The 66205-nt window shown below is 32.7% G+C and overlaps 4 protein-coding genes and 2 long non-coding RNA genes across 25 annotated transcripts; 4 read left to right on the forward strand and 2 right to left on the reverse strand.

Moving 5' to 3' along the window:
• The first annotated feature begins 5898 nt into the window (after positions 1 to 5898).
• LOC112280824 (uncharacterized) lies at positions 5899 to 6906 on the forward strand. Its single transcript, XM_024516693.3, has 2 exons — positions 5899 to 6155; positions 6249 to 6906. Exons 1-2 carry the CDS (start codon positions 6054 to 6056, stop codon positions 6738 to 6740), a joined length of 594 nt encoding a protein of 197 aa, XP_024372461.1. The 5' UTR covers positions 5899 to 6053; the 3' UTR covers positions 6741 to 6906.
• A 259-nt stretch (positions 6907 to 7165) lies between these two features.
• LOC112280825 (uncharacterized) lies at positions 7166 to 8304 on the reverse strand. The gene is made up of 2 exons (XR_016502441.1): positions 8122 to 8304; positions 7166 to 8005 (listed from the first exon to the last, which is right to left on the reverse strand). It is a non-coding gene; the product is annotated as an uncharacterized LOC112280825 (long non-coding RNA).
• A 2473-nt stretch (positions 8305 to 10777) lies between these two features.
• On the reverse strand, positions 10778 to 15500 carry LOC112281932 (uncharacterized). 16 transcript variants are annotated; one of them, XM_090249422.1, is made up of 13 exons: positions 15339 to 15500; positions 14729 to 14875; positions 14502 to 14599; positions 14127 to 14359; positions 13920 to 14010; positions 13711 to 13787; positions 13514 to 13584; positions 13264 to 13343; positions 12863 to 13035; positions 12636 to 12754; positions 12349 to 12475; positions 11805 to 12020; positions 10778 to 11698 (listed from the first exon to the last, which is right to left on the reverse strand). In XM_090249422.1, the coding sequence occupies exons 3-13, from the start codon at positions 14518 to 14520 to the stop codon at positions 11618 to 11620; spliced, it is 1287 nt and encodes a 428-aa protein (XP_090105548.1). In that variant the 5' UTR covers positions 14521 to 14599; positions 14729 to 14875; positions 15339 to 15500; the 3' UTR covers positions 10778 to 11617. The 16 variants fall into 16 exon arrangements, 12 of the variants coding, with proteins under 12 accessions (XP_090105548.1, XP_090105547.1, XP_090105545.1 ...); XR_016502438.1 differs by lacking the exon at positions 15339 to 15500 and having other exon boundaries at positions 11805 to 12121; positions 14127 to 14383; positions 14729 to 15050; XR_016502437.1 differs by lacking the exon at positions 15339 to 15500 and having other exon boundaries at positions 12349 to 12440; positions 12863 to 13038; positions 14127 to 14383; positions 14729 to 15050.
• A 1191-nt stretch (positions 15501 to 16691) lies between these two features.
• Positions 16692 to 19625, forward strand: LOC112281017 (uncharacterized). The gene is made up of 6 exons (XM_024517133.3): positions 16692 to 17065; positions 17600 to 17805; positions 18040 to 18147; positions 18394 to 18458; positions 18786 to 18851; positions 18985 to 19625. Exons 1-6 carry the CDS (start codon positions 16984 to 16986, stop codon positions 19298 to 19300), a joined length of 843 nt encoding a protein of 280 aa, XP_024372901.1. The 5' UTR covers positions 16692 to 16983; the 3' UTR covers positions 19301 to 19625.
• Positions 19626 to 22249: 2624 nt separating this feature from the next.
• LOC141045272 (uncharacterized) lies at positions 22250 to 23974 on the forward strand. Of its 2 annotated transcripts, none has more exons than XR_016502439.1 (3): positions 22250 to 22606; positions 23455 to 23544; positions 23744 to 23974. It is a non-coding gene; the product is annotated as an uncharacterized LOC141045272 (long non-coding RNA). The 2 variants fall into 2 exon arrangements; XR_016502440.1 differs by having other exon boundaries at positions 23455 to 23512.
• A 1855-nt stretch (positions 23975 to 25829) lies between these two features.
• Positions 25830 to 33865, forward strand: LOC112281475 (phosphoinositide phosphatase SAC8). 4 transcript variants are annotated; one of them, XM_073533409.2, is made up of 21 exons: positions 25830 to 26223; positions 27268 to 27439; positions 27635 to 27709; positions 28322 to 28449; positions 28551 to 28642; positions 29236 to 29290; positions 29447 to 29503; positions 29628 to 29660; positions 29937 to 30018; positions 30206 to 30312; positions 30490 to 30576; positions 30867 to 30944; positions 31107 to 31177; positions 31653 to 31751; positions 31964 to 32063; positions 32183 to 32291; positions 32489 to 32561; positions 32687 to 32780; positions 33107 to 33193; positions 33301 to 33364; positions 33485 to 33865. In XM_073533409.2, exons 2-21 carry the CDS (start codon positions 27295 to 27297, stop codon positions 33610 to 33612), a joined length of 1764 nt encoding a protein of 587 aa, XP_073389510.1. In that variant the 5' UTR covers positions 25830 to 26223; positions 27268 to 27294; the 3' UTR covers positions 33613 to 33865. The 4 variants fall into 4 exon arrangements, with proteins under 4 accessions (XP_073389510.1, XP_073389511.1, XP_073389512.1 ...); XM_073533410.2 differs by having other exon boundaries at positions 25831 to 26223; positions 27272 to 27439; XM_073533411.1 differs by lacking the exon at positions 25830 to 26223 and adding an exon at positions 26811 to 26951.
• Positions 33866 to 66205: the final 32340 nt, after the last annotated feature.

Here is a 66205-nt window from a genome sequence, read left to right on the forward strand (position 1 = left end):
AGACTAGATTTCTTGTAACTTTGATTTTTCTTATAGTTTAACCTAAGATTTTCTTGGATAAGTAAAAATCCATTAAATCAATATCTCTAAGCTATTATTTGTAGGTATAAGAACTTTCATGCATGTTGGAAAAGAAGGGTCAACTTTTGATGTATACGCCACACTTATTGTTAATAGAAAGAAGATTTCAAGTAGCATTTTGAACCAATACAAAGATTATTAAGTCATTTTTTAGAAAAAGAATGTAGATATTCTTTTAAAATAATATCTCTATGATTGTTCTATTAATGTTCAAGAAGGAGCTCAACTACCATTCACTCCAATTTATAGCCTATCATAGAATAAGTTGGTTGCACTCAAAGATTATATTAATAAGAATTTGGCTAAGAACTTCATATGCCATTTTAAATCTCTAGCCGTTGCTCCTATTTTATTTGTGAAGAAAAAAAGATGGATCTTTGTTGATATATGTAGACTATCAAAGACAACAAAATTACCATCTAGAATAGATATCTTGTACTTTTAATTTTAAGATTTCTTAATCAATTCAATCAAGAAAAGATTTATATAAAAATAGATTTACAAAGAGCATACAATCTAGTAAAAATTAAAAAAAAGAGATGAATGAGAAATTATATTTCAAATTAGATATGGACATTTCAAATATAATGTTATGCCTTTTGAACTCATGAATACATTGATTATTTTTTAATATCTAATAAATGATATTGTTCATGAATTTCTTGATAATTATTTTATCTATTATTTAAATAATATTTTTAACCTACTTAAAAAATATAAAAAAAATATGAAGTTTATATTTGTCATGTGTTACAAAAACTAAAAGATGCAAGATTACTTGCCAAGATAGATAGAAAAGTATATATTTCATACTATTCAAGTTTACTTCCTAACATATATTATTTTAAATTATAGACTTATGTTGGATTTAAAGAAAGTTGAGACTATCATAGATTGAAAGATTTCGAAATCAATAAAAAATATACAATATTTTTTGATATTTGTCAATTATTATTAAATCTTCATCAAGAATTTTTTTTAAGTTATTTTCTACTTATACATCTAACATATGAAGACAAACTTGAGTAGAGCAAAGAAGTTGAAGCATCTTTTAAAGCCTTAAAAAAATATTTATTTTTGTACCAATATTGTATCATATCAAATTTTTTAAAGTATTATTTATGGAAAAAAATGCATCAGATTTTGCTATAAATGTAGTTTTGTCACAAATGAGAGGAGATGACAAGTCCATCCCAATAGCTTTTTATTCTAAGAAATTTTCAATAGCCAAGATTAACTACAAGATCCACAACAAAGAGCTTCTTATAATCATAGATTCATTTCAAAAATAGAATCATTATTTAGAAATCACTTCAAATTCAATCATTATATTTATAGATTACAAAAACCTCAACTTCTGAATATTGGTACAAGTTTTGAATTGTTGCCAAATCTATTGGAGTATGTCTTTATCAAGATTTGATTTCAAGATTACTTATTGATTCAAAAAATAACAAGGTTTGTCAGATGTATTTTTTAGATGTTTTTATCTTGCATCAAAAGAAATAAATGCATCTTTTCAACAATAAATAATAATTCTCTTAAAGCTAGAAAATTTTCACCTTTGAGCAATAAAATCAATATTGACTATTGATTCAATATTTCTTAAATAATTTCAATCAAGTATGTCCTTTGATCTTCTTTTTTATAATATTAAGGATAATTCTTTCAAATCTTATGATACTTCTAAGTTTAAATTTAAAAATAATCTATTTTATTTTGAAGAAAAATTATATATTCCAAAAGGCAAAGCTCAATTACATGTTCTTTAAGCTCATTATGACTTTGTAATAATTGGACATTTTGGATACAACAAGACTTTAGAGCTAATATCTAAAGATTTTTTGTGGCTTCAATTGTAGATGGTAATTAAAGACTTTTTATAATCATGTGATATTTATTTAAGATCAAAAACTCCTTATCATTGATTTTATAGACTTTTATAGCCATTACCTATTCTGAAACAATCATGGTCTTTTATTTCTATAGATTTTATTACAGATCTTTCAATCTCAAATTTGTATGATTCTATATTCATGATAGTAGATTGTTTTACCAAGATGGCACATTTTGTACCATGTACAAAAGCTATCATAAGTAAAGAAACAACTAAGTTTTTTCTTAACATCTATCACTATCATGAAATTTTTTAAGGATATTATATTAAATAAAAAAACTTAATTTGTATCAAGATTTTGGAGAATTCTTTTTAAGATTTTAAAGGTAGATATAAAAAAAATTTGGTTTTTTATTTTCAAATTAATGGACAAACAAAACATATAAATGAAGTTTTAGAGTAGTATTTGAGATATAACATGAACTATTATCAAGATGATTGAACAACTCTTTTACCATTGGCAAAGTTTATAAATAATAATTTGATATATTCTTCTATTCAACAAATATCTTTCTTTGCCAATTATGGTTATCATCCATGACTTGATATTTTTTTACTTTTTAAAAATTAATAATCTTATGACAAAAGATTAAGCAAATCATTTTTTAGAAGTAGATATAACAATGAAGGTATAACTAAAAGAAGCTTAAAAATGACAAAAGATCAATGGAGATGTTTATTATAAGAAACAACCACAATTCAATATAAGTGACAAGATATGGTTATTTCATTGTAATATCAAGACTACTTGTTCTTGTAACAAGTTAGATTGTTGTAGACTTAGACCATTTTTTATTTCTGAGCAAGTTAATTTTGTTGCTTATTAATTACATATACTAAAGTCTATGAAGATCCATCCTATATTGCATATATCTCTTCTTAACTCTTTTGAGACAATAAAAATTTTAAAAAAAAGACAAATACCACCTCTATCTTTAAAAAGTGGATAATAATTAAAAATTCAAAATAATAGAAGTCCTAAATTCAAGATAGTTCCAAAATAGATTAGAATATCTTGTTCATTAGTATGGATATGATATTAGTGAATGCATATGAAAGCCAACAAAAAATCTTGCAAATGTAACAAAGAGGATTGAGGCTTTTCATTGACAACATCCACCAATACTAAGATAAAGAAAAGCAAGATCCATAAAAGATGATGACCACTCCTTATTAAATTTGTCTCCATAAGGGAGAGTAATATCACGGACATACGTATTTATTTCAATAATTACTTATATGATTAAGTTGAAGTAGGTATAAATAGATTAATTTCATAATATCTTCTAGAGAAGCTTCATAGATGTAGCTTTGACTTTATATGTATTTGTAATTAATTAGTAGGCTAAACATTTGATCAACACATTAACCACGCATCACATGTATTAATAGCTTGTAGAAAAAACTAACTATATGGTTCAAATATAGATAACTTATTTTAAAGGTTAAGACATGTGTCTAAAAAGTCAACATGTGTTGGAGGTCCTATAGTATATCACTATGTAGCTTTAAGTTAGGAAGTATATATAGAGACAAGAATGAAGCCTTCCTCACTCTTATCAATGCCTTTCTAATCTTTAGTCTTGTTTCAAGACTTTCTAGTCTTCTTGTCTTTGGCAATAGTCATTCTAATTCAATATATTACCATCTTTGAGTGATTTCCTAGTCTTTTTGAGTAAGACAAGAGTGTATTGAGGATTATGTTCTTTGAGATTGATGTCCTTGATAATACCTTGTAACTATATATAGAAAGGTGTGAGACATAATACTTAAATCTTTAGTTGTTAAAAATCTAAAGATAAATCTATATCCAAATATATTTTAGAAATTTTTCGTAAAAGTTTAAAAAAATAAATTTTAATCTTATTCTTTCAATACCATTTACTTAAACAAAATAATAGAGATGTAAAAAATAAAATATTGAAATAAATTAAAAATCAAAAGATATTTTTGACACAATAAAGATAAATTTATGCAAAAATAATTTCTTTACTATATTATATAACTATCTTTAAATCTAATTATCTTATAAAAAAATCTTAGAAGAAACACTTATAATATAAAAAGAAAATTATAAATAAGAAAAGAAAATAAGGATTTTTTAGAAGATTTCCAACAAATATATTCAAACTAAGACCTCTACTTAGTTGATCTAAGTGTATCTTATAACAAATACTAATTTATTAATTTATATAATTTTAATTTCTAATAATTATTTTATTATTAAGTATTAATAATATAAAATATAATTTAAAGAAATATCTAAATATATATATAGATGGATTCTATATATTTATTAGATAATTTAATCTTTTTTAAAATATTTTCTTAATTCAAAGATTTAAAAAATATATATACAAGGTTTTAAAAATAATAAGAGACTTTAAAAATAAAATTTATTGATGATTTCTTCTTACTATCAATTTTTTTCTATAAAATAAAAAGAACTCTAAGATTAATAGATATTACATTTTTAAGATCAATTTCTATTTTTTTTACTAAAATTATATATATATATATATATATATATATTTTTTTTAATCAAAGATCTTTGTAGTAAATAATATTAAAAAATAAATGTAGATTGTGACATATTTAAGAATACATACAAACCTTCATTTTAGGAAAAGATCTAGTATTGATTATTTTGATTACACTTCAAGAAATGTTGAATCTTATATAAATAGAGTTGATATATATATATATATATATTACAATGTAAGATAATAAAATGGTGATTCTTTCACCTTATATAGTAAAAGAAATGTATTTTTAAACTCTTAAAAATGAATTGGAATTTCATCTTGATGATTTTTTTATACAAGAGAGGGGAGGGAGATGAAAGAATTATTGTTTAAGAGGAGATAAAGCAATAATAAAAGTATGAAAATTGTATCAAAAATGTGAAAAAAAAATCATGTTCAAATCTTTAAATAGAATAAGATACTATTATTTAATTTTAATATAAATTAGTCATGTCTATGAAATAAAATTTTAAAAAAAAAACAAAAAATAACAACAATATAAATAGCAATTTATGCCTATTTTCATTTTAAATATATAATATAATCTTGCATAGATATTACAATTTTCTTGTAGCAAAATGGATGTAGGAATGAAAAATGTATAATTTTTTTATTACTTTAATGTCAATAAATATAGCCTAAGAAACACATCACATTTGATATCAAATCTCCAACAAGTAATATTTGAAGAGATCCTTGGTTGTACCAAATGTCTAAAAAAATTAGAATCTTCTTCAGTTGGTGTATATTTGAAGACAATGTCAAAATAAAATTATAAATTATAAAAAATAATAAAAATATAAAATTAATCTTAAAATAATTTTTAAAATAGACAAATAAAAAGTAAATTAAATGGTATACTTTAAAATAAATGATTATGATAGAGTTTGTTAAAAAAAGACATAAACTATGAGCATAGAAGATCTCGAAATGAAACACGTTATTTAAATAAGTGATTAAAAACCTAGTTATCAAAAAAGGTAAACTAGGAATCATAGAATTAGACATGTCTATAAGATTTGCCCCTTCCTAAGACACATATAACACATCCAAAGTTGGAGCCATAAATGTATTAATATTCGAAATGATATATTGAATCCTTGTTAATCAGCAAACGGATTCTCTCTCTGACGTGGCTCAAAATCTGAGATGGCGCCAGAATTCCATGAGGAAGACGAACACCGTTTTGGAGTGGTCCGACGTGGATAAGACGGCCCAGGGAGTGACACGTAGGGAATGGCCAAGTGGCGTGGCACCCATGTAGCGCCCACATCCGGCACACATGGGACCCTCCCAGGCCGGGGTCATGTCCACGTGCAGCCTCGCCAACTGGCACCCATTACTCCCCGTTGCCTTATAACTCCTCCATCTCCCTCTCACTGTAATTCAACCGCTGCAATTGCCTTTCTTCTTCTTATCTACTTACGTTCTTCTTCCTCTCTTCTACCGTTTTACAGTCAGTCATTGTGTGTTTCTAGCTCGCCCCACATCTGTACGTTTTTCTAGAGCTCTGCATTTGAGATCAGTCTCCGTCACCGGCTTTCGTCGAGATGTCGACCTTCGAGCAAACCAAGGAGCAGGCTGGAAAGAAGGCGGAGGAGACCAAGGGGTTTGGACAAGAGCAGGCTGGACACGCCAAGGATGCCGCTAAGGTGCACTTTCACTTTCTAAGTTAGTGTCCGTGATTGATTTTTCTGACCAGGGTTGTGTACTTGCGATTGACATTCGTTTCCTCGTGATTGCAGAGCGCTACCGGAACTGCCCAAGACAAGGCTGGCCAAGCTGGGGACTACGCAAGCTCAAAGGCCCAAGCTGCTAAGTCTGACGCTTCCGACGCGACCGGAGCTGCCCAGCACAAGGCAGGCGAAGCTACTGATGCTGCTAAGGATACCACACAGCGAGTTGGTGACAAGACTGCTGACGCTGCTGGAGCTGCAAAGGACAAGGCATATGAGGCCAAGGACGCCGCAGGCGGGAAGGCCAGCGAGACGGGTGGCTACTTGGGTGACAAGGCAAACCAGGTCAAGGGTACCGCTGCTGATGCCGCTGGCGCCACTCAGGACAAGGCTTCGGGTTTGGCGACCACCGCCCAACAGAAGGCTGGTGAAGGTGCAAATTATGCCAAAGAGACTGCGGTGAGCGCCAAGGACACCGCTGGAAACGTTTTGCAGCAGACCGGTGATGCTGTGGCCAACGTATTCAACCGCGCGAAGGAAACTGTCACCCCAAAGCAGTAAAGTGGAGTGGGTTACTTAGTTTTGGTGAATACTACAATGGGTATTTTTCACATTTATTTACTGTCACTCCATCTCAGCTGCCAGAGAACTTCTAGAGATTCTCAGTTTTGCGAAAGTGTACAGTGTTCAGAATGAATATTGAAAGGTCAAATTTAAGCCGTTTTTCTATCGTGTTTGATGCTTGGATGATGATCCTGGTTCAGTGCAAATGGGTTTGAAATCTTGGATGTCTATTTTGCAATGTAATCGTACCCTGTTGTATTATATAGACATCTGATTGGTCAAAATTGAGCATGACGTTGCTTGCATTCGCTCTGCTGTATCATTTATACAATTTCAAGTATTGACACGAGAATTATACTTCCCAACAACCTCAGTCATTGTGAGCATATACAATGTGCAGGTTAACAACTTATCACATCATGTACAATGCTGTAGATTGTTATTAAATTTATTCCGTTAGGAACGAAATTGTCAGGAACCGAATGAACTGGGTACTCTGATAAGCTAACTATTTGAAATTAAAACCATTGATAAATTAATTCCTCCGCAGCTATCTGGTGACTTAATGATAATTCTGCACATGATGATGAAGATGGGTATAAGAGAAATGCAGCTGGCTTTACAGCTATCAATCTCCATGTCCAGCGAAGTATCACGCATGTCTTCGGTACATAGTTTTCAAGTGAACTTTGTCAGAACTATTCATACCTTCTTGGCATGTCTCTTTGCGACCCTAAGTGAATCGACGTGAGGAAAGATGACGATGGTTCCGCTGCGGGCCACTGTTCCCTGATTCAAGATAGTAAAGCAGACTTACTAACAGAGAAAGGGCACTGAGCGCCGCTAAGAGGCTATACATCTGACGAAATGTCAGAGGAATCGGTGCTGCTGACCGATTTGGACGCCGGTGCGATGTTGCAGATCCCTCACGTACCCTAGAAACAGGTTTTTGCTGCGGGATCACCGCAACTCGCCTGGGAGGCCGGGGGTGGGCATGATCTTGGTAAAGCATCGCTCCAAATGCCAAAAAAACGACCGCCATGCTTGCAAATTTCGTCCATAACACTGAGTCGAAGTCTTGATGCATCTTGCTTATCATTCTGGACGCCATCTCCAATACTCATTGTAGAACCAACCAGCTGCACCCGTGGCTGTGAAGCTCCCAATGCACCATGCGCCCCACTCCACCTGAAATGCTCATATTCCATGCATGGAACCCAATCTATGTCCCGAATAGTAAGCGAGGCACGAATCCGACAGATCTGCACATGCTGGAAACTCTACATCACTCCCCTTGTTCGAAAAAAAATGGCCACAATTCTAGAATCCCACTGTTGTACAAAACCAGACGATCTGCTGTAGGTGCTAGAAACCGGACCACAATTTCGCGCTGACCAGATGAAGAATGATGGAGAGGATAACCGTGAAATGGTCGTCTGCGTAAGCTCAGACGCTCAAACTCAGAGCAGAATGAGAGGAATGTAAAGGATGCAGAGAGTCTTTCAATTGTGGAGCTAGGGTGCGTCTGAAAGCTACCCCTCAAACGTTGTCTGGTTTCGCCTCAAGCTGCACCAAGTTGGAAAGGCTGCGTCCCTTGACAGACCCACAGGGCGTTGCATTGCTGGCCCCATGTTCTGCAGCGCAAGCTTCGAGGTACGGTAAGACTGCGGGCAAGGTAAAGACTGCAAGCTCCGTCTTTTGAAACGATGCATGTAACTCTTTCACTGCAATGTTAACTGCTCCACCCCAATTCGCTTTGTGCACAATGGTTGAGGTACTTGTACCCAACACTTTTAGTCGACGATTGTCTTGTTTACCGTCTTCTCTCCACAATTCCGCACTAAATGATTGGGATGCGCTGTCAGATGATATGGTCTGAGTGGCTTCCAGTTTTTTAGGAAGATTGATATTGAGATGATGTCTACTCTCTAATTAATTAGAAAACAATTTGAACAAGGTGGCTTGATCATCATTCACCTCTTTGATTTCATGGAGTTCCATCTTCCAGTCTCTCAATTTCAAGAAATATCAACCAAGGGTCCCAACATGACTCAATCAACATCTTCAGGTCCTGAGGACAGTGTGGCAGTGCTAAACAATCCTCTTCCAACAAGTTGTTTACTTCTCCTGCAATTCTAGATGAGAAAGACATGTCTTTGGTCAAGACTTGGTAATAGTGTATTTTAAAATTGTAGGAACCAATAGTGTGGATGCACTCCCAAGCTGTGTGGCATTTCAACCTAACCACCATCATGCCCTACTAGAACAGTCTTGGATGTTCTATGGACATTGGTGAATACATGTTCCACATGGTTATGATTTGAACTCTTCACAAGAATATTCTTCAGCTCCAGACCTCTGCATATAACATCTTTTGCATGCATTTGCTGCATGCCTTTGTTGCTTCCTAGATGCTGAAAGGGTATTCGCAAGTACCAGCTCCATTCTCTGTTGCATCCAGTGACTCAGGTCTCCATCCATCAATTGAGAAACAAAAGAATGAGACTATTCATTTGTTGTATAGCTAAGAAAAGATACAAAATTGGGATGGGACAACTTTGCCACATGTGATAGTATATTCTTGAAATTGTGATTGCTTAGTTTATTAAATTCTTTTTTGGCAATATACACTTTTCCAAACCATTTTTCCAAACCATTTTTTTGTTTACTTTATAGAAACTCAAATTCAACAATCATGGATAACCTGCACTTAGCTCAATATGGATTGCTTTCAATCTTTTCAAAAGAATGGTAACCAAGTCAAATAAATCCAATAGAATTATAGATACTAATATTTTCAACAATGCATCTCCATCATTCTCAACCATCATGTCAAGAACCTTACATTTAGACTCCCTTAACTAGTACAATGCTTAACTTCAAATAGTATTTCTATGAAGATACATAGATGTGCATGCTTGCAATGACAATGATAAGTAGTATCCACATTCCATTTCTAAAATATTTTTAAATGAAGATTTTAACTTCTATTACCAACATTTAGAAGTGCTTTAAAACTTTGAGACATTTTGTTTTTTGCTTTGGTGAAAAATACAACATACCTTTCTACTATCCTTAATAGTTGTTTAAAGATAATCTCTATATTCAATGTAGATTAATTGACATATAGCTCTTTAATTAGATAGTACATATGGAGCCAAGAGCAAGGCCTTCCTCATTGTTGTTGATACATTTTTTTGTGTTCTTGTCTTAACTCAAGAATCTCTAGTCTTTTTGTAATTGGCAATAGCCATTCTAGTTTTTATCTTATATCTTTGATTTGTCTATTTTCTCTTTTTGAATGCCACAAGAAAATATTGCTTCTTTAGAGTTTTGTTATAATTCATGTCATTGACAATAATTTAATTACAATCTACTGATAACCTACAAACACTTGTAAAATCAAATTTATCTACAAAGCTTCTAAGAATTTTTTTCACAAAAGTTTATTAAATTTATCTATTTATACTTCTACCTAATTCATCTTATCCTCCTAATTACTCATGCTGATGTTAATGTCTGACAATTATATTATATTTAAAATTATATTTAAAATTGAATCTATATTTTATTATTATTAAAAAGTCATAATATAAGTATTAATGTAATATCTCTTTTTAAAATATACATATATTTATCTAAATATTGTATTATGCTCTTTTAAATATATAATGTAATTGTTTAAAAAATTCACATTTTTTGTAAAAGTACTGAATTTAAAATTTAATTAAAAAAATGTGCAATAAAATATAATAAGCAAAGTGATGTAAAAAGTCAAACATTCAAAAACTACCAAATGTGGCAAAAGTAAAGTCAATTTCTTCTAAATGGAAAGACTTGAAGAAATATACATGCAAGAAATTCTTTACTGTGTAAAAAATGACCTTTGGAATTTGTAGATTTTTTCTAATTTTTTCCTAATACAGACTTTTTTGAAGATAAATATTTACTTTTCTGAAATCTTTGGATTCACATGGTGAATTTCATGAACAGGATAGTAATAATTTAAACTTTTTATTTGCCTTGGTATCAAATTAAAATATAGAAATGATACTTATTATTAATGATTGTGGACATAATGTTCTCACTTTATTTGAGCTGTATAAATATTATCACCTAAGAGGTGTTTGTATTAGTCAATATGAAACACGTACTGTAGTGCCTCATTCAAAATAAGTGATAGGAGTTCGAGTATAATCTGTATTACAATATTTGGGTTCCTAAATTCAAAGTTGGGACATAAGGCCTTGTGAATCTGAGCTACAAACCTTTCTATGCATACATTACTGCCTCCAACTTGATGAGCTGATCTTGGCAGCTTGCTTTCTTCCATGATTGCAACTTCAATATTGCTTCAAATCTTAAGCAATATTTCCAGTTCCAAACTACACTTGGTTAGTGGATAACAGAAATCTTGGAATGATCTGACAATGGCTAGATAATGAAGTCCAACGGGAACATCAATAGCTGATGACACCCTCATTCATTCAAATACATCATTCCATGTGCTTCCGGCCATTCAGCACTTATGGTTAACGCTTAAAAACCATATCTTGCAAGTAGCTGGGTCTTCGCACTAACGTTGAGTCCCCAGTGAGTAGAAGAGGTGATATACATTAGTGGGCTTGCGTTTCATCTCCCAAACCACAGCTTTCATCCCAGGACGTGCATACCACAGCCGTTGATGCACTCCTTTAGCTGTATCATATGGAGTTATATTGAGGAAAACTTCCATGGAAACAGATTGATCTCGTCAACCAAGTGTAGGTTACGCAAACTTGTGAGCCTTGATGTCAATTTGTAAAGTTGCAATGAGAGTGCAAGCATGTTCAATCCGAAGATTCCGCACAGTAAGGTTGATGCAAAGAGTACGGTCATGCGCGACGAATTCGAGGTCTCCTCATGGTCAAGACTTTGATACCAAGACGCTCTGCAATAGATTCTTGCCCAAATTTCTGCAGTGCCGCACAACTCATTTAACTTCAGTACCTTATCGGCTTAGTCATGATACGAAGTTCCTGATATAGAGGACAAAAGACCTAAACGAAATAAAGAGCTTACTTGTAGAGCATATCTTAAATCTCTGCGGCCATCTTCTAATATATCTGCTTGTTTTGGCAAACGCAGGGAACCCTCCTTAACAGCCTGGGCCCAGATCCGCTCCCTCCGATGTTCTGCATCGCTTCGATCAATTTCTGGATAACTATCTAACATATTTTCCAACATGTACTCTTTCATTGCTTGTGCAGCTTCTTCTACATTTTTCCAACGCCCTTTCTGTGCCCCATACAACATTCCCTAATCTGGTTACTTCAATATTATTTGAACACGACATGCTGAACACAACATCTTCATCCTTTCCTGCAGCAATGTGCAGACTGATCACAAATTACACAATGCACGTACATACAGTGACCTGGAAGACGGCGAAGTGATGCCAATCTTCGAAGACTTTGTAAAGCCCACGGTAAAGGGATTACAAGAATCAAAAGCCTCGCAGAGATGGACGCCAATGCAATGACAATGAATTAACTAACTTTATGTATACTTGAAGCCGACTAGATCAAATGGAACTGAACATATAGATATTTGCACGAGGGCTTACTCCATTTCTCTGTGCTCGAAGTCCCATCTTCTTGGCCACTGCAACCACTCCACCATGTTCCCGCACTGCTGCAAGGAGATCCTCCTGCTTCTCTGCAATCAACTGGGACGGTTTTGGGAATAACGACCTGCATATTCACCTCACAAGTTTTGACAGCCGCCAATTTAAATTTGGCGTGAAAACAAAGTAGACTAAGATACCTCAAGCCGCATTCTTTCATAATCAAGTACTCAACCATAGAGCCTGATCATCTCAACAACAAAATCGCAGATATCATTACAACTTACAAGTTATGCTCTCGCATGAAATTCCGTATCTCCGACTCTAAGTCAGTCACTTCACGCCTTCCAAGATGCATGCGACCTAGTTGTTGAGCAACTTCCTTGTAACCTCCGTGCATCGTTATCTGCCAGATGCGATTGGCCCAATGGAGTAAAAATTATGGAGAATCTCAAGCTTAATATTCTATACAAGAAGCGTATGAATTTGCTATCACTTAATCTGAACAACATACCGCATTATGAAGGTCAAAACGGCCCAGCTTCCTCAATATATGGGCACGAGGCATCACAGCCGTTCCAGTGTCACTCCAATCCATGCTTACTGGTGTAGGATCCATAATGCTTGGAGAAGCCGGCTTCTCAGCCAGCTGCTCACGTGTGACGAGATTAACATAGTATGTCTTCCCTGCTAAAACATATAGAAATTCTCACTCACATTAATCTTGTCACACTTCAGGCTGTATCGTAGAGGAAGCAGATATCATACCAGCATTTTAGAACATAATGCAAACGCTTCAAACAATTCTCATTTCCGAGCATCTAGATCCCAATCTGTCGAGCGCAAATCCCACAAGGTCTGATGACGGGTATTGCAGCAACACATTAGAAAAGAAATCACGATATTGCTACGAACCAGTCTCTGGGTTTTGCTCTTCTCTCCAGCTCTCCGCCAAAAATGCTTCGATTTCCGAATCAAGATTTTGCAGGTCTTCCCTATAAAACATCAAAAACAATGAGCGAATAAGTTGATGAAGTATACCAAGGTGAGGCATAGTCACATACGTTCGTATAAACACAGTGACTTACTGCAGCCACTGTGACATACATATTTCTAGTACATGATGAACACATGAGAGACCAGAAAACAAAGAAACAGGCGTTACCAATATCCCACAGGCCGTCGTTTCGTACGAAGCCTGAGATCCTGAGCAACCGATGAAAACCCTCCAGCATCCTAGCCAACGATTTCCGAGGATTTCATGAGTTAACAAGCAAATTCTCGTGAATGTGCAATCTTCCTTGAGAAAGTACCAGGAGAAGGCAATGTTTTAACCAAAATATGCTGAAAATATTGAAATACCATTATCATTTCTACCAACTCGTATTCTCCTGCTGCCTGCAATTGACGGCGTGTAGGCATGTGCGGTTCCTTTTGGCCTGCTCCACAGATATTGATACCAGTTCAATAAGTTGGCTATGGCAGATTTAGCCACCCACAGCATTTGAAGCCTCAAGCACATATGCTTCCTTTACCAACTACAAATTCTGCGCTCAAATTCCCGCCCATACCTTCAGTATGTAGACCAAACTCTTCCAAGGCTGTCCGAATCTTGCGGAGGAGTTCAGGTCGCTTTGCCAATTCCAGAAGGCCCTCTGGTGGCTACAACAAACCATATCAAAGAATTAAATTCAGCACGTGTTCACTTAGTCACTTAGTGCGGTGCAAATCATAACGTATTTGCATCAATACGATTGGGATAGGATTCAAATACTCACCTTGATAAATATACGCTCGGCGTTGCAATCAACTTCCTTCACAATGTCCTCCACCCACGGGATCAAGTACTCAATACCTGGGGAATTGCTGTCGAACACTTTGAGCATACAGTATTCCACAACAGAGGGATCCCAAAACGAGCAAAGGTTCAACACCTCTTCTACACGCCCCACAACTTCTCCGGTCTCCTCCAGCACCACCTTCCATCCCTCCAAATCCCATTCAAGGATGTCTGCAATCGCAGACAGAACACAACCTTCCAAAGTGTCATCAAAACAGCCCTTTATTAGCTACTCTCATACACAATTGTAAAATCGATTCGAACACTTCACGAGCCAAGTTCTTTGAAATTTAAACCCTATAAACTATTTTACCTTGAGCTGATGGGGACATCCTAAGCTCGTTTATTGTTGGCTCCACTTCAATGCTGGCGACGCTCAATGACGACGGTCGTCTGGAAGATCTCAAAACCCTGCCAATTTTCAAACAACCCACTCAAAAACCTTCACACGCGGCCTTGATTTAAATCATGAGTGCAGGAAGGCAAGCAACACCTTTCCAAAATTTTCGAATGTATACATATCAAGCGCTAAGAAGAGACCTTGTACTCCACAACGCTTGCAATTTGGGCTCTCCACATTTCAAATTGAATGGACAAATGTTCGTTATTCCACGGCTCAAAGTCACTGCACAAGGTGGCTTCGCAAGCCGCACCAAGTGCCGCCATCCCAAATCAATTCCTACAACTCTGCAGGTTGAAATCTCCATAGTGTACATTTCAGCTCGCATTACAAATTGGCATGGTCCACCCACAATTCCTCTTACACCAACGCTCCATTATCACTCTCTCCCAGTAATTGAACCCCTCTGCGCCATTCCACAGAAGAAAAAAAAAAAGCCCAAAAGCTCCCCACAAATACAAATAACAACTCCGAAATCTACTCTAAAAAACCCTTAAACCCTAAAACCCTCGGAACCCAGACTTTGGTTCTCCCCCTTCACCAGAATTGCACCAAAAACACGTGCCAATGTCAAGCTCAATCTCAGAGGGAACAGGTTCTCTTTTCCCTAATTGTTTTATTTCCAAAACTCCCTCTCACACAAACATTATCCAGCGTCTATCTCTTCACTGCCCGTCAAAAGTGCTACCTCTCCACAATAACAAGAGTGGAGTGGGATTCTTTGGCACGTTGTGAGCGGCATGAAATTACCTCTGTCAACTTGAACACTTCAGAAAAGTTCCCGCACATGTTTGCCACTCTTTTTTTGTTTTGACCTAAACCGAAAGAGCACCCCACTGCCGAATAGCCCCAGCTTTGCATCGAATTCTCGGTGCGCTTCTTTAGCGGCGTTGCTCCAAATAAAGTGCAGTAAAAGCTTGTAGTCTCAAATGGTATCACCATGGCATGAGAATCATTTCAGATTCAATGGCACATTAGATTCAGTGGAGGCAATTCCCTGATTCCAAGTGGCGACTGAATTTAGAGGCGGTATTTCAACAACCATTAGATATAAGTTGCGAGTTCTACTGCAGAAATGAAGCAATTAATCTGAAAAACAAAATACCCAGAAAAGAAAGAAAGAAATACTGTAGACTGATCGAAGGTAGACACTAAAGTTGTGGATGTTTGTGTAACCCTAATAATTTGATGGCAACCTTTCCAACCATTAGTAAGTTGGTGAAGATGGTCAGAAATTTCGGGGCACTACTGTGCTTATCAACTTTTTCAATTTTAAATGTAAAACTAAGAAAAATATTATTACCAAAGAATTAGCCATTTGTACCAATACTGTTCAAAATACACTCAAAAAATATTGCTAGATAATTTGGCATACATGAATACCTCCACCTCCACAGATTTTGATTGTTGCATCTGTGTAGAGTTGAATGGGGCATGTTTGTCTAACTTGATGGCAATTATGTATGTCTGTGCATAAATTCGTATTAGATTTTGCATATTATAGCAAGAGAATAACTTCTTCCATTTATTTCAATACATATATATATATATATATATATATATATTTCATTTTTTCATTTCTTTTTAAAGAACATGATTACACATAAAAAAAATGTACATGCAAATTTCTACAATTAATAACACATTAAATTAGAAAAGATTATGCTCAACTAATATTACAAATGATTATCACATTTATAAATGTAAAACTGATCCAAGCTATTATTGTTTAAGAGATTGTTTAATGTATCCATGTATGCAATCAAGAGCACGAATTTGTTCATCTAAGTATACAAATCATCATTTATCACATGAGAAAAAATACAAACATATATATATATATATATATATGTATATATGTATACATATTTTTAAATGCTAATGTCCCTAGATTTTTTGAAAATAATAAAATAAAACAAAATAAAATAAAAACGTTGCTTAAGGGCACGCCAGATGAAGATTGTGCATGTCGCCTCAGAGAAAAACAATGAAGAAGGATGAAACCGTTCACATCGACCGAGAATGCACAAGGGATGTAGAAGTTCATCCATCCACTGGAGTTGGAATGTGGGGGGGGGGTGCTTAGTCTCAAGCTGCGAGAGAGCGAGAGCCGCGACGGAGTCCCGCTCGCAATGGGAGCCCAAAGAGATTGGCCTCGCCGCATTCAAGCATGAGGAAGGAACAACAACACAAGGATTGTGTTGCTGCTTCGGGGCGAGCTGCGATGGTTGTTGGGGCAATCCCCGCGTCGCCGCAAAACCTGCGGAAACCAGCCCACCACTCCCCCCCTCCAACACTTGGGGTGCTGCAATCGTGGCCATAGCCGCTGGGGTGGTGGTGGCCCTTTTCATGCGATTGTCGTTCCAACTGGCGTCTTTGCCATTGCGCTTCTGCCATGGAGCTGTATCAGCAGCCTCTGGAGCGTCGCAGTCGGCTTGCCCTTGTGCCTGCTGTTGCTGTTGTCACCACCACCTTGAGTAAGCCATGATTGGCCTGTAATGTTGTGCTTTGCCGTTTTCTTATACGGGTTCTGGGCTTTGCGTGATCGGTAATTCTTGGGGACATTAATTTGAGAGTCTTTTTATGATTGCATGATCTTTATGGGACGCATCGTGGTGATTGTACCTATGCTAAGGGTATGAGACTCCTCTCTTGCGCTTCCGCGGGAGTAGCTCTGCAATGGCCGTGTGTTGTAGGTGGATTAGTATTGACGCTCTTAATTTGTGGGTACAAAAGCGTTCTCAGCATTATAATGAAGAGTTTCTCACGCTCCATTGACAGATGTTTCATGCAACCTCTTCTATTTCTTTTTTCTTTTCTTTTTTTTTTCTTTTTTATAGTGTGTGTGTGTGTGAGTGTGTGTGCAGTAATTAACTCGTGTCGCACTTGTAGTGTGTGTTACGGTTACTGGCTATCTTGTAGTCTGCAAGTGCCTCTGATGAGCTTAGGATCGTTTCTTATCGATTTAGAATCTTTTGACGTTTCGACTCTCACAGTAACATTCTCTTCAGGTGGGCAGTTACGCATAACCTGTGCCGATCCTAATTACAACATCGCAACTAGAACGAACAAGAGGGAAAATCGTGTATTCCCCATCTTCTCTGCGGAGCTTGACGGAGGATATTCAAAATTCCAATCGTCTGGTCAATTACCAGGTTCCAAGTGTTTTATGGGGAGACTCCTTGAGAAGGCTCTTTTAGTATTTGTGAAGTCTAAGGTATGCTCTCTCATTGTATCAGGTATGGTCTAAAAATGGCGGGAAGTGTACTTGAACATGATGGAGTTTTAGCCAAGCTTATTCCCTTTCTCTTAAAGATTTATTACTGTCACCGCTGCACAACATCTAAGAAATGCGGAAGGCTTCTGCTAAAATAAGCAAGATACGCCAACCGCAAGCAGCTGAAGGGAGATATTTGATTTACTTCTCACTTGGTGCCCTGTATCTTCGCAGTTGGATGATTGCGGGGACTTAAGCGTAGCCGTGGGCGGTAGCAATTGGGATATATTGGGAGGCAATGTGAAGAGAATTGAAGTTTCTGTCAAACAAGCAATTTACAAGGTACTAACTCCCTCAGGTCTCAGAGCACATGGTTCCTCTTCAATGTAGGCAGAGCAAGAAATTGATGCATTTACTCCATCACGTTATCTGCTCAACCTCATATGAACAATATGTTCTACTTTCAATTTATCGTTACAAATTCAGGTGAATGGCAGTTTTGATCTGGTGTGAAAATATGTTTTAACTAGCTTACGTCCTCTGTTCTTGTGCCCTTGGTTTGCGTCTCATGCAATCGTGTATCCTCAGGGTGTTGTTCTTAGCGAGGTGGGTTTAACAGCATCAAATGTACGAGCGGAACTTGGAAGGAATAGGTAGAACCACTACATGACCATGCTTTCAGGCTGTTTACATTTTGATTACTACTGTTTGGTCTTTTTAGATTTCCCTATCAAGATTTGGATTAGTGTTTGTCGATAGACTCACACCTAAGCGCAGGATCTCATTGATGATGGATGTCTCGTAGTCACACCTGTGTCGTCGAACTCAGGAAGAGCTGTTTTGGTTTTAAAGCGTAACAGGTGCCTTTACAGTTGTGGGGCGTGATTAGGTCTCCGTATAATAGCCACTTCAATGGGATGGGATGGGAGAACTGCGGTTCTATTGAAATCGTGAATTGAGCAAGTTATGTGTGACAACAGGTTGTTTCATCAACCGTTTAATGTGAATGCGAAAATTCTGATTCGGGAGCAAGATTTGAATACGAGGTAGGTAAATTTTGTTACGCCTATTCACTGAGATCAAAGTTCTAATACCGTGCATGTGTTTTCTATGCACCCTTTATGCAGTGTGTCCCGAATCAGATGCACTTTTAATATACACTTGCACTTACTGTGGCAGTCTCACTAGTCCTGTTATGTCGAGCTCTTTCAAGGACATTCTTCCTGACGAATTTCAACCTCTTCAAGTCCTGTATGATGATGGAAATCTGCGATTCTCGAGATCAGATAAGCAGTCTGGTAGGTATGATGAAATCGAGTATCCTATCATTCTCAAGGTTGACGTTGAGGAAGGTGGCGAAGTCATCTCCTTAAAAACATCCAAAACCGGCTCTCCTAAAAAAGCATTTAAGGTTGGACCAGACGTCAGGATTACCGACTTTCAAGTAGGAAGCTCCTTGTTGTCACTCACAGGAGAATTTATCTACATGCCCTGATGGAAATCATCCAGTGGGATCATTTAAATGCATTTACATGATAAACTTTCTTTTTTAGTTTGTTTGTACTGTGTACATTATTAGTTTTGACACTGCGCAATGTGTGCCTGGAAGTTCACTTTCACAAGCACAGCTTTGCCAAGGTACAACAGGTAATAGGACTGGGCTTGTATTGAACAATAGACATGGTACAACGAGCTTTCTAAATGTTGTCTCCATTGCTGGAGTAACAAGTTATTATTGTTGTATAGTTTGTAACGTACTCAGAAACGATGTGGCTCACGGGTTGTACGTTTTCTGTTCGTATTCCCGCTCTTAGTGACCCTGCAGGCTTGTTCACAACTGCTTCTTATAGAGTCAGCTGACACTGTTCTTTTATGGTAATGGCTTTGCTATGTGTATGGCAATGATCTCCTTGTTTTATTCCCTTCCCCCCTTTTGCATTCCTTCTCCTCTTCGAGCCAGGTCAGGATTATGTTGTTTGCTATTTCATTGTGCTTACAGATCTAACTGAAGACGAGTTCTCATTTGTTCGATGTTGGTAATTTAGATCTGCTTCACCTTTAATGTTCATGTGTTTCTGAGACCGTGTTCGTAACGGAATAGATGAAGAGTGGTGGTCTGGTGTACGTAGTGATTGTTGCAGGCACACCCAGCATGTTCTTCACTGCTGTACATTTTACTGCGACGCTCCAAGATCAAGGAAGCCTACGTGATCGTACAAGTGTCAGAAATCTGCGTTTTGAAACTCAGTTGAATTGATCGGAACTAAGTGTAATCTCAATTCGGATCTCGATTTTCATGATGACGACATTAATGGACAGTTGGGAAACTGCTGTGAAGAACTCTTGGTCATGAACTGATTGATTGATCTAGTTCCATGCTTCAGTCTTAAGATGGAGTTTCCACAAATTTGTGAGAGGTCATCATATTATCTCTCCAGATCATTAACTGAAGTACGATTCTTGACTAAATTGCAATTGATTCTTGCTGCTCAAGTTTAATGAACATTAGAAGCTCAAATCAACGGCGTGTCTCTTTTCAACACCTGGTGTTTCGTGTCCTGCTTCGTGAGGCGGTGAGCCAACTTCCTATCCTGTTCAATTCTCTGTATAGCCTCAGCGACAACTTAGAGCTCTGGGGCAAAGAAGGGGACTACTTTAATCTTGTGACCAGGTTGAATGGAGGCTAGACACATAATCTCCACAGATACAACTCCACGTTTGAACTGTGAGAACTTTACCTATTTCTTCCCAGCATTGTGAATTCCAGAGCAATCTTCTGAATCCACGTCTCAAAGACTGCACGCAGGATTCTCCTTACTCTAGGTATTGTGCAAAAACTCAGTCCTTTTGTATTTGTTATTTTTGCTTGTGTCATAACAAGCAGTGTTGTTGCAATTGAGGTGGCAGACTGAGAAAAAAAAAAAAAATTGTTTCTTCCAGTTTGTTGATTAACCCAAGCTAATCGTATTGTCAAGGTAGTGAACAAATTGTAAAAAGTATATTTATGCCTAACAACAAATTTATGTGTCGAAGATGTATGCAAAGGGGTTTTTAGCATTTGCGTTTCTTATATTAAATGTGAGAATTGTGCTGCTATGATTTGTTTGACTATTTATTCATTTATAATTATTAAACATATTTTTACATTTAACGATTTTAGATTAGAAAATACTTTGTAACTTGCTCAAAAAAAAAAAACAAAGTTTTTATTTTTATTTTTATTTTTTGCGAATATCGTGTCTCATGTGTTTTTTTTATAATAGATTATATATTTTTATTTAATATTTTATAATTTGAATATACAAAAATATTTAAACTTTAACTTACAATGTAGCATAACTTTGTCAGTGTTGAGTCTTCAGAAGGATATAAAGTTTCTTTTTGATATTAAAAATTTAAGAATAATTAAAATATTACCAAGAATAAAATAACAGTAGAGTAGCCACTTGTACAATTTACAGTCAAAGTAAGTAGAATATAACTTTTAAAGGTCAAACTTGATCTTTGAAGCAAAATTCATTGGTTTTCTTTGAGTATCCTAAAAATTTTAAATAATAATGATAATAATAATAATAAGTTAAAATACAAAAAGATGGAGATATTAAAAATTCCAAGCAACAATTTTGAAAAAATATTTCTCTTCCAATTTTCATAAATTTCTAATTGAATCTATAGAAATTATAGTGTGGTCCGATTATTGTTGAAATATTTTTACTAGTAAATTTTGTATACTTGTGTGCCATTATAATAATTTTATTTATATGGTAGTTTTTTGTGGCTTGATCTATAACAAATAATGCTAATGACAAAGTATTTCTATATTATTACTCTTACTCTATGAATGCCAAGTACAAACAAGTCTCCAAATTATATATATACATATACAATTTTATTACTTTTGACACTTTACAACTCAATGGTACAAAATCATATATCAAAAAATAAATATTTAAGTTGCAATTACAACTTATTGACCGAAAATAACTTCAAACAGTCATTTTATTTTCTATTAATTATTGATTTACATGTCACTACTCATATAATATATATATCTAAATATACTAATAAAACTTCAAATTTACACAAATTGTTTTTATCTTTTCACCGAAACTTTTACCGACAGATGTATTAAAACAAGCACTTTTAATTGAAATGAATTCCCGGACATAATCCTGAACAAAACTTCCGAGTCGTCATCACGTTCTGATACAAAGTGCGATACGTACGTCTGAGTACATGTACACAATCTCCATACATACATACACACACATTCAGACGAACACGGCAAGCCTCGGTAATGGGGCGGGCTGCGGCGAAGGAATATGCACAGAACAATTTGCGATAATGGGGGCTGTATCTATCTCTGTGAGATTGAGTCCCTGGCTGGCTGGCGCGGTTGCGAGAGAGAGCGCCGAGGCACGAGGGAGGGCTAAGCAGACTGAGCGGTGCGGTGGTGCGTGCGAGGGACGGAGGATTTCGGAGGAGGATCAGTTCGTGATGCAAGGGTGATCGATCGCCAGCCAGCAGCGTGGTTATTTTGTCTTGTGCCGAGCCGAGCGAGGGAGTGAGTCCGTGTCGGAGCATCGAGCATCACAGGGGAAGGAGGGTGGAGGCTGAGGCAGCGGTGAAGATAGAGGGAAGTGTGTGGAAGGAGGAGGGCGTGGAGTAGGGTTGCGAGGGAGGAGCCATGTTTCGAGTGCGTGCAGCTTCCTTCTTCACGGGATTCGCCGTGGCTTCGGGCATTGCTATGTTCCAGCTTCAGAGGGACGTGTGGGGCAGCCACCACATTCTTGCCGATGAGGTGGGCAATTTGTGCGCTGCGTACTCTTGCTGTTGAATCTGGTGCTTTTGTTTTTTGGGTCTAGTTTTTGGGGTTCTTGCAGATCTTGAATGTGTGTCATGCACGGATAGATGCAGTGGCCGGTTTTCGTTTTTATTTTATTTATTTTATTTTGTTTTTCTTCCTAATCAGGCGTTTCAATAGGCGTTAGTTGGAGTGATTGCCAATAGAGCTTGGTCAGTGTGAATGGATATAATAACTCCTTATGATCGGAGTAAGATGGGTAGATGTTTTGGACAACTCGAACTTGTTCGTAAATGCGATGTTAGACTGTTGGCAAGAATTGATGGATTTACATACCTACCCTAATTTTGTTCTCTGTTCTCAAAACTTTGTTGCGGTGACATAATACCCATTCTAGGGTTTTATTGCTGTCATGAGATGCGGACTTGTTTTTTGGTTTGTTTCTTACCCCCCCCCCCTCGGATCGTTTCTCTTTTCGGGACTGAATATTGATTAGCCTACAACCCTACCAGATATATTTTATGGCGCTTTCCTCGTTAGGTTTCGATGAATTGTCTCGGAAAGAATGTTTATCGCAGAAATGGTTTTGAGTCCTTGCAAATAATTTAGTGTACATTCTTTCATGCAACGCAGCTAGCTAAGTAAGAATGCGCGAATTATTCTCATTTAACGATCGGATTTATTACGTTCATGTTGCACTTCAGAAATATGTTTTGGCTTCAACTTTACTCTAATTCAGATGGAAAATTTAGATGCGTAACTTTCTCACTCAAGCTCCTGCATGCCATTTGTTAATAGTGAGCTGGTTTCTCAAACTTTTGTATTATTTATTTTGTTTTCTGCAGGCGGAGAGATATTATTCGCAATTAGAGAAACGGATACAACATCTTGAGCGCGTGACAGGTGTTGGTGCCCCATCTTCTCAACCTACTCAAGTTAGTTCCTTAACTACTGCCTTTGGGAAATGTGATATTTTGGGAGTCAGTATTTGAATTCGAGTATCTCTCTCTCTCTCTCTCTCTCTCTCTCTCTCTCTCTCTCTCTCCCTCCCTCCCTCCCTCGCCGTGTGTGTTTATGTGCAGAGATTTATGTGTAAGTCATAGATTCACACGAAACGGTGTTGGATGATTGCAGGCTGATCAATTCGATTGATGCATCATATTTACTTTTTACACTTTACTATGCCGAAGGCTTCTGGAAACGCCTTACTTGTTATAAAGTGGTGTTTTGGCATCACAAGAGAGATTTTTGTCGGGTTGTGTAGACCGTCGTTTTGCATGTTTCCAGTTTCCTTCTCATTGTAGTCGCCATTGCACACCCTCTTTTAAATCTGAAATTGGTCTTGTGCCTTTGGATTTCTACTCATGGAGATAGTGATGAATGCTGCTCTGCAAATGGGAATTTAGTCCATATTGCTGCATGGTTGAATATGTAAGGATACTCTGAAACCTGTACTCTTTTTGCACGAAAAGAAACTTTGTTCTGCTTATGGAGATCGTTATGATGGATTATGCATCGTGTGTGCTGGGTGTATTAGTGTATCATCGAAGCATTTCCGGCAAAGGATGCAACCTTGGTAGATTTCACATTCTTTGTTGGGCCACACAAAGTAGAGTGAGATAAAATGAATCTACTTAATAGAGCAAAACTATTAACTAAGTGAGTGTAATTGACTAGTTGGCTTGACTAAGTAGAGCAAAGATTGTAGCCATACATTGCTTCATTGATTTACTTAACAGCCAATACATTTTATCTTGCTCTTAGAATTTGGTGTTTTGCTTGAAGTCTTGCACACGATTCATTTGATCTCAAAGTTAACACAAAAAAAAGAGTAAAGCCGTGAGGCTTAATAACTTCACAGACATTAGTATTGACAAGCTCAATGTACACACCAAAATTCAAAGTTTCTTGTTCTACTCACTGACTCATATATGATTGATTAACTTATCTCGGTCAAACTCAAAAAATAAGTGAAACAACTAGTATCCTTGTGTGCATTAAGTGTAATCAAGGCCTACAGTGGGCAAATTTAGTCATCATGAATCCATGAAATATTGGCTATTATTTTTAAATATGCATCTTTTAAATTTTAAATTTAAAAAAACTTTAAAAGTAATATATATTAGAATATAATAATAATAATTGATTCTTATTTTTATTGTGTGTACAATCAAGTCTTCAAAACCTGATTATGGTTTTTGCATTTACTGTTGTGTGTGTGTATATATATATATATATATAGAAATTTAAAAACAGGTATGCATGAGTATTACTGAATATATCTATTATTTTTAATATAATTAGGGAAATGTTAAAAAGACCCATACTTTTACCAAATAGACCCATTCTTAATGAAGAACATGGTAAATTAATAAAATTATTATGTGGTTGGTTTTTATTGGTTGCAGATCCAATTGTGGAGAAATAAATCTAGAGGTCATTTTTTTGTTTGTGATGGTTAGGATGGGTGGATCAATTTAATAAAAAATTGGGTATATTTAACATTCCACTATAATTATAAATAAATTGTGAGTAAGCAAGTTACATAATCTTCCATAATAAATTTATTAATTTATTATTTTAATTAAGGCTAAATTTTTAAAGATTCTAATGCAATAGTTTAAAATGAAACCAATGTAGATTATATTGTGCCAATCAGAATACAATACAGCACTAATTGCAACAAATTTTAAAACTTATACTAGCTTGTAATTAGAATTATATACATACATACATACAGGCACACATATCTCGATTACTATAAATAAACACTGTCATTTTTTTATATCTTTGACTTGAGTCTACCATTATTTTATTATAAATAAAATTTATTACACCCAAATCAGTTGACTATTAGCATACATTTAGCCAAACATTGATTATTGGATCAACCACAAATTAATCTAATTTTTTTGTTAATGAATCATTCCTCAATCGTTACCCAACAATCAAACTTTCTCCGAAATCTAAAGAATAAAAATATGTTTGAACAATTCTTTTTTAGAGCTATGTCAAAAACTACAACAACAGGAACGTCACAGAGAGGAATTTTCACTGATACTATGTCTCTAAGCCACCTTGCCTCCCGTCGAAGGTTTCCGTAGGCGTTGCGGAAGTCACTAGCGATTGCGTTGGAAGGCGAAGGATCGAATTCTGTGAGATAGGAATCGACGCAGGTGGAATCTTCCTTCGGAGGAGGAGAAATACTAAGCACACTCGTCGTCGTCACCCTCGTTCATCACCATAGTCAGTCAGCATTAGATTCTTTTCGGCAATTGAGAGATGCTCAAATGCGAATGCAAAATACTGATAGGCTCCATTTTTCACACTTTCCGCACCCAATCCTTGATTCCCAAGTTCCCCTGCCCCGAATCGCTCTCCGTTGCTGATTCCCGGTCCCCGTTTCTCTCGAATTTCGCCCCAGGTTTTGTCGCCAATCGTTGGGGGTGGTGCTTCCAAGGAGCAGGACGCAATTCCGTTGCTAAACCGGCGTGGTGGCAAACTGCTGCAGGACTTGCTCAAGCTCGTGAAGCTTCCCGGGGCACATTCCTTCAATCCCCTGTTTCACCAGCTCACTGCATCATCGACGCTGCCACTGCTGACGTAATATCAGGGTATGTTTTAAGGCACTCGATTGCTGTGGTTTGACTGTCTTGTACGCAAGAGCACGAGGGTTGTGGAGATTAGCACATGCTGTGTTGATCCAATTTTGTGGAGGCAGGTTGGAAAGGATCGGCGGCGAGGGAAATGAGCGTTGTTGTCACTTCTTATACTTGTTTTGTATCTGTATTTGGGATTTGAGTGGCGTTCTGTTGTGTTTTATTTATTTATATTTATATTTTTGTAATTTTTTTGTTGCCCCCCTTGGTATCGAACTCGCGGTTTCAGGGATATGTCGTTTGTGGTTTTAGGAGTTTGGTCGCGAATGTTTGTGTTTTAGCTCCACGCGAGTTCGGGATCTGTGATTATTGGGAATGGGAGGAGTGTGTGGCGTTAAGAATCATTGTTTACTTTATTTTCTGGGATGAGATAGAGTGGAGTGTAGAAGAAGTGTTTATTTTCTTCTGTGAAGAGGTGGTCACGTCCTAGCCAAGGCCCTCGGAAGGTTTTGGAGTCCTAGTGAATGTGTGAGGCTTTGGAGATTACAGAAAAAAGTGAGACACAGTGCTTTGGCACGGCTCGGCGATCTGGGCCAGGTTTGTGAGGGGCAAATATGTGAGAGAGGTCTCCTCGCATGATTGATTGTGGAGCCAGTGGCGAGATTTTCGCTTAGGTTCTCTTATTTTCACGCATACTAATATCTTGTCTTTTCGCCACCCTGCATTGCAAGGCTTAGTCGAAGGTACGCCAAAGGCATAGTGCGACATTATGTGCTGAATCTTCCTGCACTCAGTACTTTTTGCAATTCTTGCGTTATAATCATTGTCTTAAAATATATCAGGCGTGTTTGCATGCTTACTACAGTAAGTTTGTGCGTGTTGTGTGATTGTACAATCTCAGGACATTCCTCTTGGTCTGTATGAAATTTGAACATATTGTCTTTGGTAACATTGATACGATTCCACATTCTGGTGGTTGTAAAAATTTATTACATACGAAGTGATTGTGCAATGGATATCGTTTATCGTTGTTCACCGAATTTATGTGCGTTGCCTTAGGCAGGGTTGTTTAATATAGAGAGTGAGATGGGGGATTCGAATAATATTCGCAAGCCGTGCACTCGGATGCGACTTTGGGAGCTTCCGGACAAGTATGTTTTGGAGCCTACCGATCACATGGCTACTGAGTATCTTTCAATTGATCGTTCTAGCGGTGACTTGAGCTACACGAGTAAGTTAGCATCCCTGTATCGTGTGGTCGATATGTTATGCTTTCATTTATTTATTTGTTTTTGTTCAATCCATCAGTGGAGACTCGTCACTTTGTGAGTGCAATGAAAGCATTTCTCACTGTAGTATGGAATATTGATCGTCGGATGAACAATGCTAAGTGAAGCTGTTGAAAATTCGGGTGACGCCGATGCAGATCAGCTTCCAGACGACAGTATACCACATGCGCAAATCGTCTTCGGATTGGTGGGAATTCTCCGTCTTGTTGCAGGCAAGCAATACTGTTCTGTTGAGAATTTTAGTACCCCGTAATCTGTGTTCGCTTAGCCGATTTTATGAACGTTGTGATTTTTATTTTATTTATTTTTTCTGCACTTTTCAGTATGTTAGACGTATAGATGCTGCAATCGAATGACAAGGATTAAGCATTCTGGTCATTTTGAGATATGGATTTGGATTATGGCAGATGTCTCAATTTAGTCTTTCAAGTGAAGAGAAGAAGTAAAGTTGGAAAATTAAAATATGAATGTAAATAAGAGCTTCTTCATATCTTGCATATATATATATATATATAAATATAAATATAAATATATAAATAAATATATGTGCGGAATATTTTTGATTAGATTTAGGTTTTTGCATTTATGTCAAGAGCAACAGCGATAACAGTTGCACCAACATGCTTGAAATTTAGACAATAACATTGAATGGCAATTCGGTGATGTTAATCAAAGTGTCAGAACGGCCAGAAGACCTTTAACTGCCTGTCTAATCTGCGACGTGGACGAGATAAATGCCAATGCATATTTGCATCATATAGTTTGTTCGTAGTGTGTCGAGGCTGCGTTGATATTTTATGAAGCGATGTATATGGTGCTTTCAGGTGCCCATGCTCTTGTAATTACTGGTCGTGACTCTTTGGGCCTGTATAAAGGCAACCCTATTTACCGTGTGACTGCTATGAAAGTTCTCAGCTGCAACAATAACCTCCACCAAGCAACCCCTGAAGAGGTGCAATTTAGAACTCTTCAAACTATTTTGCAACCCATACACATCCACTTCCAACCCTCTTGTTAAGTATTGCGGCCTTATCGTATATAGCATCACTGCAGAAAAAAGACGAGGCACACCTCGTGGGCTTGTTGAAGACTCTCGAATCGACGCCCGGACTCTATTTCTCTTATGATGTCGATTTGACACTGAAGTAAGTTGCTCCACCGTGCTCAGCTGCTTTGGGTTTCCAGGGTAGGTTGTCATGTTTCATACGACTTTAGCTGTCATTCTCCCGTTCTCCGCTTCCATAGTTTTGCTGTGCAGGTGATGCTTTTGAATGGTTCATTTTCATATGTTGTAGTGTTTTATCTTCGGTGGCTTTGTTTTACCTCGTTTTATATATCCATGATGTCATTTTCAGATCGTATTAAAGCACCATAGGGTTCTATGAAGCTTTCTCCGTGTGTATTTTGTGCTCAGTCTGGAATGAATGACCAATGCAAGGTCCTCTATTTCGCACGATCAATGGTTTGCAGAGGGGTAGAATGGCTTTAATTTCGATTAACTACACATTCCTCTGGTTTTGTTTTTTCCCAGTGGTTTGGGTCGAACTAAGTCTTATCTGGGAATTTGAATGGCTTGAAAATTGTTTGTTACTTTTTCTATTTTGTTTTGTGTTATTAGTCAATCAATCAAACCCCCACCCTCCGCGAAATTAAGAAAAAATTCACTAAAAAAATACTGATAGAGCGAAACTGAACTGAGTCGAACTGAACTGACGAGTCTTAAATGTTCTGATTGCAGCGCAGGAACATTTCAAGATGTTGCTAAGTCAGAACATCCCTCCGTTTGGAAATACGTGTGTTCTCGATCTATTTAGCCTTGAATGCATTTTCATGCAAGATGTGATGCTATTGTGTATTGATGATTTTAATTATAATTGTAAGCCGTTTTATTCCTATATTGGTGCGATCCTCTACTGAATTGATTGGGTGTGTTTTTTCGGGATGATCAGGCAGAGGACAGATATCTATGGAACAAGAATTTATTGCAGGATTTGATTAACCAAAAGGTATTCGAATTATTTGATCGTGTCCTTCATTGAATGTTGAGCTGGTAACCATTCAAATGGACTTTTCTGTTCATGTTTTATTAGTCTTGTGGAATGATTGCTTTACTGTATTGGGATTGTGCAGCTGGAGCCTTATATTCTGCCTGTGATCCAAGGCAATATCCTACTGACATTTTACATTGTTTCACCTGCATGATGGATTGGATTTTGAGAAGTAGTCCTTTTTGGAAAGTAAATTTGTGGTTCTATGAAAGACTTGACACCGCTTTTATATCTGAAGAAGTAATTTGGAATTGGGCGTTGACAGTTCAATAGCTGTCTTGAAATTCTGAAAGACCGTTTGAAATGATTCCGAGACTTATAAGCACTAATAATTGAGGTTATTGTAAAAGAAGTTTTTTTATTGCGTTTGTGACTCCTTGATTGCTGTGAAAGTTTCCAAACGATTGAGACTGTTGTGAAAAACAAACCCGTCAAGGTATCTTTAATTGCAAGGCGTTCTATGAAACGTGCTGGTGAGTTCTTGATGTTCCTCAACCGTGTTTTCTCTTACCAGATCACTTCTACAAGGGCTGCGCTGAGAACCTTGATTTCTAAAACAATATATAGATAATTGATATACTGTGCATGGATATGGTTGTTTGTTAGGTGGGTCAGACACTTTTAGTTTGTAGTCGGGTTGATGTTGATCATATTGTTCAGGGACACGGATGTGGCGAAGGGGTGCTGATCTAGATGGCAATGTTGCCAATTTCGTGGAGTCCGAGCAAATACTTGAATCGCAGGGTTTTTTTGCTTCCTATACACAGGTTTTCATTGCTTTCTTAACTGCAAACCATGCTCAACCATTCCTCTGCACCTCTCGCTACCAAGTTACACATGTACTGTGATTACCGTGATGGTAATGTATTTTCCATAGCGTATACTCACTTCCTGCAAATGCGTGAGATATTTGCAAATTAAAGTCGATTTTTGTGTTTCGGCAGGTGAGGGGTTCTATTCCAGTAATGTGGGAGCAAGTTGTAGATCTTTCTTACAAGCCTCAGATCAAGACTGTCAACTATGAAAATACGGTAGGTGATAATTGCTAATGTTTAACTGATGTCTTAGTGGAGACTTCGTTGATGATGGGAGTTGCCACATTCAAGTAATTAACTTCTCTTCAGAATGATTGTTAAAATGTCTTCCGAGTAGTCATTCACTTGTAAGGATTATGTTTTTTTGTCGTTGTTCATGTGTTGACTTTTTCTAACGTAACTACGAGTACGCACGACCCTACTTATAGTCTGGGCTCATGCTTAACCTATTTCTTAAAAAATACCATAAATATTTAATGTGAAGTCTTATTGTCACTGCTCTGCAGCCTATAGCGGTAGAGAGGCACTTCAGGGATTTAAGAAAGCGCTATGGTGATATACTGGCTATTGATCTGATTAACCAGGTACGAGGGCATCGTTTGATTTGCATACTAATAACATATCTGTGTGAATTATAAAGGAGCAATTGGAGTTTCAATGTCATTTGGAATACTTAAGTAATCTCTGCAATATGTGAAGGTGTCTGGCTGTCTCAACTCCTCCTGATTCTACATGTGTAAATGCAGCAAGGTGGCGAAAGCGTCTTAAGCGTAGCTTATAGGGAAGCCATGGAAAAATTATCAGATGAACATATTAGGTCGGTTGACTTAAACACCCTGCTTACCAATAGTTTGTGCTCATATTGCAGTGTGCTTATTATCATTGTGAACTGTAGGCCTGTTGCATCAACTCATGGGAATCGTTTCTTTTCTTTTCTTTTAAAAATTCAAAATTTTCCTCTTTCCTTTCAGTAGTTCTCATGCTTTACTAGTACATTGTCGCATTCTACACAGCTGCATGGTAATCTGCTAGTGTCTGTGTTTGTTAACTTCTGGCGGATGGATTTTATTAGTAGTCATAAGAATAACAATAAAGTTTTAATTTTAATTCTTTTTGGGTACCTGCTTCTTCTATAAGTTAAGCCTCTTGCGAGTAGGGCTGGTGTCAAAGAAATCTGAAGTCGAATTTCTCTTTTGAAGGTCATTGCTGTTGCTCACACCAAGTGCTTTAAATGCAAGCCATTTTATGGTTGGTTAGTTCAGATTTCTGTGACTAGACATAAAGATGTGCAGATATCTTCCATTTGATTTCCATAAGATTTGTGGCCATATCCACTTTGAGCGCCTGTCTGCTTTGTATGATGATATTAAGGAGGAATTGAGTAGGCAAGGGTAAGACTCCGACAGCTGACTCCTATGTATTATTATATGATGTTCATTTGTGCCTCTCAATCGATTCATCCGTTTATCTTTTTCTTGCCGTTGAAATTGTTTCTAAGACTTTGTTGCTTGCGTTGCTGATGTTAGCTGACCTCTGGCAAGTTGTGAAATCATGCCGAGATCGTTGTTAGCTTAATTTATCTGTTCTGTTTTGTAACGCACAGATGTTACTTGCGGGACCCAATGGGCAAAGTACTGGAGGTACAGAAAGGACAAGTTAGAACTAACTGTATCGATTGTTTGGATCGTACTAATGTGACACAGGTTAGTTCTTAGTCCCCATGCCTTGAATTTTGTATGCTGTATCGAGTTTGTCGGATTGAACTTCAGAATATTACTTCTACACATGCATGCCTTTGATACCGAGTGTAATCAATTCGCAGAGCTTACTTGGACGGAAAGCTCTTGAGGTTCAGTTGCAACGGATTGGAATTCTGGAACCAAACAATACCATTCAGCAATTTGAAAGTTTGGAGGAGAAGTTCAAACTGTGTATGGGCTCTATTCATTTTGTATTTATATGTGGTTCACAATGAAATACTTGCAGTTCGATATTCTCTCTACATAACAAGCTGTGGACGTGGAAAATTCAAACACGAAGTACTTCGTATCCTAGGAATGGATATGGTAAATTTTTACCTCCTGTGTGCTATCTATATGATCATATATGTTCTGATGTTTACTTCCAGTGTGGGCTGATCATGGAGATCATATAAGCATTCAATACTCTGGCACTGGAGCTCTCAAGGGCGACTTTGTAAGGTATGCTTTGATAAATTTTTAAGAGTGCTGTGTATTTCCAAACAGCCTTGACAATTTGATGTGTTCCTTCTTACTGTAATGTAAGCGCTCCTTAAGTTCTAGTATTGGAAACGATTGTGAACCAGATTTGGAAAGAGGACAATTCGGGGTATTCTTCAAGATGGTCTCAACTCCGCTACCCGCTACTATCTTAACAATTTTCGAGATGGAATCAAACAGGTTTGTAGTTAGGGATTAGTTACTTGATATCCTAAATCTTCATGGTAGACTTGAAATCACTGTCTTCAAATCTCAGTCCATGGTTGCCTGAACAGCTCTGTAAGTTAAATTAATTTAGATCCCAGCTTTCAGGTGTTAAGGCTTCAACTCGGTGATATTTCAATGACTATGAGTTGAGCCTAATGTTGATAAGATGAACTTAGTTGTATTAGATTATTGTTAGAGAATGATAGGGTATGTTAACAGGACACTGGAGAGGGTGTAAGGATGATTAAGTCTGAAGATGAATAGGAGTACCTCTCTTACGTTTGTTTTTTTGTTTACAGGATAGCATTGATCTTGTAGCTGGTCACTACCAAGTCAAACGAGGAACTCCAGCATCTCTCCAGATAAGCTGGAAAGAGACCTTCGCGGTAACAGATACTGCTTCATAATTGACAATCAATGTTTATTAAACTTTTCACTTGCTTCATAGATTTGGAAGAATACCCTTAGTTGACTCATTCTATGTGCACTGCAGTTGCCGGGCGCTCTAGCTACATTTATGGCAGGCGCTTACTTCACCAGTGTTTCTGTCCGGCAATGTAAGCCCTCGATCACTCCATTGAACGTCGAAAATACCGAATGACACACATTTGATAATTTTTCGATTCAAAATTCTGCCCAAGTGGAGTCTGATTGTTATCCTTTGTTGATTTGTGCAGTAGGCACCGACATGTACCAGTATCTTTACACACTTATGCTGGCGGGTGTGACGGGTGGCGTCGTAGCGTTGGTTCGGCAACAGGGTCGTAATCTGACTGTTCGTCCACGCCTTTGTAAAATGGATTAAATGTACCATTCATGTTGCACAACTTCGAACACCATCCGAATTATCTAGATAGAGTTGTGGGAAGTTAGTGATCGTCTGTTCATTTTTTTTCAATAGGACCAAACATCCAATGCTTTATGCTGAAGGTTGATAGCTTTTGATTTTATTGTGATTGGAGACTAGTGAAGATTCCACATGCAATCTTCAATATGGACTCGACAATTATGGCATGTATTTTCCTTAGTGGTATTGCAAACGAACATGTTATTCTCAATCTTGGCAGTGCACAAGTCATGGTTTTTTTTAGAGTTTTACTATTCAATGCACATTGCATTAGCTACACGAGCTGAAATTCTACTCAGTATGCGTTTCAGTAACGTTTCTACTCGTAAATATTGAGGGTCGTTGTGTTAATATCCATGTGATACACATGAATATCCATTCTTCAGAGCACTCATTTTTAACATCTGAATGCGCGCAACGTCTTGTAACAGACTCACGAGAAGGGGTCATATAACCAAAGAGCGAAGGATCTTTTCTCTAGCCTGATCGTGTGCAGGAGGCTTTCGTGTGGCAGCGGCGATTTCGGATGGTGAGCTAGGGAGCCAGTGCGGATTGTAAGCTGGGGATGGTGTGACCAGTCTCACACATTGGAGGTGTTGTGGGAGACGATCTCAATGTTTCCAGTTTGTCTCGTTGTAGCGCCGTATGATCTGTTTTCGGGTTCTCTTTTACCGTGGCGAAGAAGTTGGGTTGAGACTAGTTTGGAAAGAAGGCAGCCGTGGATGATCGATAGAAGACGGTGTTGAGAGTAAAGAAAAAGTCTCAGAAGCTTCGACCTTTGCTCACATGATGGTTTTATTACAAGAGAGAACTTTTACATCCATCGCGTAAGGATCAGAGAGTACATAGAGGTGCACAAAGCTGCGTGCAGGTTTAGAGCAGTGGGTTGTAACAAACTGTGATCGTTCAGTTAATCAGAGTGATTATTGTTTGCTTAACCAAATTGATCTTGTATCTTAACACTCAAGTGTCCAGCTCTTCCTAGCTGGACTTAGGGCATGTAATGTTTTCAACACCTTCTCTTATACAGGTAGTTCCTAATATTAGCGGATTGTAGCATTAGAAAAACATAAATGTAATTAGTCCACAGGTATTGCTGTGGGTGATGGAAGCAGATCAATGGATTTGCGAAGCAAGGAGAAACGATCAAGGGGAGGGCCATTGTGGAGAGGTTGGACAGTTGATCTATGGTAGGGATGTATTAAATGTTGATGTTTCCAAGTTGTTGATGCTCTTAGATGAAATGATACACAATATCAATATGCTTTGAGCGGCGATGGAATTTGGGGTTGTGAACCAAGCGTATGGTGCTTTGGTTGTCGGAGAAGAGTTGTATTGCTTGTGTGTGTTGGAAATACAAATTTTCAAATAAACATTGATGCCAGATGATGTCATTTGCTGTCAAACCAATTGGAACATAGTTGGATTCAGTTATGGAGGTAGCCATACAATTTTGCTTCCAACTGCACTAATGAATTAGAGTACCATTTAGTAATAACAATGTGTCCGTGCTTGATTATTGATTGATGATATCATTTGTATTGTTTGGCATCTCCATATTCTTTGAGTAGTAGGGATTTGGCATTATTATTTAAATATAGAGAGTGTATAGTACTTGTAAGGTAGCAAAATATGCATGTGATTGCTTGGCAGTGTTGTTGAGGATTTGCTGAGAATTGAGCATTCATACTCACAATGTAATTAATATTAGGACAACTTATTATTTGAGCATAGGAAAGATATCTCAAGGCATCAAAGTAGAAAAAAAAGAGTTTAAAAAATTTATTGTTATCATTGAGCTTTGTGTTTGGATTGGCATAGACATTGAGAGGGATGCAATTGCCAAAACTAAAATGAAGTAGGATGTGACAAAAGTAAATAGCTTGGTAGATGAAAATATGGCCTTCAATTTTCAAGTGGAGGATATATAATCCCATGTAGAGATTTGCATTGGAGCAAGTAATGGGAAAATTTTCTTCTATGTAATATATAAGATCTTCAAACTATACTGGTGATGAATAAATAGCAAGTCTATCATCTACAAAAAGTGTGATAATGAGGAGGGATTTTGATTTCAAGATATATATGCATGGATTAACCTTGGTGGATTCAAGATCAAATTTCATGAAAAAATCATAAAAGATTTGGTTTCAAATACATTCTAATTGCTTCAACTTGTATAAGCTCTCGAGTAGTAAATACACAAATGTTGATGCATGCAAGTACGCAATCTTAATATTCTAAGATTATTGCTTGTAGATTTTTGTATTAAGAAACCTATAAAAAAATGCTATTTGAATATCAAACAAGATAATGATTATGTATTGTTGTGTGACAATAGCAAGCACTATTTGAATGGATTTATACTTCATAACAAGGTAGACTGTTTGATTGTAATCAACTTCATATTTTTGGATTTAGCCTTTTGCAACAAGGCGTGCCATGAAATTTGCAACAAATCCATCAAAATTTGTCTTGATTCTAAAAACCTTTATACTTTATTAGTTTGTAATAAGAGAGAAATGATACAAGAAGCCAAGTATTATTTTTAAAAAGAGAATTGAATTTGGCTTCCATAGTGTATTAAATTTTTTCAACTTCTAGGCTGGCTAAAGCTTCTTCATATGTATCTAAATTATTAGAAATGTACTCATTGGATACAAGACCAACAAATAAGTAAAAAATAAAATAGTTGTATAAGTAAAAAGGTGCATTGCAGATATATAAGGTTGTATAAGTAAAAAGTATAATAGTTGTATAAGTAAGAAGGTGCATTACAGAGCCAAAAATGATCAAACCTAAAAAGGGATGTGATTTTGACTATATTGCCAATAGATTTGTCTTTAATACAAATAGATGCTTGATATTGGTGATTTGACTTTGTATAGGTAAGAAGGATGGTGAAAAAGCATCTTCATCATTTTTAGATTTGATCATTTTTGGCTCTTTGAAAAATAAAATATTTGTAAGTACAGCAATTTTGAAATGAATTGATCTTGTGAAGGTAGGCTCAACAATGCTTGTGCTATGAAAAATGCCAACAGATACTTCATGGAATGTAAATAATCATGAAAAAACTTTAAACATGGTTTTTTTAGGAATTAAAAGTTTATCAAAAATAACATTGTGGTTTACAATCATTTTGCATTGCTCTACATCTAAGAGGCAATATGCATTTGTATTAGTGAGATAACTAACAAAGATAGTTTTCATATTCTTTGGCTCTAATTTCCTGCTATGGAATTTTTTTATATCAGTAAGTACAATACATCTAAATATTTGTAGATGAAATACAATGGGTATTTGCTCAATTTAGAATTTGTAGAGATTTTTATAGTTTCTCATGCAAAAGGTGATGTGATTTAATAAATAAGTGACAGTCTGCAATGCTTCCTCCCAAAAATCCAAAGTGAGTTTCTTTGTATGTAATATCATATATAGACATTCAACCAAGTTGCAATTTCTTTACTCTGTGCTATCATTTTGTTTTGAGACATGAAGGCTTATAAGCTCATGCAAAATACAAGAATCAATTAAAAATTCCATGAAGTCTTTACCTAAAAACTCCCTTTTTTGATCACTTTGTAGCTTTTAAATGAAATTTCTAATTTTTTGAAGAATAAAAATACAAAGCTCTTTGAACTTTTCTTGCACATTATATTTTTGGAAAATACATTGAATTTTACAATGTCTTAAAAAGTCATCCTTGAAGAAGACAAAGTATTGAGTTTTTTTCAAGGATTTTTAAATTATTAATCTACAAATATCGTTGTGGAAGAAAAGTCTACATTTTTTAGCTCTTAATAATGATTATTTCTATTAAAAGATTATTTAGCATTCTTTTTTATAGTACAATCTTTAAAAGGATTTTGTGGTATTACATGATTTTGTAGCTTCAACCTCTAAATGGTACCATGTATATGCATATGCACATTTATGGCATTATGTATATAGCCAAAAAATTGGTATCATATGATTAGTTTTTTGCTAGTGCCTGAAGTGGTTTGGTTCATTTATTCATACTAAGTCCTATAGCAATATTTACTTAGGAAATTTGGTAGTAGACTCTTAGCTCCAGCTTGTATAGCTTATTGATACAAAAACTTGTTAATACAAGTCTTTTACATGCCTTATTGCTTATTTACATCAAGGACACAAATTAAAAGAAGTTGCATAAAGTCATGGAATCTATATCAAAAGAAAAGTAAAAAAATAGAAGAAAGTATGTATATTCAAGGAAGAACTAGAATGGCTATTGCCAAAAACTAGAAAACATAAGATTCTTGAAACTAGACTAAAAACCAAGAAAGGAATTGACAAGAGTGAAAAAGGCCTCATTCTTGCCTCTATATATAATACTTAACTAAGAAATATGTGGTGACGTGTTATAGGACCTCTAATATGCATCCAACTTATAGAACATATGTCTAATTTGCAAGGCCAGTTGCTTAAGTATGTGTGATATGTTCAACTTGTACTACAAGTGGCCAACATGTCGACACATGGCCTCCTAGTTGGCCAAGTTTTCAACCTATCAATCACCTATAGACATGTATAAATGCAAAGTAGTGTCTATGAAGCTTCTACAAAACTTTCTACAAGATATTATCATATTTATCTACTTTGACTTATTTCTACCTATTCTTATTATTTAGATAATTATTAGGATAAATATGTTTGTCTGTGACATTACCTCTTCTTCTAGGAACGAGTTTTAAGAAGAGCGGTGATTACATGTTGATGAAGTCCAAGTTGTGCCACATACTATGATCTTTGTTTCCTTCAAAGGTAATTGATAGGTCTCTTCAATAATTGATAATGTCCCATACTAGGGTGAGAAGACCACCCTAATATTTGATCATTATTAAGGCCTTCATAACTTCCTTCAAACAAAACATTAGTAATACCATTAGGAGTGGTTCTTATCTCCAAAAATATCTTTAAACATGGAGAGTCCCTTCTAAGGTCATAGTACCACATGCGTTATATCTTGCCATCTATTCAAAGAAGAACATGTTGTTCTTGAGGGTCTTCATCTCAATTTTGTTGTCTCAAAGGTTATGATAGTCCCAATGTCTTGTTTGGTAGCTCAGCAAATGATAACTCTTGAATTGAATTTTCTGATTGTTGATTCTCCATCTTCTAAGTACTAAAAAAATCCAAAGAAATAATAATACAAGATAGAATGAAATCTCCATTGGGCTTGCTTTGCTTTATAGTAAAGAATTTCTTTACTCTTCATCTTAGTTTTGATGGATGTCGTTGATGAAAAGCTTTGACTTTAGTTGATGTATTTGTTAGATTCTTGGATGGCTCCTATGTGCATTCATTAATATTATATCCATGCCAATGTACTAAATATTTTAACCTATTTTGGTGTCGCCTTGAATCTAAGACTTCTTTCATCTCAAATTCTTCATTATTATCCACTTCTATAAGAGGTGGTGGCATTTGTCTTCTTTTTTATATATTGATTGTCTTATATGGCTCAAGTAAAGACACATAGAACACATGATGGATTTTCATAGACTTCGGTAGGTATAATCGATAAGCAAGTGAATTGATCTATTCACAAATAGAAAAATAGTCTAAGCCTACAATAATCTAGCTTCTCACAAAGACAAATAGTTTTAATATTACGACAAAGTAACCATACCTTATCCTCCACGTAGAATTGAGGTTGTTCCTTGTGATAAACATCTGCATTGGATTTTTATCATTCTTGACCTTCTTTTAATTGTGACTTCATTGTTACATGTAGCTTTGACAATCGATTTGCCACATCTTCCACTGTAAGATTATCAACTTTTAAAAAGTCAAAAGTGTCAAATTATGGATGATAATTGTAATTGATAAAGAAAGGTGTTTATTGAGTAGAAGAATGTACCAAATTATTGTAAGCAAACTCTGCCAATGAAAAAAGAGTTATCTAATCATCTTGTTGATAGTTGATCATACACCTTAAATATTGCTCTAAAACTTGATTTATCCATTTTATTTGTCCATCGATTTGAGGATAGAAAGCTAAAGATAGCTTTATATCCACATTTAATATCTTGAAAAGAATTCTTTAAAATCTTGATAAAAATTATGTTCGTTTGTCTGATATAATATCCCTTAGTAATACATAATAGCAATAGATATTATTAAAGAAGAGTTTAGCTGTTCTTTCATTTGTAATAGATTTTGTACATGGTATAAAATATGCCATTTTGGTGAAATGATCTACAATTATGAATATAGAATCATATGAACTTGAAATTAGAAGATCCGTGATAAAATCCATAGAGACAGAAGACTATGGTTGTTTTGGTATAGGTAATGGTTGGAGGAGTCCACAAGGTCGATGATGAGGAGTTTTTGATCTTGAACAGACATCACATGTCTGTACAAATTCTTTAACAGGCTTCTACATTTGAAGCCACCAAAAATCTTTAGATATAAGCTCCAAAGTCTTATTTTATCCAAAATATCCTGCTGTAGGAAAATTGTGACGAGCTTCAAAAGCATGTAATCGTGCTTCTCCTTTTGGAATATATAAGCACCCTTCAAAATAGAGTTGGTTCTCCTTAAACTCAAATTTGGAAGTATCATGAGACTTAGAGGATTTTTTTTTTTTAATATCATGAATAAGAAGGTTTAAGGATATACTTACTTGGATCTGCTTGAAAAAAGTCAAATCAATAGTCAATGTTGAATTCATTGTCCGAAGATGAAATTATTTGGTTTCAATAAAATTATCTTTTATTGATCATTAGCTCATTTTCCTTCTTTTGGTATAAAATAAGAACGTCTAGAAAGGGCATGAGACAAACCTTGCTATTTTTCTAGCCGATAAGTAATATTTGACTCAAATCTTGACAAAGACATGTTCCAACGAGCTTGGCGGTGATTCAAAATATGTGTTGATATGAAATATTTAAAATTCTTGTGATCTATATATATGGTGATTGGACTCGAAGCACCTTCTAAATAATGATGCCATTCTTGAAAATAATCCACAATTACAAGAAGTTCCTTATTCTGGATCTTATAATTAATCTCACTTGTTGAAAATTTTCTTGAATAAAAAGCTATTGGATGAAGTTTGCCATCTTTTCCTATTTGTGATAAGATTGCATCCAAGGCAAAATTAAATGCATCTGTCTCCATAAAAAATACTTTGGAGAAGTCAATATGATGCAAGATTGGTGTAGAAGTAAAATCTTTCTTAAAAACTTTAAATGATGCTTCTGCTCCTTTACTCCACTTGAGCTTGTCCTTACAAGTTAAGCATGTAAGTGGCGCTATAACTTGAAAAAAGATCTTGATGAAGATTCAATAGTAATTGGCAAATTTCAAAAAGCATTGTATATCTCTTACTGTTTTTGAAATCTTTCAATCCATGATTATCTGAACTTTTTTAGGATCTATTATTAGACCATTGTTTGAAATGAAGTATCCTAAGAAGTCAACTTGGGTAGTGTAGAATACACACTTTTCCATCTTGGCATACAATCTCACATCTCTAAGTTTTTGTAACACATGACGAATATGAAATTTATATTTTTTTACATCTTTAGAATAGATTAAAATGTCAATAAGTAATAATCAATAAAATCATCTAGAAAATCACAAAAAAAATCATTCATAAGATGTTAGAAAGTAATTGGTGCATTCGTGAATCTAAAAGGCATGATGTTATATTCAAAGTATCCATACCTTATTCGAAATGTAATCTTCCATTCATCTCTTTCTTTAATATGGACTAGATTGTACGCTCCTCGTAGATCTATTTTTGTATAGATCTTAGCTTGATTTAATTGATCAAAAATTCTAAATATTAAAAACAAAGGATATTTATTCTTAATGGTAACCTTGTTGAGTCATCGATAATCCACATACATTTGTAATGATCCATCATTTTTCTTCACAAATAAGATAAGAGCTCTTGCAAGAGATTTTCAATGGCGTATGAAATTCTTGGCCAAGTTCTCATTAGTGTACTTCTTGAGTTTAGCCAACTCATTTTGCAATAAACTACAGATTGGACCAAATAGTGGTTGAATTCTTTGTTTAAGATCGATTGAGCAATCATATGGATGATACTCCGAGAGAATATCTGTATTCTTTTTTTCAAAAACACCTTGAAAATCTTAATATTGACTTGGAATTTTACTTGAAATCTTTCCATCATTTAAAATAGGTGTGGCGTAAATAACAAAAGATGATCCTTCTTTTGTAGCATGCAAAAAAGCTTTTGCACCTACAAGTACAGGTTTGGCTATACTAGACTCATGGCTTTATATTAGATTAGAAAATCTCTTAATAATATTTGAAAAAAAATTAAGTTTATAAGAAATTCAATCTATTATAAGATTATACTTTTTTAGCTATAATAAATCTAAAATGATTGGATTAGAGGGAGATCCAATTATATTAAAAATTATGTAACTATTACGACCATTTATTATTACATCTACCAGAAGTATTTTATGAATAACGTCTCTAAAAGATAAGGACGACCGTCTATGATTTCTACATGTATTGGTTTAGTTTTTTGTAGTAATTATATATTATGAATTTTAACAAATTCTTCATTTAAAAAACAAGCTAAGGCTCTTGAATCTATTAAAGTAGAGGCTTTGTGGTTATTAGATCCTAAACGCACATCTATTGTAAAACAAAGAGAGGGTTCTGAGGAGAGAATAGGACCTTCATTAAGAATTATACAAGATTCTTGTCATATGGTCCCTATTGTAGGTGGATGAATTTTTTTTTTCAACATGTTTTCATCTTTAATAGCAGTACTCTTCATTCTTTAGTTGTGTGATTTTTTTGGACAATATTGACCAATGTGCTTAGCTTCTCTATAATATAAATATAGTCATTTTTTATGACGATAAGTCTTTTCTTGTGTGGTAAGAGGTTTAAAATATACTGCATCAATTTACATGTCTTCTACTTCCAAATGCTTAGATTGAGAAGTCGTTGGTATTGTCATTGAATTGTAATAACATTGAGGTTTATTTGTACAATTCTCAAATCAAAATTCAAAAAGTCAATTGTCACATTTCATAATAAAATTAATTGGTTGACTCAATGTTTGAGGATCAAGTAAATTAAACATCAATTTCTTTACTTCATATTGTAATCCATAGAGAAATTGGATGATAAATGCTACATCATCCTACTTGATATCTGTTACTAATTGTCGAAATTGTAAAGCATATAATGTCACTGATTGATTGCCTTATCGTAAGATACAAATCTTTTTGGTTGCAACATGGATTGCATCATGTTCTCTATACATAAATCAAAACTCTACTAAGAATGCTTCCAAATTATTGAATATTGAATCACGTCATTCAAGAAATGATGAAAATCATGATAAAGTAAAACCTCAAAGTTGTATTCCAATAAACTTGACTTGTGATCCTTGAGTTGGATAACTTTGAGGTTGTAGTTAAATTATGAGTTGTACTTGATTGAAGAATCCTTGAAATTTAGATCTTATGCCATCAAACTTCTCAAGCAATCCAATTTTTGGTTCCTTGAAACTTGAACAATATTTCATTGTAAGAACAGTAGTATGGCTTGGTGTAGATATTGAAGCAACTCCAATGATCTCTATATCTTCATTGCCTAATAATCTTGTTGCTCTTTATTGTGGTAGAGTGAGTTGATGCATTGCAAGCATTAACTCTCTCATTTGCTCTTGCATTTTGAGTCATTGCATTCTTCATTTTAGGAAGCTTTGCCATGCTAGTACAATAAAAGGAAATGTGTTTATTCTCACAAAATACAATACTCAAGAATCAAGAAAAAAAATCTAAAAACAATATCACTTTAGAAGAGGGTAATCTACAACTTCTAATATGCTTATGTCTTATTAAGAAAAATGGATAATCCATTCTTAATGAAGAGAAGACAAAGCTATGATATTGTATGTGTACTCTTATCAATTTGTCAAGGACACAAACTTGAAGAAGATGTATAAAATTGTAGAATCTGTATCAAAAAGAAAGTGACAAAATAGAAGAAAGTATGTATATTCAAAGAAGAACTGGAATGGCTATTGCTAAAGACTAGAAAACATAAGACTCTTGAAACTAGACTAAAAACCAAGAAAGGAATTGACAAGAGTGAAGAAGGCCTCACTCTTCCCCCAATATATACTATTTAACTAAAGAATATATGGCGATATGCTATAAGATCTCTAATATACGTCCAACTTGCAGGACATATGTCTAATTTGCAAGACAAATTTCCTAGGTCTATGCCATATGTTCAACTTGTACTACAAGTGACCAACATGTCGACACGTGGCCTCCTTGTTGACCAAGTTTTCAACCTATCAATTCCCTATAGACATGTATAAAGACAAAACAACATCTATGAAGCTTCTAGAAAGCTTTCTATAAGATATTATCATATTTATCTATTTTGACTTATTTCTACCTATTCTTATTATTTAGATAATTATCTAGATAAATATGTATGTGCATGATAATATAATAGCATGTATGTTATGTGTAAGTAGTTATAAAACCTTTATTAGGTGCTTAGCTCATTTAAAATAAGTTTTTTTATAATTTTAAAATATAAAGAATACGGTGTATGTATTGGGACTTTCAAGTATTGTCAATTTTATATTTAATATTAATATAGTCAACTCCTTGCATTTAGAGGCATTTATTATCTATGATCATAACAAGCTAATTTCCATGAAGTATAATCTTAAAAGAAATAAACCAATCTAGACAATCAATTATGTGATTGGTCATGCCTTCATTCATATAACAAGTATCTATATTATTGGCATATTTATTGACGTAATCAATGAATGCTAAGTTAATGTCTTCATTGAAATCTTTAATTGCAACAACATTGGTTTTATTAATTTTCATGTCAACACTTATAAGAAAAAACTTTTACATTCATTTTGTAAAAAATAGAAAAAATATAAAAGTGTTAAAAGTTGCTTGTAAATTTAAAGTAGTGGATTATAACAAATTGTGATTATTTTGTTAATAAGCATTTTTGCAAAACTTAAATTCTTGCTTGAGAATGCATGAAGTACCTAGCTATGGAAGATAAATAGAAAATACAACAACAAAATTCTACCGAGTCTAATAGAATCTTAATTAAAATCTAAGTAATCCTTAACAATTCTAATAAAACTTTAATCAATTAATTTTTTTTAAATTAAAAAAGAATACAGAAAAATTCATAAATTAATCTAAAAATAATAATATAAAAATCTTAAAGAAATACTAAAATAAAATCCTTAAAGAAATATTAAAATTATAAATCCTAAATAATTATTAAATAAATCCTATCCAAATCTTGATGTAGTTCTAATAAAATCTTAATAATATTCTAATAACTCTAAAAAAATCTTAATAAAATCCTAATCAAATTAAAAAAAAGTTCTAATCAAATCTTAGATTTAAAACTAAATTCTAATAAAATCTTAACTAAACTTTAGATGAAATCTTAATCAAATCCTAAAAAATCCCAAAAAAATACTAAATAAATCTTAATTATTTCCTAAAGCTATTTTAAAATTTCAATAAATATTAATCAAACCATTAATTTTAACTAAAATTTTATACATACTTCAATCTACAAGTAATTAATAAACATACAAATTTTGAAGAAATCAAATCCACCAATTAAAAGAAAAGCTTCCAAAACCTCTTAGATAATGGCTGACTTCTTTTTCCAACTTAAATGTTGATCTTTCAATATTATTTTCTCTTTTTTGAAGTATTAAATTGCTTTAAAATTAATTAATATATATATATATATATATATATATATATATATATATATTTCTAAGGCTTTATTACTTTTAGCAATTTGTGCTTCAATCAAATTGATGGATGTTGTAAGAGCACAAAAATCCTTGCAGATCTTAAATTTCAATTATCCAAGACTATAATCCACAATTTTTTTTATAATTGTGAATTGAACCATTTTATTAACATCAAAAATTTTAAACTAACATAAAAAATATAATTATATAAAAACAAAATTTCACTTATTAGTATAATATTACTTACAAAATCCTTAAATTTTTGAATTTCTTTTTATTTTTCAAAATCCAAACCTAGTAAATACATCTTTCACTTTGGAAAGCCTTCAAAACTCCAATATGCCTTTGAATCACATGAAATTAACTCTTTAAAATTCTTTTACAAGTCTTTTTTTTTAAATTCGACTTTTTGATCAATTCAAAAAATCCCAAGTTATCATTGGTGTGAAATTTTGTGCTTGAAGGTTTGATTTTAACCTCGATTTACAACTGGTCCTCTCCACGTATCAATTTTTAATATTTTGAGGTGATTTTTTCTAGAAATTGATTTTTAATATCTTCTTTAAAATATACCTATCAATTATTTGTCTCATTTATTTTGATTTGGCTTACTAATATTCTTATAAGATAAGTAGGATATTCTTCTTGAAGAAGGCAACATTACCATTTATTATTTTTTACTACCTCCTTGTCTATTATCTATATTTCTAAAATAATTAGCTAAAATATTTTTATTTAAATTCTTCTATAATATCATTTTATTTTATTTTATTTTATTTTTTACTATGTAGTCGTGTTATCATACAATAGCATGATTATTGCTTGTTTAAAAAAATTGATTTTATATCTAAACACAAGTATCCAAATTTTATTAATAGGGTGTTGTGTATGTAATATTTTTAAAAGACAATTGTGGTTGTGACTAAAAAATAAAACTAGTAGATAAAATGTTGAGCTAGCAGAGGCTAAATTTTTGCTTGTAGGGTTTTTGAGCTTGTCTTGCTTTTTCAACATGTATGATCTTGTTTTTATTCTCTTACAGTGCCATTTTATGTAAACTGAGCTTACCATAGCAAAGAAACTTAAGCTTGAAGCAAGGATTAGATTGGGCAACTGATGGATAATTAATAAAAGCATTGCAATAAAGATTGATTTTGAGGATAAGTTGTTTAAGAAGAAGTGCCAACAAAAAACTTGAACTTTGCATTTGAATCATCATCTATGATGGCAAAGTGCAATCTATATCTTAAAAAACCTATGGCATATTATTTAATATATAAAAGAGATATAATTTTGAAGAATGTAAATGCTACAATGGATTTGGTGATAAATAGCTAATATAAAATAGACTTGAAAAGATGAATAGGTTTTATTTTATTTTGTTTTATTTTATATTTTGTATTTATTTTGAAATACTCAAGCCAATATATAATTTTATTTGTATATAAACATTTGAGTAGAAGATTTTGGATCCTTTTATAGTGAGCAATTTTCCTTGAAAAAAGAAGAATTTTTGATATAGTATTAAATTAATCAAAAACAATATGCTAATTGTCTCTTGTTTACTTTTGCAAAAGAAAAAACTATGTTCAATAAAAAAATATAACAAATAGATAATACTTTAAGGTCAATTTGCTGATATGTTCACATTCAATAAAAATAATATTTATATACCAAAGGCTTAACAATGTAATTCAAATTTAATTCTATCTAAAGATTTTGTAAGAATATCTATAGATTGTTGATTTATATTGATAAAATATAATTGAATTTCACTTTCTAGCATTCTTTTATAAAGAAAATAATGATAAATCTCAATATGTTTAGTTTAAGCATGAAACACTAGATTTTGTATGAGTTTAATTGAGCTCTTATTGTTGGAGTATATATAAATATTATTTAGAAATAATCCCTTTGTTGTGAGAAGAAATCAAAATAATACTTACATTTTGACATTTTAATTTAATAAGCAATCTCTACAACCATAGCCTTTCTTGTGCATCATTGCTAGGAGATCAACATTCACATTTGGTTGAAGACCTTAAAATTATTACTTTGCAGTTACTTTGTAAGCTATTGGATCTTCTTCATGTTATAAAAATGTATGCTCCTACAAATCTTGGTATTTCTAAATTTTGATCTTTAATATGCATCCATGAATTTTGTAAAAATATAAGTATTTTTTATGATAATATATTTTATAATCCATTGTATCTTTAATATAAGATAAGATGTATTTTGCTACATTCAAGTGAGTTTTTTTTGGTCTAGACATAAAATTGTTGACTCTACTTATTGTGTAAGCAATGTCTGATCTAATAGTAGTAAAGAATATAAATTTTTTAATTAATTGATAAAACAATGTTGCATTATAGAGAGTAGATTTTATATTATTAATTAAAAATAATCTTTTTGATAAAAATATTTTTATAAATTTATATTCCAACTTTTTGATATAAAATATTTTTATAAATTTATAAAGTTTGAATACAAATATTCATTTAGAGGATATGGATTAATTTCCTTCAAGTAATGCTTATAGAGTTTATATTTCATTACTTATAAAGAATTCCATTTCTTCTTCTATTACTTTTTTTTAATTTAAATTATTATAAGCTTGTATAAAGTTGATATTTACACCTTGTGAGATCATTTATTTACTTTTTTTAGATCAAGCATGGATTTTTTTTATACTTAAGTGACAAAAGTCATAAGTTTTTGTTGAAATATAAATAATTATCTTTTTTCTAAGAGGGTCATAGTAGCAATATGTCTGGTTGTATTTATTGTAGCCTATGAAAAATGTATGTAGAGCTTTAGAATATAACTTGTTTCTAAGAATTGAAGATATATGGTAATATACCATACAACCAAAAACTCTCAAATAAACAAGGTTACGTTTGTATTTAATGAAATGCTCTTCTAAAGTTATAAGTCCAACAGCTTTTGTTGGATACATGTTTTATATATAATTTATAGTTTTTGCAGCTTCCTTGCATAGAAATTTATGTACATTTGTTCCTGAAATAATACTTCTTACCCCTTTTAGAATAGACCTATTTTTTCTTTTTGCTAGGCCATTTTGTTGATTAGAGTAAGCTAAAATAAATTCTCTCTTATTTTCTTCTTGTTTACAATAGTTTTCAAATTTGTTTAACATATATTTTCTTCCATGATCACTTTGTAGACATTTTATTCTTCTATTGGGATTTTCTACTAAAATTTAAATTTTTTTAAACTTGTCAAGAGTTTGAGATTTTTCTTGTATGAAATATAATCATGTTTTTTGTGTGTAATTATCAATGAATATTAAGATATATCTATTTTAGTTATTTAATAAAAATAATAAAGAACTAAATAAATTTAAATGAGCTATTTATAATTGCCTTGATGTAAATTGGATTTTTTTCTTAGAAAAAAGTTCTTTGTATAACTTTCTTTATAGACAACTTTCAAACAATTCTTTCTACAAGGATAATTATAGTATCCTATCAACTAAACTTTTGTTCAATAAGTGATAGAATGACTAGAAGTTGAAATGACCAATCGTCTTTTACCAAAGTTAAATAATTTATTTAAAAACATGAAATATTTTTAATCTATTTAACTTATTTATTATTTTGTTGATACTTTAATAGTATTTTTTTTGTAACAATAAAGTAACCAAGAATAAATTATTTTTTATTAGTACAATAGAATTTATTATTTAGTAAAATGGATTGTAAATAAATATTAATTTTTTTTTAACAAATATACAACAAGATTTCAAGTTAAAAATTATAATGTATCTTTTTTTTTTTCTTTTTCTTCAATTGATAATAAATTCATTTGTATTCTTGAAATATAAAGAATATTTTTACTTCTTTTATTTTTTTAGTTGAATTTTTAAGAAATACATTTTTTTATCCAAGTACATGAAGAATTAGCCTTTCAATCATTCTAATATAAGATATGTTTGAATCTTCAATTCTTGTTAGGAATTTTTTATGTTTATTTTTATGTAAACTTTCTTTAGAATCTAATAGCCACTTTTTATTAGAATTCAATGTATTAAAATAAGCATATATAGTAGCTTCAATTAAAAGATTTATTAAATAACCTTCATCATCATTATCTTCTACAATATTGATAAGACTACTTTGCTTCATTCTTGATAGTTAAAGTTGTACTTATTCAATTTGATTCTTCAAGTTCTTGGCATCATACTCTTAAGCAAAGTGGCCAAATTTACAACATTTGTGGCAATTAATGTATTATTTTGATACTTATTAAAATTTTACTACATTTTTATTTATTGCAATTTGATGATGGTTGTATCTTCTTCCTTGATGATGACGTCCAAATAAATGTCCTTTAAAATTTTGATGTGAGCTTTGTAATTTGAATCTAAAGTCTTAAAAATATCCTTTTGTGTATAATACTTCATTTTTATTATCTTTGGTTTTCTCAAATTGACAAAAAAAATAACTTTTTGTAATAATAATCCTTTTATTTGAAAAAAATAGATAATTTTAATTTTCTTTTTTGAATTTACTTGAAGATAGATCATCTCCTTGGTAGATTGTTTAAGGTTAAAGTAAAATTTTTATTACATATAATAATACATATTCTAACTAATTGATTAAATAGCAAATTGATTTCTTATAAATGCTTATTTAATCATTTTTTCTTCTTTCTAATAAGCAGATTGCATATGATTTTTCTCTCAAGGAAAATTCTTGGTTTGCATTGTCACATGATATGGCATTGAATGCCAAATCATTTCAAATAAATGTAGTTTAGTTTTGTTTAGTGATTTTTTATCTATTGATTTTTTTTTTGTTATTTTACGATATTAGTGTCAACTAGGATTTAAATACTTAGGTGGAAAAAAACCCTTGACTTGACATTCTTATCAAGTCAAGTCTTGTAAATGGATTTTAAAAGAAAAATATTTTGCTTCACTATGGTGATTTAGCCATTTTAATGAAGCTTTAGGATTTTTTCTATTCTTCATACTTAAACTCTTGGATTCTCTATTTATTGTGTGAGAGGTAGCTTCACTTATTCATGTGGAGATTCATAATCTTTCTTTGAAAGTGTATTGATTGTATATTTGTATTTGATTTATATTATATATTTTGTGATTAGTTTGTATGACTTGAGGTGTTATGTGTAATAAAATTTGTTTTTACAATAGTATTTTGTACATCATATAATGTTTGTAGTTGTTTCCAAATAGCTTAAGATTCAATAATATCAATAACATAAAGAATAATGGATTCTTATACTATAGAGGCCATGATATGACAAACTCTAATATGGTCTTAAATAATAGAGCTTGTTGTTGTATTTTTAATTGATAATAAGTTTGTGCTGATTTGATCTTCTTTTATTTGGTAGAATTTTTAATTACAGTTACAACAGTTAATGAACCTATGGATTCTTTAGTGTTGATAGCAATAAATAGAGATGTTTTAATCTACCTCCACAAATTTTCTTACATTAAAATCATCTAAACTCTATAGCTCCATATTGTATAGTTAAATGTTCCTTCTAACTTCATAGAATTAGTGATGTCTCTCACAAGTAGATCTATATTTCTACATGGTTTTGTTTGTTAAAGAAGCAAACAAATCTACAATATTTTCTGAAGAACCTAGTTCTAATACCATGTTAACATTCAATTTGTGCACACTCTAGCATTATATTCATTTTGTAATTAAACAAAACATACATATGTATGTATTGGATGAGAAATACACTAGATATATTCTTCCATCTTAAATGGATGCAACCCTAATTCTTGAGCAATGATGGCACCATTATTGAACCTTAATCTTAGATGGATCAAAGTAGATATAGATGGATGAATATTGCAAAAATATGTTGTAGCTCAATATTCATCATACTTAATAATAATAGACCCATTGTAATGCATGGGCTAGAACAATTGATTACAAATCCATTTTTCTTGTCCTCTTTACTTTGGTTGGACCACACAACCTATTCCGGCTGCACAAAACTGCTTACAAATTCGTCTTTGTGACATCCCACCTTTCCTCCCCATCTTCCAAAATTATATGATAAATTTTCTCTCGATCAACTCAATAGGGGCCATCTTTTATGTAGGTATCCATAGATCCCTTGTTGGCCCACGTGGATTCTTCAAGTATGCCATTCCCTGCAATCATCCTTGGTTGTCGCCCCCTATTGTACCCCCTTTTTAATTATATACCCATGTCTGTGTGCAAATATGTGGCATACTTACAAGACCTGAACAATATGCAAGATTTAGATGGCTTAAAATTATATATTGCACAGACGCGTTGGTTGAACCTGATTAAATTAAGGCAGAACATCAGCTGTGGATACTGTATACTATGAAACGGCACAAAAGCAACACAGCATGCATGCACAATCTATGCAATCAGAGCACTGATCCGACGCAACTTGGCACAAGCAGCTGGAAGCCAAAAGAGACCTCTGTTGAAGAGGTTAAAGCAGAATCTCCACCTGGAACCTGGATCAGAGCTCCGAGCAGGATGGAAATTGTTTCGAGCGTCGGAAGATTCATTCCATCGCCGCAACTGTACAACAGCTGGAGATCAATCAAAAGAATTCGCTTTGAAACTTCGTTGAAGATTCACATCCACCTCGCATTCCGGGACATTCTTTAACCTTGTGGCCTTTGGCTATTGCTCCCGCCTTCTCGGCAATGTTCATGTGATTCGGTCACGCACACAAGGTCGTGAGCAAAACTAGGGGATTCGTTCTGCGGAATTGATCCCTGTCGTGGACGAAGCACGCCGCATGGAGGCAGACAGTTAATATCAGCAAGCTTCGTCACCACAAGATGGAGCTCCAGCTGAAGTAATCCAGAGGGGACAATGGATCTCCCGTTCCGAACACGAAAAGTCCACTAGACCGCGGGCCAAGCGAACGCGATATCCTATCCTATGGCTGGGCCGGCTGTACCGAAGATTCCAACTGACCTTAAATGGAGATTCTCCACCGCACACGCGATTCGGATGCAAGACTCGCTAGACGACCTTGCATTACTGGCAATCGAGCTGGGAGCACTTTTTTGAACCCCCATGCACCTCATGCACTTCGGCTCCTGGTGGGTTGTCCAACCCGCTTTCCAAAGCGATGCCCATGTGCTCTTCACCTCTCCCATTTCTTCTCTCTGCAAGTCTGACACCTCGTTACGGTGTCCCCCACCCTCTCAAACTACCAGAAGTTCATCGAAGCAACCGGGCCTTGGACTCAAAAACCCATTCATCACACAAACAGGAAGTTTTTTTCCCTTTTTTTTTCCTTTTTTTCCCTTTTTTCTTTTTACTATGCAGAACTTTAAAGGTACGTGGGCGGAGAACACCACCGTTGACATGGAACTCAGCCGGTTCGAATTCGGAATGAAGCAACACACAGGAAGATTCACGAAAGATAAAAACAATCCCTGTTTTGGATCCATGTCCGCAGAAAAGGAATCTGACGCAGAAATCAGGCGAAAACGAGAGAGAATGAATAAGAGTTGGAGGAAAAGGGGGGCAAGGGATTCTGGAAAATGGTGTAGTCGGAATTTCTCCGGAGATGCGCGTGGTCCCACGCCATGTAAGTGCAGCGGCAAGTGAATTCCATAGAAGCTTCGCAGCGAGGGCGGCGCCATGAACACCGACGAGAGGGCAGGAACTGCTCTGCGTGGCAACGTCCGGCTGCAGGTCACCGCGGGTCCGCATGCCACGTCACCTCCCGCTGTTCTTCCTCTTCTGGGGTCGACTTCTCTCCGCGGCGTTGCGCTCTCCACCCCTCGGATTACACCCCACAGCCCTTTCACCGACCCCCTCCTCTCCTGCTTGCTACATTCACACCACTAAATGGTTGACGTTATTAGCTCGTGACGTTTTCGTGTTAATGCGAGATTTTATTCCTAGTTCATCTTGAAAGTTGACGTTGAGTTAATAACATTGAAAGAAAAATATTACAAAAAGACTTTTAAGATTGTATTTTAAATTTGGATATCATATGTTCCATATTCTAAATGAACTCATACAATCATTCTCCATCTTTAATTTGAAACAATTAGTTTTCAAAACTTCTACAACTAAGTTAGTATATATATATATATATATATATATCTTTGAGAGAAAACCTCTGTAACTAGCTAAATGATTGTATAACTATTGCAATAAGCTTAAAACACTAATATTAGTATATAATAAAGATAATTTTATAATAGAAATGTATTATAAAAACATACCAAAAAGTATTATAATCTTTAAAAATTGATAGAATATATTTTATCAAGCTAGTGTCAAGGATATGAATTTCAAAGAATCAAAAGATCAATACATTCTTATGTCACTCAAAAAGATTAAAAAATCACTCAAAGATGGTATATTATTAAACTAGAATGGCTATTGCTAATGACAAGAAGACTAAAAAGTGTTGAAACAAGACTAAAGACTAGAAAGGTATTGACAAGAATAAAAAAGGCTTCACTCTTATCTCCATATATACTATCTAACTAGGTACTACGTGGCAATGTTCTACAAGACCATTGACATGTGTCCAAGTTATAAGACACATATTTAACTTATAAGATAAGTTTCTTATATATGCGCTAGATAGTTAGCTTGTTCTACAAGCTATTAACATGTATGATGCATAGCTAACTTATTGGCCAAATATTTAACCTACTAATCAACTACAAATATGTTTAAAATCAAATACTTGTCTATGAAGCATTTAAGAAGCTTTGCTTCAATATAATATAAAATCTACCTACATTTATTTTCTACCTAATACTTCTTATTTATGTAAATATGTATGTCTGTGACATTACCTCCTTTTTAGAAATGAGTTCTATGAAGAGTGGCAATCATATATTGAGGAATTCCAAGATACATCAAATTATATTTGCATATACTCTGATCTTTGTTCCCTTCAAAGATAGTTGATAGGTTTTCTTAGCCATCAATAATGTCCCATTCTAAAGCAAAAAGATGAATATATTGTTTGATCATTGTTGACGCCTTTATAACTTCTTTCAAAGAAAATATTTTTAATACCATCAAGAATTATTCCAACCAAATAAAATCACCAAATATTGAGAGTCTCTTCTAATATTGTGATACCAAACACATTGTATCTTGCCATCTATTTGAAGAAGATCATGTCATTCTTAAAGATCATCATCTCTATTATATCATCTTAAAGGCTATCACAATTGCAATGTCTTATTCAATAAGTTAGTAGATTCAATTCAAGTACTATTTTTCATCTTATTTTTAATAGATATTGTTGATCAAAAGCATCAATTTTTTTTTTTTTTTTTTTGTATTTGCAAGATTTTTGGTTGGCTTCCATATATATTTACTAATATCATATCTATGCCAATGAATTGTCAAGGATATGAACTGAAAGAAGATGTATAAACTTATGAAATCCATGTCAAAAGAAAAGTGATATATATATATATATATATATATATATATATATATATATATAGTAAAAGAAAATTAAAATATGTATTGCCAAAAGACAAGAAAATTAGAGACTCTTGAATCTAAACTAGAAGCAAAAAAAGAATTGACAAGAGTGAAGAAGGCTTTATTCATGCTTCTATATATACTAACTACGTAAGATCTATGTGATAACGGTCTATAAGACCATCAAAATTGTGTTGACTTTGTATGATATATATCCAGACTTGTAAGGTAAGTTTTATATATAGATGCCACATAGTTAGCTTATTTTGTAAGCTACCAATATATGTGGTATGTGGTTAGCTTGTTGATCAAGTTTCTAACCTATTTTCATGGACATATATATTTATCCCAATAGTTACTTATATGATTAGGTAGAAATAGGTAAATATAGATTAATTTTATAAAGACTTCTAAAGAAGCTTCTTAGAACTTATATAGATGTACTTTTGACTTTAGAAGTATTTGTAGGATAGAAACTTAGCCAATAAGTTAACTACGTGTTGGTAGCTTGTGGAACAAGTTAACTATGTGGTGCATATATATATATATATATATATATATATATATAAAATATTACCACATAATTTTTAGTTAAAGAGTATATATGGAGGCAATAGTAAAGACTTCTTCACTCTTGTCAATGCTTTTTTAGTCCTTAGTCTTGTTTGAAGACTTTCTAGTTTTCTTGTTTTTAGCAATAGCCATTCTGGTTTAATATTACATCACCTTATGAGTGACTTTCTAGTTCTCTTTAATGACACAAGAGTGTATTGAAGATTTTCTTTCTTTGAGATTCATGTTCTTGACACTTTGATAAGAGTGCTAACATACTATTTCTATCTTATTTTAGAAGTGAGTAGATTATCCTACTTCTATTATTGTATTTTGAAGGTTGTGGATTTTCTACCTTTAAACAAAAAATATTATTTTGTAACATTGAACTTTTTTTAAAAAGAGTGAATTATCCTTCTTTGTTAGTAACACCATCAAAATTCATGCCTACTTCTAATAAAATCACCAAACATTGAGAGTCTTTTTTTAAGTCATGATATCAAATATGTTGTATCTTGCTATCTATTTGAAGAAAAATATATCATTCTTGAAGGTCTTCATTCCTATTATGTCACCTTAAAGGTTGTGATAATAGTAATGATTCATCCAATAACTTGGCAAATGATGGCTCTTGAGTTCAATCCACTAGTTATTGATTCTCTATCTCTATAATGCCACAATTATATAGAAGTTACAAACAAAGATAGAAGGTATAATGTAATCTTTCATAAATTGTGTTTTTTTTTATAACAATGCTTTGTTATCCTTTATTTTGGTTTTGATAGATATTGTTGATGAAAAGCTTTGAACTTCTCTGTTGCATTTGTAAGATTTTTTGCTGGTCTCCATGTGCTTTTAATAATATCATATCCATCCCAATGGACTAGATATTCGAGCTTATTTTGATGCAATCTTGAGTTTAGAACTTCTTCTATTTCAAATTCTTCATTATTGTCCACTTCTATAAGAGGAGGTGGAACTTGCCTTTTTTTTAATATATTTATAGTCTTGTATGGTTCAAGAAGAAACATGTGGAATACAAGATAGATCTTCATTGAATTTAGTAGATATAATTGATGATCAATTGAATTGATTTGTCCAAAAATAAGAAAAGTTTCAAGCTTGTAGTAGTCCAAGTTATCACAATGATAAGTATTCTTGATATAATGATAAAGTAACTATACCTTTTTGTCTACATTGAATTATAGTTATTCTTCTTGATAAGCATCCATATCAACCTTTTGTCATTCCGAGATTCTTTTAATTACACCTTCATTGTTGCATGTAGCTAAAACAAATAATTTTCTAAATCTTTTGCTATAGGATTATAAACTTTTAAAAGGTCAAAAGTATCAAGTCATGGATGATAACCATAATTAGAAAAAAAAGATGTTTGTTGTGTAGAAAAATACATCATATTATTATAAGCCAATAGTAAGAAGGTTTTCTAATCATCTTGTTGCTAATTGATGGTACATCTTAAATATTACTCCAAAACTTGGTTTATATACTTTGTCTATCTATTAATTTAGAAATAAATGGCCAAAGAAAGTTTTATGTCTACTTTTAGAATCTTAAAAAAGATTCTTTAAAATATTAATATAAATTGAGTCCTTTTATTTAATATAGTATCTTTTGACAATCTATAATACCAATAGATATTGTCAAGAAAAAACTTTATAGTTTCTTGACCTATAATAGATTTTGTACATAGTATAAAATGTGCTATTTTTATAAAAAAATCTAATATCAAAAATATAGAATCATACAAACTTGAAATTAGAAGATTTGTAATAAAATCCATAGAAACAGAAAACCATGGTTGTTTTGAAATTGGTAATTGTTAAAGAAGTCCATAAGGTTAATGAAGAGGAATTTTTGACCATGAACAAATGTCATATAATTGAATAAAGTCCTTTATAGCCTTCCACATTTGTAGCCACCAAAAATCTCTAAATATTAGCTCTAAAGTCTTATTGTATCCAAAATGTCATGCTGATGGAAAGTCATGACATGTTAAAAGAACACGTAAACGTGCTTCTCTTTCTGGAACATATAGGTTTTTTTTGAAATAAAATAGGTTGTTCTTGAATTCAAACTTAGAAGTATTACAAGACTTAGAAGAAATATTCTTCATATCATGAACAAGAAGATCACAAGACATACTTGATTGAATTTACTTAAAAAAAGTTGAATCAACAATTAATGTTGATTTGACTATTCAAAGATGAAATTATTTTAGCTTCAATAAAATTATTCTTTGTTGATCAAAAGTTACATTTTTTTTCTTTTGGTATAAGATAAGAACGTCTAAAAAGGACATTGAATAAATTTTATTATTTTTTTAGCCAATAAGTGATATTGAACTCGAATCTTGACAAAAACATGCTTTAATAAGTTTGGCAATAATTCAAAACATATGCCGACATGAAATACTCGAGGTTCTTGTGATTTGTATATACAATGACTAGTTTGGAAGTGTCTTTTAGATAATGATGCCATTTTTAAAAAGAATCCATAATTGTAAGAAATTCTTTGTTGTAGATCTTATAGTTAATTTCAATTTCTAAGAATTTTTTGGAATAAAAAGCTATTACATGGAGCTTGTCATCTTTTCTTATTTATAATAAAATAATACCTATAATAAAATTTGATGCATTTGTTTTTATAAAAAAATACCTTAAAAAATCAACGCAATACAAGATTGGTACAAAAATAAAATATTGACTTCAAGGCTTCAAAAGATGCTTCAACTTCTTTATTCCAATCAAGTTTGTCTTTGCATATAAGATGTGTGAGAGGAGATACAACTTAATAAAAATTCTTGATGAAGATTCAATAGTAATTGATAAAGTCCAAAAAGCATTGCACATCTCTTATTGTTTTTGAAATCTTCTAATCTATAATAGTTTGAATCTTCTGTGGATCCATCATAAGTCTTTTATTAGAAATGATATATCCTAAGAAGTCAACTTGAGTAGTGTAGAATATACACTTTTTCAACTTTGCATACAATCCTGCATCTCTAAGTTTTTGTAACACATAACAAATATAAAATTTTTACTTTTTTATATTCTTAGAATAGATTAAAATATCGGTTAAGTAATAAACAACAAAATCATTTAGAAACTTAAAAAAAACATCATTCATAAGATGTTAAAAAGCAACTAGTATATTCATGAGAATAAAAGGTTTGACATTATGTTCAAAGTGCCCATAGCTTATTTGAAATATAGTCTTCTATTCATTTTTTTCTTTAATATGGATCAAGTTGTACACTCTACTTAAATCTATTTTTGTATAGATCTTAGCTTAATTAAGATTTAATTGATCAAGAAGTCCAGATATTAAGGATAAAAAGTATATATTCTTCATCTTATTGAATCTTCAATAATCTATGCACATTTGTAGTGATCCATCTTTTTTCTTCACAAATAAGATAGGAGCTCCTATAGAAGATTTTGAATGGCATGTGAAATTCTTAAGTGTACTTCTTAAATTCAGCCAACTCATTTTGTGATAAATTATAGATTTGACCAAATAGTGGCTGACTTCTCTCTTTAAGTTCGCTTGAACAATCATATAAATAATGCTTTAGAAAAATATTTACATTCTTTTACTCAAAAATATCTTATAAATCTTGATATTGACTTGGAATGCTATTTGAAGTCTTTTCATCATTAAAAATGGATATGGCATAAATAACCAAAGGAAATCTTTTTTTTACACTATGCAAGAAAACTTTCGCACCTACAAGTATGAGTTGGACTACACTAAACTAATTACTTTTTATAAAACTCTTTATAATGCTTTGAAAAAAGTCAATTTTTTAAGAAATCCAATCTATCAAAGGATTATACTTTTTTAGCCATAATAAACCTAAAATAACCAAATTAGAAGAAGATCTAATTATATTAAAAATTAAGCAACTATTATAATCATTTATTATTACATCTATAGAAAATATTTCATGATTAATATTTCTAGAAGATAATAGATGGCCATCTATAACTTCTATATGTATGAATTTAGTTTTTTGTGCTAACGATATTCTATGGCTTTTAACAAACTCTTCATGTAAAAAACAAGCTAAAGTTCTTGAATCTATTAAGATAGAGGCTTTGTGATTATTAGGTCCTAAATGCATATCTATTATAAAACAAGGAGATGGTTTTGAAGAAAAGATAAGACCTTCATTTATACAAGATTTTAGCTCCATAGTCCCTATTATAGCTAGACATTTTTTTTTTTTTTTTTTTACATTTTTTTTATCTTTGATAGTCATACTCTTTATTTTCTAGTTGCATTGTTTCTTTGGGCAATGTTGAGCACTGTGCTCAGCTTTTCTACAATATTAATATAGTACTTCTTTACAATAACGAGTCTTTTTTTTGTTGAATAAGAAATTTAAAACATACCACAATAATTTATATGTCTTCTACTTTCAAATGTTTAAATGAAGATGTCATCAATGTTGTCATTGAATTATAATAATGTAGAAGTTTTCTTGTGTAATTTTTAAAATTAAAAATAAAAAAGTCGATTGTCACTCTTCACAACAAAGTCAATTATTTGACTTAATGCCTAGAGATTAGGTAAGTTGAGCATCAATTTCTTTACTTCATATTGGAATTCATAGAAAAATTAGTTGACAAGGGCAACATCATTTCTTTTGATATTAATTGCCATTTGTCAAAATTGTAAAGCATATGATGTCACTGATCAATCGTTTTGTTGTGAAATACAAATATTATTAGATGTAACACAAATTGCATCAAATTTTCTATACATAGTGTCACAGATATACAACTGAAGAAGGTTCCAAAAGATTCCAAATAGTTCTAGAAGATTCCAAAAGGTACCAATAGGTTCAAAGAAGACTCTTGAAGATTATAGGCAGTTCTAGAAGATTTTGGAAGGTTCTAATAGATTCTAAGAAAGTTCTAGAAGGTCATAGGAGGTCCTAAAAGGTTCTAGGAGGCTTTAGATGATTTAGGAAGTTGTTGAAGAAGGATCTTAGGCTTACTTTATTTTCAAGCTTCATAGAAACTTCTTACGAAATTTTCTAGGACCTAGTATATATAAGAGTCAAAGTTGAGGGGATTCTCAGTCTTGACAACTCACTTCTTGTGGTCTAGTCAGGATCTTCTTGCCTTGTATCCAGTTGTTCTTCTAATATCAAGCTAATTCCATTTCTTGCTCTTGAATCCTTATCTTAAATATGGTCCATAAGACTTGGATCAAAACTCCATCAAAAAAGTCTTCAAATTATCCAATATTGGATCTCATTGCTCAAAAAAAGATGAAAACCATGATAATTCCAAACCTAAAAGAAGTGTATCAATGAATCTAGCTTGTGATCTTGGGATTGTCGAGGTAGAAAGGATTTTTCTTAAGAAAGTATTGGGCTTTTGGTTATTAATAATTACTCAATCAAGCTTCAAGATAAAAAAAAATTAGGTCTATATATAAAATTATGCCTATAGAGACAATTACATCAATATATAAGCTCTACATACCAAAGGTCATCAAAAATGTAATAAAAATATTATAAAATCTTGTATATCTTTAAAGTGAATTTTTTCCAAACTTCAACAACTCATATTTCATGATCAAACCATCCAAATAAACCAAAATTATACATTAAGTACTAATGTATTTTTTAAAAACTATTATAATAAATTTTAATTACAAATTTATTATGAACCTTGAAATATCACTAAAATCCTAATAGTAACTTCATAGCCTTCCCTACATATATCTACGAGTAAGTTTTTTCATACCTTAAAAATTAAGTATTTAAATACCATAAAATTTTGATATATAGCTTTTTAATCTAATAACACACACTTTTGAAAATTTTGAGCCAAAAATTCATCCAAAAACTCAAGATATGGTTCCAAATATTACCATCAACAAAGCAAGCTACTTATTGCCTTTGAATTACATATGTTGTCTTCAATACTCTATAACTTCTTTGTAAAAATTATAATTGCTGAAATTCTTTGACAAAAGATGTAGATCTTAAAATTACCTTTAAGGTAGCATCTTTAAATTTCCAAAATCTATCATAAAACTCCTTGTATCTTTAAAAGAGCAACAATATGTCTTAAAAAGATACCTTAACTTTAAATGGCTATAACTTCATTATCTTAATTCCAAATCTTATAGAATTTGTATAAAAATTATAGCTTAAATTATAAATCTTATAATCCTTTCTTTTTATTCTCAAGTACCTCTTCTGAAGTTATTAAAACCTTTGATATGGTTGGTGACAACATGTTGAATGCCTATTGGGCATGGCCTTTGACCAATAGAGATGAAGATCTTTATCTTTTGCCTTCATCCATCCATATCTTGCTTTCATTCTTCCAAATAATATTTTTTAGGGTTTTGAATCTTCATCTTTGTGTCTCAATCTTCTCTTGAAAATATCTACTAAACATCTAAATAGTATATAATTTAAACACTATATTCAACATAAATTAATCTCAAAATAAATTTTCTTACATCAACTCTCTTTAAATTAACATACTCACTACTTTAATGTATATCAAAATTATAAATATATTATGTATTTTAATTAATTTTTACATATTGTAAACAATTACAATACGATAATGTTAGATAGCTTTGAGGTTGAAATTCAATCACAAGTTGTATTTGATTGATAAATCCTCAAAATTTATATTTTGTATTATCAAACTTCTAGAATAAGGCAACTTTGGATTCTCTAATATTAAAAAGGCGTTTTAATATAGGAAAAAAGATGTAATTTGGTATAGATGTTGAAGCAGCTCTAATCATGTCTGTATCTTTACTTCGTGCCATTTTTGTTGCTACTGGTAGTGGTAAACCGAGTTAATGCATTGCAAGCATCAACTTCTTCAATTATTCTTGTATTTGTATCATTGCACTCTTCATTTCAACAAGCTTTGCTAAGATAATACTTAGAAGAAAAAAATTTCTAATATTGCTCAAGATAAGTAAAAAAAAAGACTTGAGAATAAAGAAAATATTAAGAATAATATTAATTTAGAAGAAGATAATTTTTAACTTCTAATATGCTTATATCTTATCAAGAAAAAAAATCTATTCTTAATAATAATAATAAAAAAAAGACAAAGCTCTAATATTGTAAGTGCACTCTTGTTTATTTAAGAATGACATGAACTGAAAGAAGATGCATAAACTTGTAAAATCCTTGTAAAAAAAAGTCACAAAATAGAAATAAAGAAGTATGTATATTAAAAGGAAACTAAAATGGCTATTGCTAAAAGACAAGAAAATTAGAGACTCTTGAATCTAGACTATAAGCAAGAAAAGATTTGACAAGAGTGAAGAAGGCTTCACTCTTATCTTTATATATACTATCTATCTAGAATCTATGTGGCGATATTCTATAGGACCTTAAAAAATGTGTTGACTTTGCATGACTTGTATTTTGACTTACAAGATAAGTTTTTTATATAAGCACCACATAGTTAGCTTATTCCACAAGCTACCAATATATGTGGCATGTGGTTAGCTTATTGATCAAGTTTTTAACCTATTAATCAACTATAAATACATATAAAGTCAAAATAGTATCTAAGAAGCTTCTAAAGAGCTTTTATAGAAGGTATTATGAAATTAATATATTTTTACTTACCTCTATCTATTTATATTACTTAAGTAATAATTACAATAGATATATATCTGTGATATGAATGACATATTTTAACCTATTTTGGCACCGCCTTAAATTTAAGACTTCTTCTACATCAAATTCTTGATTATTATCCATTCTTGTAGGAAGATGTGGCATTTATCTTCTTCTCAAGATATTCATTGTCTTATATGGTTTAAAAAGAGATATGTGAAATATGAGATGAATCTTCATAGATTCTAGTAGATATAATTTATAAGCAATTAGATTGATTTGTTCACAAATAAAAAATAGTCTAAGCTTACAATAATCTAATTTATTATAAAGATGATTAGTTTTGATAGTATAATAATTCAACTTATTATAAGGATGATTAGTCTTGATTGTATAAAATCTTTGACTATCGTATATATTTGAAACCACCAAAAATCTCTAGATATTACCTATAAAGTCTTATTGTATCTAAAATGTCTAGTTATTAGAAAGTTATGATGAGCTTGAAGAACATGTAATTGTATTTTATCTTTTAGAATATATAAATTTTTTTAAAAATAAAATAGATTATTTTTAAATTCAAACTTAGATATATTATAATACATAGAAGAATTATACTTAATATCATAAATAAGAAGATTAAAAGACATATTCAATTGAACTTACCTGAGAAGATTGAATCAATTATCAATATTGATTTGATTGTTTAAAGATGAAAACTCTCTAGTTTTAAGAGAATTATTTGTTGTTAATTAAAATTTTCATCTTATTCTTTGGATGCAAGATAAGTAAGTTTAGAAAGGACGTCTAACAAACCTTATTGTATTCCAAGTTAGTATATGATTTTAAAATCAAATATTAATAAAAATATATTATAATAGATTTAATGATAATTTAAAATATATATATTGCTATAAAGTACTCAAGATTATTGTGATTTGTACATATGATGATTGAATTAGAAGCACCTTTTAGATAATAATGCTATTCTTGAAATGAATTCATGATTATAAAAAGCCCTTTGTTGTGGATCTCATAGTTAATCTTGAATGTTGAAAAATTTTTGGAATAAAAAACTATTGAAAGAAACTTGTCATGTACTTCATTTGTAATAACATTGCACTTATAACAAAATTTGATGCATTTTTTTTTATAAACAATACTTTAAAAAAATAATGCAATACAAGATAGATACAAAAATAAATATAATCTTCAAGGCTTTGAAAGATTCTTCAACTTCTTTATTCTACTTAAGTTTATTTTTATATGTTAAATATATAAAAAGAGTCATAATTTGAAAAAAGATTTTGATGAAGATTTTATAATTATTAATAAATCTTAAAAAATATTACACATCCTTGACTATTTTTGGAATCTTGTAATCCATGATAGTCTGAATCTTCTTAAGATCCATCATAAGTCCATTGTTTGAAATAATATATTCTAAAAAGTAAATTTGAGTAGTATGAAACATACACTTTTTTATCTTGGAGTATAATCATGTATTTTTTTTAATTTTTGTAACTTATGATAAATTTAAAGTTCATGCTTTTTTGTATTTTTAGAATAGATTAAAATATTTTTTAGATAAGAGACAACAAAATCATTAAGAAACTTATAAAAAATCTCATTTATTAAATGTTCAAAAGCAGTTAAAGCATTCATAAGTCTAAAAAATATGACAATATATTCAAAATATTTATAGTTGATTTAAAACATAGTTTTTCACTTATCTCCTTCTTTGATGAATATTAGATTGTATGTTCTTTTTAGATCTATTTTTGTATAAAACTTTACTTAATTTAGTTGATTAAAAAGTCTTAAAATTAAAGGTAAAGGATATATATTCTTGATGGTGATTTTATTGAATCTTTGATAGTCCACACTCATTCATAGAGATCTTTCTTTTTTCTTTACAAATAAGATTAGAGCTCCTAGTAAAGATTTAAAATGGTATATGAAGTTATTAGCCAAATTTTTATTAATCTATTTCTTAAGTGCAACCAACTCGTTTTGCAATAAGCTATAAATTGGTCCAAATGGTGGTTGAGTTTTTTCTTGAAGATTGATTGAATAATCCTAGAGATGATACTCTAAAAGAATATTTACATTGGTCTTCTAGAAAATGTCTTAATAATCTTAGTTCTAGCTTGAAATGCTACTTAAAGTCTTTTTTCCATCAAAAATAGGTGTAGTGTATACAGCAAAAGCTTGCCTTTCTTTTACAGCATGCATAAAAGCATTTGTACTTATTAATAAGAATTTGGTTGTATTAGATCTATGAGTCTATATTTTACTAGTAGAATTTTGATCTTAACTATTAAAAAAAATTAAGGTTATAAGAAATTCAATCTATTCGAGGGTTATACTTCTATAACTACAATAATTCTAAAATAATTGAATTAGAAGGAGATCTAATTAAAATAAATATTATTAAGCTATTATAACCATTATTTACTACATCTAAAAGAATAATTTTATAGATAACATCTCCAAAAGACAAAAAATGACTATCTATAACTTCTACATACATAGATTTGATTTTCTTGATTAAGAATATTTGTTGTTTTTTTGATAAAATCTTTGTTTATGAAATAAGCTTAGACTCTTGAACCCAATGAAGAAAAGACCTCGTAATTTACCGATCTTAAACAAACTTCTATTGTAAAATAAGATACAAGATTTAAAGAGAGAATAAGACCTTTGTTAGGTATTACACAAGGTTCTAGCTACACAATTCTTATTGTAGATGAAAAAACTTGTTTTCTGATACAATCTTTTTTGGCAACCATAATTTTTATTTTATAATTATGTTACTTTTTTGGATAAATTTAAATAATATGTTTGGATTTTCCACAATATATGCATAAATATTTTTGAAAATATTGAATATTTTTTGCTCAGTAAGAGGTTTAAATCATATTATATTAATTTGCATATGCTTTGGCCTTGATAAATAAGCTTCCAAAAACTTAAAAGATGTTGCTATAGCTTGATTTGTACCTCTTTAATTAAATCTTTATTCTTTGCATCTTTCAAAGAATTGATTTTTTTAATGAATTTACTCTTAGCATTATTAACAAT

Source organism: Physcomitrium patens, chromosome 4 (genome assembly GCF_059467195.1).
Source record: "Physcomitrium patens ecotype Gransden chromosome 4, ASM5946719v1, whole genome shotgun sequence".
NCBI lineage: Eukaryota > Viridiplantae > Streptophyta > Bryopsida > Funariales > Funariaceae > Physcomitrium > Physcomitrium patens.

Excerpts from the sequence above, each read along its gene's own strand:
- LOC112280824 (XM_024516693.3), top strand. The coding sequence starts at position 6,054 with ATGTCGACCTTCGAGCAAACCAAGGAGCAGGCTGGAAAGAAGGCGGAG. Across the intron at positions 6,156-6,248 it reads ACGCCAAGGATGCCGCTAAG|AGCGCTACCGGAACTGCCCA; the intron begins GTGCACTTTCAC and ends TCGTGATTGCAG.
- LOC112281475 (XM_073533409.2), top strand. The coding sequence starts at position 27,295 with ATGGGGGATTCGAATAATATTCGCAAGCCGTGCACTCGGATGCGACTT. Across the intron at positions 30,313-30,489 it reads TTTTTGCTTCCTATACACAG|GTGAGGGGTTCTATTCCAGT; the intron begins GTTTTCATTGCT and ends GTGTTTCGGCAG. Across the intron at positions 32,292-32,488 it reads GGAGGAGAAGTTCAAACTGT|TGTGGGCTGATCATGGAGAT; the intron begins GTATGGGCTCTA and ends GTTTACTTCCAG.
- LOC112281017 (XM_024517133.3), top strand. The coding sequence starts at position 16,984 with ATGGAGCTGTATCAGCAGCCTCTGGAGCGTCGCAGTCGGCTTGCCCTT. Across the intron at positions 17,066-17,599 it reads TGTTGTCACCACCACCTTGA|GTGGGCAGTTACGCATAACC; the intron begins GTAAGCCATGAT and ends CATTCTCTTCAG. Across the intron at positions 18,852-18,984 it reads GAGCAAGATTTGAATACGAG|TCTCACTAGTCCTGTTATGT; the intron begins GTAGGTAAATTT and ends TTACTGTGGCAG.
- LOC112281932 (XM_024518975.3), bottom strand. The coding sequence starts at position 14,916 with ATGCGAGCTGAAATGTACACTATGGAGATTTCAACCTGCAGAGTTGTA. Across the intron at positions 14,600-14,728 it reads CAAGCGTTGTGGAGTACAAG|GGTTTTGAGATCTTCCAGAC; the intron begins GTCTCTTCTTAG and ends GAAAATTGGCAG. Across the intron at positions 14,384-14,501 it reads GATGTCCCCATCAGCTCAAG|GTTGTGTTCTGTCTGCGATT; the intron begins GTAAAATAGTTT and ends ACACTTTGGAAG.